The following is a 72,089-nucleotide window of genomic DNA, read 5'->3' on the forward strand; positions in this document are numbered from 1 at the left end:
ATTATAAAAAAACATCCAGTGGAAAGGCTTCTACAGCAAGCAATGAGTAAATTTGGCAGCTCTTTGGACTGCTGAAATGGGAAAACATATTGAAGACTTGCCAGAATCCAACAGTCGCACAAATCCTGCATGGCTATTAGGTTGTAATTAGGAATATCTCCCACGCCAGCAGAACAACGAGGAGAATATCACCAAACAGAGAAAGATCATGAAGCAAGAATTCTTCTTCTTTACATTAATATCAATAAAGCTTCTTAAAAAGCATATTTCTTTAGCCTTATAAATAGAGGTGTGGAATACAAAAGCAGGAAAGTTGCAATGAAACAGTGTTAATCATTGGTTTATGCATCTTCTGGAGCAGTGCATCCAAACTTAGGGATCACACATTCAGCAAGAAAGTCAAGGATCTGGAAAGGAATCTGTGGAGATTAATGAGGGACGTCAATTATACTCGACCCGCTGCGTTACCGAATTCCTCCTGCACTTGTGTATTTTTTTTAAACCAGCATCTGCAGTTCTTTATGTCTCGACTTCAATTATGTTTTGGGACTGGAGCTGCAGAGAATGATGGGGTGAATTTAACCAAAATGGTCAAAACAATAAGAGCTTTGATGTTTCCAAGGGCAAGCTCATGGGGCGGGCTCAGTGGCGCAGTGGTAGAGTTGCCACCGTAACGTTTTGTCACCACACAACCTCTTGTGTGGTTTCCGGCTCAGAATTACAACTCATGTGGATGGAGTAGATAGACACAAAGTGCTGGAGTAACTCAGCAGGGCAGGACAGGCAGCATCTCTGGAGGAAAGAAACGGGTGACGTTTTGGGTCGGAACCCTTCTTCAGACTGAAAGTAAAGTGGAGGGAACTAGGGGGTAGGAAAAGACCAGAAGAAATCAGGTCCAGCAACAGATGATCAAGGAAGAGTGGAGCCCACAATGGTCCGTTGTTGGCTGGAGAAGAGGTGATCACGAAGGGATATAGGAATGTGAAAAGTAGGAACTAGTAGGATGACTAGGGTGGGGGGGGGGGGGGTGGAGGGGGGGGGGGGTGGGGGGGAGGAAAGGAATGCAGGGGTTACTTGAAATTGGAGAAATCTGTATTCATACCACTGGGTTGTAAGCTGCCCAAGAGAGGTATAGTACAGTAGAATATGGTAGATGCAAGTGAACTCTCTGTACGGTCCTTCAGGAATTGGATTAGGCTGCACCAATTGCCTGCAATCCTCCAAACCTGCAACCCTGCATTGTTGCTCTGCATTGCTGCTCTCCTGCCTTGTCTTATCTTTTATTCCTTTAATTTCCAGGAACTGCAAGTAGAAAGAAAGCTAAAAACTGCTTGGCGCTACCAGGCAAGTGCAGACCTTCTGTAAGCATGAGTGACCTAGAGGCTGTTCATTATCTCAGTTTCTTCCGACTCGATAGCCTGCCTCACCTCAACACCTTACACTTCACGCACTTGTGCTGAGGCGCCACATTTAAAATCCATTGACTGCTGTTGCTTAACAGACATACAAGTTATTCTGAATCATTAAAAGATGATGAGCAGAGGAGGCTGAGTGATCCCATCGCTGGGAATGACACACTCAAGCAGGCTGGATTGAAATGCCAGTTCATATGATCGGCCCAGACCCAGATGTGGCAATGGAACTGGCAACCCTTGGAGCCAGGGGCTACTGACAGCCAAGCAGAAGATTTGTATCTTTGCAGCTTGGGGCTTGTTGCAGGAGCTTGCAAGATTGCCAGGAGATACACGATAGCACCAGCTGGTCCATTAGTACAGGCCACCATTGTTGCCCAAAGCAACATGTTTGCACCTGATGCTGTTTCACTGAAGCAAAGTAATAGCCTGCCCTTGGATGAGTTGCTGCCGTGACTCAGTGGCTGATCTGTTTAGTTTAGTTTAGTTTGGACATGCAGCGCGTAAATAGGCCCTTCAGCCCACCGTGTCCGCACCAACCAGTGATCCCCGCACATTAACACTGTCTTACACACACTAGGGACAACTTACACATACACCAAGCCAATTTACCTACGTACCTGTACGTCTTTGGAGTGTGGGAGGAAATCGAAGATCTCGGAGAAAACCCACGCGGTCACGTGGAGAACATACAAACTCTGTACAATACAGCACACGTAGTCGGGATCGAACCCGGGTCTCTGGCACTGCAAGTGCTGTAGGGCAACAAGTCTACTGCTGCACCACCCTGCTGTACTGACAATACTGAGCAATAATCGTGGATCCATTGAAGACACTCTATTAAATGCATGCAGTAAAACATGGTCCTAAAAATAACCAGTCATGCCAGTCTTGTCATCTGGTAAAATATATTCTTAAATGAGATAATGCTTGGTTGTAAAATTGATTGAATATGTGTTCCTCTCTTGTACCCAGTGACTAGCATGTCCACACCCTGCCTGGTTCAGCACAGTGGCACAACTGGTAGAGATGCCGCTTCACAGCCCCAGATAGCCTGGTTTGATCCTGATTCTGTCCCCGTCCATGTGGAGTTTGCATGTTCTTTCTATGACTGTCTGGTTTCCCCCAGTTACTCCAGTTTCCTCCCTCATCCCAAAGAGGTGGCATAGCGGTAGAGTTGCTGCCTTGCTGCGTCAGAGACCCGTGTTCGATCCTGACTACGGGTACTGTACACATGGAGTTTGTACGTTCTCCCCGTAACCACATGGGGAAAGATACAGTCTGTAAACAGGCCCTTCAGCCCACTGAGCCCACACCGACCAGCTGATGGGAAAAATAGGATCAATGGGTTGATCAAAATGGGTTCTCAATGGTCAGTGTGGTCTTCGGCAAGATACTGTAGAACCAGTTAAGGGTTTTTTCCTGTGATGTAAGACCCCATGAATATAGAGCAAGAAGCTATGGAGATCAAAACCACATGATTGACATTTCCCATTCTTTGTCCATGATAAATTGGGAGCAAGCTGGACAGGGACAGAAAAAGGCCTTGTTCTCTACCTTGTCTTATTTGATAACCTGCTTGCTTTTGGTTCTATATGCACTGACTTGTATATCTTTTTCTTTGCAAACTCAAGGCTTTGGTGAGTTTAAACCAGCATCAAAAGAAGGACACAGCCGGCTTGACCAGGAGAGGCTGCGGGTTCTGGATGGTAAGGGTGGCTGCCCCTTGTCTTAATCCAGTTTGATCTGTTGTCTGACTCTCTGCTTCAGTAGTCAGTCCTCTGCCAAAGGAAGAATCCGCGCTCTATCTCCTGCTTAGAGGAGGATTAATTATTGCCAGCCGGCTTGGCCACCACACGAGAGCACGGCTCTGCATCTGATCCAGTGGCTCTATGATCACTGCTGGGCTGGCATGTGGCATTGAGAGGTTGCTGAGTAACAGCAGACCAGGGGGGCAGAAGAGGAAGAGGGTGTGATCGTTGCTGTTGTATAAAATAGGGAAGAGCAAAAGCAAGGACACAACTACGACAGATGTGGGTTGCTTCGAAGTTGTAAGGTACTCTAAACCCTGTCGACCTTCAACGTTAGTATAATTATTAAATTATAAATGATTAAACAACTTATCGAAGCATCATTTAGCAATGTTGATTTAAATGACGTACTGCACTTTATAGAAGTGTTTTATTCCAGAATATGAGACTTAATTTTCAAAAGACAATCATAGAATTGAAACATGATTAGAGGGAGGACAGATATTATGAAGGAGCTGATGAATTAGTGTTTGGAATCATTTTGTAATCTTTTGTAAATGTTATTTTGTATAATTTGTCCTTCCTCACATTTTCCACCACACAAGGAAAATGGTTTGAGGGAGTTTAGACATGATTGAGGTGATGATAAATGAGCAGGGAGTAATTTTGGAGTATATATAATTTTTATATAGTTCATCGTGTTGTCACCACACAAAGGGGAAGCGTCCACTGTTTTCGGTGATGTTTGAAGGTTTCGCATCCTTACCCGTCACAGAATGGACTTTGCTTCACGGAAAAACAACGTCGCTCCGTCAGGAAGTTTCTTTTTCACATTATTATATTTTTTTAGGAAAGCAGTCCAAGGATTATGTACGGTCCCAACATAACTCCACCACACTGCCGGGAGAATCCGAGGTATCTTGCTTTTTAAATTTATGTTTGTGAGTTCAAAGCTCTCGGTGTTCTTGATATTTATTGTTATTGTACAGTATTTATTATCTGATTTGTGACTGTATGATCACTCTGTGAAGCAAGTAGTAAATGATTAGCCATTGCTGTATTCATGTTGTATGGCTGTTCTTCACAATACTTACTCATCTTGTTGATCCAGTGGCAGGACCTCCGCACCTTACTGAAGGCTCACCACTCTCCTACTGTGCTGGAGGTACTGTGTGAAACCCAGCTCCCCTTTCTATCTCCCAGCAGAGTCTTACAATCCACATTGAGTTGGAGAAACCGACAAGTGGCGGCTTGGGCTTTGCATTAGTGGGTGGTGACGGTGGAACGGCTGTGCTGGTGAAGGCTATTGGCTCAGGCAGTGCGGCAGGTCTGGACGGAAGGCTCAACGTCCGTGACCGGCTTTTACAGGTAACCTCCCTCGGGACATCCTACGCACTCCCCATGGTGCCTCTGGTTCATGTGAATCATGAACGTACAAGATTCAACCCTGTGGATATGTCGGAGTAGAATTGGCTTGTGGTCATTGTTGCACTTGGGGAGTTCCATCAGCACATTTGCACCCGGCAATTTCTCACCAGTACAAAATACAATGTGGCGATGTTTAGCATGATTTACCAATGATACAGCTACCCTCTCTCCTTTGAAACATACCGAGGATCTTAAGTGAAGATCGAGCCTCAAACCCCTGTCCCACGGTACGAGTTCATTCCAAGAATTCTCCCGAGTTTGCCCTGATTCGAACTCGGAGATTTACGGTAATGGCCACTCGTCGGTACTCGGGGCTCTCGTGGACATTTTTCAACACGTTGAAAAATCTTCACGAGTCTTCCCGTGCTTACCTGCCGTTAGCGAGTCTTCCCGAGTACCTGCCGTTAGCGCTAAGAGACGTCCCCGAACTCCAACGTACACGCTACGTTCATTCTCCGTGCTTACCACGAGTTTGATTTTTTTTAAACTCGGGAGAGCTCTTGGAATGAACTCGCACCGTGGGACAGGGCTTTATGTTTCTCCAGGAACATGCATTTCCTAAAAGCACTACATTCCCTTACTGCATCACATACTCTGTTGCAATCTGGCGAGTCTTTCGAATGCACGATTGCTTCAGAGTTTCCATGGGACCATTGGGGAACTTCAGTGGGAGATTGCCACAGGGAGAAATATATATATATATATATATATATATATATGAAAGACTGTGTTTGCCAGGGTCTTCACCAGTCTGTGGAAAGGCAGGTAGTGTAGTTGGAGCAACCCTGCAGATATTACTAATGATGACAGTCTGCTCATGTTTGTATATCACTCACTTCTTAAGACATAGGAGTAGAATTAGGCCATTTGGCCCATTGAGTCTGCTCTGCTATTCTATCATGGCTGATCTATTTTTCCCTCTCAACCCCATTCTCCTGCCTTCTCCCCATAACTTTTGGCACCACTACTAATCATGAAGCTATCAATCTTCACTTTAAAAATACCCAATCACTTGGCCTCCACAGCCGTCTGTGGTGAAGAATTCACAGATTCACCACCCGCTGGCTGCAGGAATTCCTCCTCATCTACATTCTAAAGGTACGTCCTTTTATTCTGAGGCTGTGCTCTCAAGTCCTAGACTCTCCCACAACTGGAAACATTCTCTCCGCATCTAGTCTTTCAACTCCAAGTGTGTTAGGGGACAGAACTGTACAAGTTTGATAAATTTCTAAAATGGAAAATTATATATTATTTGTACAGTAATATTGATCTAATTATAATTGAGAGTTAATTTTGAACGACCAGTTATGAAGCTGGTTCATTTCAAGATATTATGTGTGGTGATGAAACAGTAGTCAGTAAAACATAATTCAGGAATTTACTTCTCTTTAATGCAGACGAATAAATAATGCAAACTTCTAAATTCTTATGAAAATGTAATAGCACAATTTAGTTTTGTTTTAGTTTGGAGATACAGAGCAGAAACAGGCCCTTCAGCCCACCAAATCCGCTCGAACACTACCCCTCACAGACTAGGGACAATATTTTTGTTTTACATTTACACCAAGCCAATTTACCTACATACCTGTACGTCTTTGGAATGTGGGAGGAAACCGAAGATCTCAGAGAAAGCCCACGCAGGTGGAGAACGTACAAACTCCGTGTAGACAGCACCCATAATCAGGATCGAACCCAGGTCTCCTGGTCTTCTTTAAAGCTAATGTACAGAGGAAAAAGTACGGAAGGAACTGTAGATGCTTATGGTGGACAATAAGCAGAAAAATAGATGCAAAATGCTGGAGTAATTCAGCGGGTCAGGCAGCATCTCTGGAGGAAAAGGATGGGTGACATTTTGGGTTGGGACCCACCTCAGACTTTTTGGTATAAACCAGCATCTGCAGTTCCTTGCTTCGACAATAAGCAGAAAGGTCTGGGTGATTTTGTAATACTTGGTGGCACCTTGATCAAGGATTTATGAAAATTCAACAATGCGCATAGTCTCCCAAACACTTTAACGCATTTTTCAAACTAGTAACAATAACAATAAAATGCAATGACCAGATGTAGTATATAGTTCCATTAATTTAATTATGGGTAGTGTTATGGTAAATATTGAATGAATAGAAGGAACTGTAGCAAATCTTTGAAGAGCAATATGGTATGGATAGCTATAGAATATATACATTTCTGACTTAATGGAGAAATCAGCTTATGGACAGTTCTCAGGAATGGAACCATTAAATATATATAAACGGTGTCAAAATATCAATTTATTATTGAAGAAGCAACTGATAAGAAAAACAACAAAAAAATGTAGAGAGTTGCTGACTGGAAACCTGACATCTTTCACGTTTTGTAGTTGTCTCGTCTACATTACAAGATGATAAATCTTACCATCAAACATGTTCTGTTCAAAGAAAGAGCAAATGTTTGCCAAATGTAATGAAGACCCATCACCTGAAATAGGGACATCGTGGCCAGTCAAGTCCTGCGATTCCTAGGCACCAAGAAATACAGAACTCGGAGTTGCAAGTTAGATGCACGGGTGAACACACTTGGCACCGGATGAATAATCTTGCCGATGCTCCGCTTAATGGCCCATGTCAAACTTATTAAAGTTCCAAGTTTGATGCATTGATTCTCTCGATGGATCCTGAACTTTTGTCGCCATTTCTTTACCATCAGAACATGTTGTCCCTTGGAGGGGAATGGTCAGCTAGTAGCTGTAGGCTTCCTCAAGGTGAGTGCTGCTATTCAACTTTTGTGTTGTCCATGTGGATTAACTTGAAACACAGGATTCAATTCATCTGTAATATTGTTCCTGCACTAATAGTTTCCGCTGGCTGGAGATGATATTTTGAAATTTATATCTTTCCAAATCCATTTTTCATGAAGTTTTATTTGCACTATCAGACGACCAGATGCTAAATCTGTTCATAGGCACAAAAAGCTGGAGTAACTCAGCGGGTCAGACAGCATCTCTGGAGAAAAGGAATGGGTGACGTTTTGGGTCCAGACCCTTCTTCAGACCCAAAACATCACCTATTCCTTTCCTCCAGAGATGTTGCCTGTCCTGATGTGTTACTCCAGCTTTTTGCGTCCATCTTCGGTTTGAACCAGATCTGCAGTTCCTTCCTACACGTGCTAAATCAGTTCATAAACAGCAAGGAAGGGATGCAAAAGGGGGCAACTGAGGTTCACACACCCCAGCTATCCTGCGGAAAGGATGCCTCATTATCCTTGATACCACTGCACACCAGCTCAACAACATATTCTGCTTGGCAAGGTGAGCCCTTACTCTAACCCCTGGCAAACCTGCTCTTTCTAACACAAGCATGTTCACCATTGTCTTCCAAAATCTCAGTTTTGGGAGTTCCTTCACTTCATTCCTGCTACCTCCTCTCTCTCCATTCCCCTCTCCCACCTCCCTCAATGTTCCCAGCTAACTCCACACTAGTAGATGTTCAAAACCCAATTGAAACTTGTTGCATATGTACAGGGTAACACTTACATATATCTGTATATACATGTTAAATACTTTAATATGCCCACATTTACTAGAGAATACCTTCAATATACCTAGATATATTGAAGGATATATTGAAGGTTCCATGTATATCTTCATATACATGCATACAATCTGCATATATTGCAAATAACCTCATATACTCACATCTACTTCCCAATACCTATAACACAGCTGCATATATCTTCATAAAATATAACTTCATATGACTGCATATATTACCAAAATCCTTCACCCTCCCCTGCACACCCTAAATATAATCTTTAACCGAAGGCTGTTGCATGGAACATCTCTGCTGTTGCCAATGTTGTACTTAGACCCTGCTAATTGTTGCACTTGAGCTGACCTAAGAAAATCAGTAGTTTAACGTACGTGCCTTGGGTCAAGTTTCTGACTGGTCTCAGCATTGCGGAGGCAATAAATAGCTTTATAAGTGGATGTATAACTGACTGGGTAAAGGGGAGGTGATCAGGCTTAAGTGGTGAGCTGGGCCACCACAGATGACTTTGTGGAAGGGAGGTGAACCCATGTGGTACCATCAGTAGCGTCAAGGAGCAATGCAGGCGTAATGTATTTAACCCAGCACCGAAACCAAGTCCAAAACTACGATGACAAACCTGTTTACTGACCGAGAAGCTTAATTGGAGTTCTTGTTGAACTATAATCGCAGCACAGATCAGATTAAATTCTGAAACTGGCCTCTGTGGTTTGTTACAGCCAGGCAAACCCCTAATGCAATCCCGAACACAAGTCGGTGGCTGGTTCCAAAATTACTCAAGTACTAAATGAATTCATTCAATGGCATAAGTGCTGGAATAACTTTGCGGGTCAGTCAGCACCTCTGGAGGACATGGATGGGTGACGTTTCAGATCAAGGGCCTTCATCAGACCAATTCTATGTCATATTTGAATTAGATACTTGGGAACATATTTTATTTAAGCCTATGTATGTATATGAGTTTAGTTTTTTGTCAAGTGTACCGGGGGACAGGGAAAAGCTTTTGTTGTGTGCTAACCAGTCAGCGGAGAGACAGTGCATGATTACAGTCGAGCCAACCACAGTGTACAGATACATGATAAAGGGAATAACATGACTACAGATCAGGGAGGAGATTAAGAAGAGCATAGTTAAACTAAGAAGCGCTGCTGTCGGAGTAGAGATTTAAGAGAGTGGAGCGATTGTCATGCAAGAATGCACATCTATTTTTGTGACTAGCTGCAAAGAGTCACCTGGCTTGTGCGCCATAAGTGATAGGAGCAGAATTAGGCCATTCGGCCCATCATGTCTACTCTGCCATTCAATCATGGCTGATCTATCTCTCCCTCCTAACCCCATTCTCCTGCCTTCTCCCCATAACCTGATGCCTGTACTAATCAAGAATCTATCAATCTCTGCCTTAAATCTCTGCCATCAGTCTGAAGAAGGATCTCAACCCGAAACGTCACCCAATCCTTCTCTCCAGAGATGCTGCCTGTCCCGCTGAGTTACTCCAGCATTTTGTGTCTCCTTTCAGTTATGATGAATGCAGATTGAGTCTGTATTCCACTATTGGTGACTTTCTATATTAGTTTAGTTTAGATGCACAGCGGGCTCGTCGACCCACTGATTCCGTACCAACCAGCGATCCCCCCACACTAACACTACCCGACACACACGAGGGACAATTTTACATTTGCACCGAGCCAATTAACCTACAAACCTGTACATCTTTGGAGTGTGGGAGGAAACCGAAGATCTCGGAGAAAACCCAAACAGGTCGTGGGGAGAACGTACAAACTCCATACAGACAGCATCATAGTCAGGATCAAACCTGGGTCTCTGGTGCTGTGAGGCAGCAACTCTACCGCTGTGCCACCATGCTGCCCTCCTCTCTTTTAGTTTTAAAATTCCATAGGTGGCCCTCTGAAATCTACTGCAGATTGTTGAAACTGCTGCAGACTATAACATACCGTGGAGGGAATAGCAGAGTTGAATTTATAAAGATTTGGGATGCACAGCTGGAACTAATGGAGTGAACATCAAATGAGAACAAGAACTCTAACTGAAATGCCTGCCATTTCTTCAGCAATAAGCAATATTCCAAGTCGAAAGCTTGGAAACAGAAGGGAAAAACAATTTAGTCATGAAGTAAATCCAGCATGAAGATGAATCCATTTGGAAAATGAGAACTTGTGGGAACAAAAAAATTGCTTTTAAATCGCATCAGGTACAATGCTAAAGAGCTGTAACTGATGAAATATATGAGAAAGGATAGAAGGTTCTGGAAAACTCAGCAGGCCAGGCACCTTCGCAGGAGGACATACTGTAGATAAGTAATGGGGCCCTTCTTCGGACTGATTGTATCTTTCATTCCTGGGCCTCCACCATTACTAGAGTGAGGCCACATATAAATTGGAGAAACAGCACCTCATATTCCACTTGGGTAGCTTACAACACAACGGTATGAATATTGAATTCTCCAATTTTAGGTAACGACAATACCTTCGCCCTCTCCCGTCTCCCCACCCCCCTCCCCTCCCCCTCCCCCCTAAACCACCTCCACCCCCTTATTTCTCCCCTCCCCCTCCTCTTTAACCCACAGCTTCACACAACCAGTCCGAAGAAGGGTCCCGACCCGAAACGTCACCTATCCATGTTCTCCAGAGATGCTGCCCGACCCGCTGAGTTACTCCAGCACTTTGTGTCTTTTTTATTTGTTGCAAACCAGCATCTGCAGTTCCTTGAATCCAAACATATCATAAACCCAGCCATTGTTATAATGTGGGAAACATAGCAATCATGGGCACCAAGTTCCCATCAACTATAGAGAAGTTAATGAGCAGAAGATTGTGACCTTAGTTCATATTGATTAGCGAGGGAGAGAGGGATAGAATGGGCAGGAGCTGAAGCAATTAAGCATCTACAAGACTCCAGCACCACTTTGCTCGGGCTATGACGGATCGCGTAGGCCAAGAGTATATAATGACAGGTTGTACCTTGGAAAAAATCCCACTCATGATTAACCACTGAAGCAGAAATCCACAAATGGTTCGAGGATCAATTCACTGACGCTGGCAACAGCAAATGGAAAAACAAAGAAAATGTCTTGCAGGTGAGAAGTTTATGGAAAACAGCAGTAAAGTTTTGCAAGATTAACAGTCGCACATAATAAAGAAGTGGTCCGTAACATTGTAGAACGCAAATCAACAAAAGTACAAGAAACTGTAGGTGCTGGCATCTAGAGCACTAAACAAACTGCTGGAGGAAGGCAGTGGATCAAGCAGCATCTGTAGAGGCCAGGTTTTGGGTCGAGACTTTGCATTGGGACTGATGTGGCAAATCTTTGATGCTCTGCCTTGCTAGTGCAGGGTTTTTTAGAGCTCATGTTGGCCAAGGACCAGTTGGTTGAGTTTGGATCAAGTTTGAAGCCGTATATGTAACATTACGCCTTAAAAAGGGACGCAAATCCTACTGGGCTGTGATTTGTAACTAGTTTGAGTTCAGGTTTATTATTGTCACGTGTACAAGCACCAAGCAGTTTACGCACGTTTGATTTATGCGTTTTTTAAATTACGAGCTTGTTTAATTAATATTAAAACCTAATTTGCTCACTGTATTTTTGAAATAACGTACTTAAATTTATGCCTGTTTAAATGTTTAAATTCTTATGTTTAATTTATGAATTTGAATTATGTGCTGATTTTCTGGAACGTATATCCCCATATCAAACGTGAGGTGCCTGTATTGAGGTACAGTGAAAAGCTTGGTATTGCATGCTATCAGATCAGATAATACTTTAATTGCATTGATACAATTTGTAGGTTTGAGTTTCCTCCCACACTCTAAAGACGTACAGGTTTACAGATTAATTGACTTGGTATAAATTGTTAAATTGTCCCTAGTGTGTGTAAGGTAGTGTTAATGTGTGGGGATCGCTTGTCGGCGCGGACACGATGGGCCGAAGGGCCTGTTTCCGCACTGTATCTCTAAATTAAGCAATCAAGTCAAACTCAAGTACAATAGGTGGAGCAAAGGGGAAAATGAAAAAGTTGTGACTCACAATCAGTGACTCATTTCCACCGGACAATGAACAAGGATTGCAAATATCTTAGTTGAAGATAAAGCCTAAAATATCGTGTGTATTGTGATTGAAACTCTTGGCAGATGGAAAATTATCGCTGAGAAATATATCGATGAGGCTAGAACCTGGTCCACACATTATTCCGATGGTGGTGCAGCAGTAGAGCTACTGCCTTACAGCGCCAGAGACCCGAGTTCGATCCTGACTACGGGTGCTGTCTGTACGGAGTTTGTACGTTCTCCCCGTGACCTGCGTGGGTCTTCTCTGAAATCTAATTTTCCTTCCATGCTCCAAAGACGTACAGTTTGCAGGTTAATTGGCTTGGTATAAATGTAAAATTGTCCCTAATGTATGTGGGGTAGTGTCAATGTGCGGGGATCGCTGGTCGGCACGGACTTGGACTGGGCTGAAGGGCCTGTTTCCACGCTGTATCTCCAAACTAAATTAAGCTAAACACTGCGGTGCGGTGTTGCTGGTTCATATGTTAAGTGACCCAGGTTTAATTCTGAACTTTGGTGTCGTGTGTGTGCAGATTTTGCATGTTCGCCCTGTGTCCGCAAAAGTTGACCTTACATGTTCGAGTTTTCTCACACATCCCAAAGACAAGCAAGCAGCCTAGTCACTTTTGGCCACTGGATCTTGTTCATTGAATTTTCAGTCTGTGGACCTGATGCTCTACAATGCTGAGAATATATTCTACACTCTTTATCTTGCCCTTTGCTCCAGCTATTGTATTTGAGTTTGAGTTGAATGGATTTATGTATCGTATATCTGATCTGAACAGCATACAAAACAAAGCTTGTGCACGTGACAATAATACCAAACCTAAACCTAAATCTTGCAAGAGTGGCAGTAGGTTGCCGGGTTCGATGGGAATGCGGACAGATTAGTTTACAGGAACAAATACTGGGGGGGTTGAATTGCTCTGTGAGTTGTCAAAGTCGCTTGGAGCTGAAATGGTGTCATTACATGTTGTGATGAAATAAGAAAATATCCTCTTATTGATCACAACTTTTAACATGAAGGTAAAGGTCTTACTTTCATCATCATCATCATCATCATTGTTGAAAACATCACGGTGCCTTACAATGCCGTGTACGACAGTGATCGCAACTTCTACTGAAGTGTGGATGGCCGTTGGCTCGCTAGGAGCTCATCCGCCCTTTGACAGGTCTTGTTTTTGGTCCTGCTGGGGGTCCACAGCCCCCTCCTCACCTGGCAAACCAGGTGGGGGAGACGGTTTGGTCGCCGACTATCCGACCATGGAACAGGTAGCACGGGATTACATGGTACCCGTGGCGGGGGGAACTCCCCCCGACCTGATCTTAAACTTCAACTTTATAGCCTTAAAGGTAACAAAAAAAGTTACCAACTGAAAATAATCAAGTTGAAGACTGCACATCACAGTTAGTAAAACATGGTGAAGGAAAAGTCGACTATTAAATGCCAAGATAAATGTCGTGCTATTATGACGGTAAATTAAAATTGGAATGATCAAAATAAATCACACAATGTTTATTATGCATCAGACACGTAGTATATCTTTTGCTTTCATTGTCAGTTGAAAACCAATTCTGACTTTAGGATTTAGCAAGATTAAAAGCAATGAGGGTGAAACATTTATGAGATGAAGAATCTTAATGACTTACATTTTATTGCACAGTCCACTGCTTTAATGGGATTAGATGACTTCTACTAAAATTGACTGACATTCATCTGTACGGGAAATTTGGCATTCTAATTACAAATTTATATGTTTGATCGTGTCCTGTTGTGATTAATGGAATATCTAGTTTATCTTCCGTTATGCTAATAACCGATAATATTCATGATGATATTCATTACCGTCACTAAAGGTCACACACACTGTTTGAGTGAAAAGTTTTTGAAATGGACAATCCATTGAACCTTTCCTCAAGAGAGAAATCTGTAAAAATTAGAGGTGAAACTAACAAGATAACAAGCCAAAAGCATTCTTCACACTGCAATACTTCCCTGTCCCTCCATCTATCATTCGGTTAATGGCTCTTTAGAGGCCTTTAAAACAGTGACCTTGCTACCAAGGCAACAGCTACTCAATCCAAATAATGAAACTACTTCTTATGAATGTTGATGTTTGCCTCTGCGTGTTTGATGAAAGATCTTTGGACGCATCAATAGCTCAAACCATCTCAACACATGGTTCAAAGGCTGGGCAAAATTCAAGGCCTAAAACAGACCATTCTCCTCTCTGCCTCATCTGAGACTCAATTTGTGAAAATTAATGGAATGAAAAAGATAGGAGAAAGACTGTGACATGCCCAAATTAAGAGTTATCGAATATGGCTCTTCCTTAGATAACAATTTCATGATAACTAGTTTAAGAATTGAGTGCAGGCATGCAGTAAAAATACAATTGGGGTGTGTGACTGCTCCATTGCTGGGTATATTTCATGTGATAGGGGCAGAATTAGGCCATTCGGCCCATCGTCTACTCCGCCATTCAATCATGGCTGATCTATCTCTCCCTCCTAACCCCATTCTCCTGCCTTCTTCCCATAACCCCTGACACCTGTACTAATCAAGAATCTTCCTGTCTCTCTGATATAAAAATATCCATTGACTTGGTCTCCACAGCCTTCTATTTAAAACTGACTTGATGGACAGGATTCAGGCAGGAAAGTGGGAGAAGTGAAAGATGGCCCATTATCTTACTGAGTGTCAGACCAGTCTCAAGGGTGGCTAGGTCCGTACATGCTTCAGCTAAGGAGAAGGAGAAGATACCAGGCAAACCTCCACGTAGACCACGAAGAGGGAAGACCCATGTGCCATGGTCAACACTTCAAAGAATATGTAAAGGTAGGTCGGGGAAAGGGACTGAACATTGGTAGAAGAGTAACCACCGGAGAGGAATGAGGAAGTCTTGCGTGGTGGAGATTTCCACAGGTTCACAGCCGTCTTGGTGATGAGAGTTCTCCTGGTCTTGGTTCTAATGGCACATTGGCTGTGACCCTTGGTTCTGGACTTTCCAGTCACTGGGAACATCCACCCTGGATCTCGAATCTGTTAGAATTTCCATCAGATTCCCTCTCATTCTTTCCAAACTCCACTGAATATAAGTCCCATCAACCCAACGTCCTCGGTTATCAGTGCTGCCGGCTCGGGATTCAGTCTAATAAACCGTTACTTCACTCCTTCCTTGGCAAGGAGATTCATCCTCAGATACGGAGACCAAAGCTGCATACAAAACTCCAGCTCAAGGATTAATTCCAATGCTTAATGCTTGCTTTATTTGTCAATAATAGACTCCAGATCGACTCTTATCAAGGCCCTGTACAACAGTAGCCAAACATCCTTGCTCCTTATATGTAGTGAAGGACAAAATGCTATTTGCCCTGCTAACTGCTCGCTGCCCCTGACCATTTGTTCTCAGTGTGTGTTTTACAAGGACATTGTATCTCTCACTTTCCCTGTACAGAACAACACATTAAGATAAACTTGGCACCGTTCATTAAAACCTTGGCGTGCAAACGGGCTCCTGGTTTTCCTGCTGGTTAGCAGGCAGTCCGAGCACTGGGATTGTACATCTCATTATCCCTTCATGTCTCAACGACTGCGGATTGAACCACATTGGAGCTTGGAACTTTGCGGCAGGATGCTCATTAATCACCATCGCACCGTTTTTGTGTCGTCTGAGCTTCGAACATCTGTACAACAAACAGCACGAGCAATTTGTGCCGTGCCTCTGAACCCTTCAAAGGCTATCCACTTTATAAAGTTTTTAACTCGCTTTCTTCCAGCAAGCAGCGGGTAGCGAACAAGGAGATTACATTCATTACAATACTTGCCTTATTTTGCAATATTTTTCAATAAACAAAAACACAGATTACCAAGGTGTGAGCAGGACGTGGAAAATTTGAAATAAGTCTTAATTTTGTTTTACTGTTTTAACGTCAGCGCTCCAGTTTTGAGGAGGTGCTCGTGCTTTTGATAAACATTTTAGTTTAGTTTATTATTATCACGCGTACCGAGGTACAATGAAAATTTTGTTTGTGAGCTACACAGTTAAAGAAAAAAACTGCATGACCACTCAAGCTGTCAACAGAAAAAAGATAAAGGGTGCAACATTCAGTGCACCATATAACATTGAATTCTGATAAAATCAGATTAAAGATTGTTCAAAGGCCTTCAGTGAGAGGTCAGGACCTCACTCTAGTTGGTGAGAGGATGGTTCGGTTGCCTGATAACAACTGTGAAGAAACTGTCCCTGAATCTGGAGGGATGCGTTTTCAAACTTCTGCACCTCTTGCCTGATGGGAGAGGGGGAAGAGGGTGTAACCGGGGTGAGAATGGGCCTTGATTTTGCTGTTGGCCTTGTTGAGGCAGCGGGTATAGGTGGAGTCAATGGAAGGGACTTAATGCGTGCTTAGTGCTAGCATTTTATTGATTGGATTGTAATAATGCTCCATTTAACAGATCAGATTGTCCTGACACCAGGATTATGTTATAGAAACATGCAGTGCATTATTCTCAAAACATTGTTCTTGGAACAAATTAAAGCAAGATTTGTACGTAGGTATAAAAATAATGAAATTTGAAATAACTAACCTCTGAGTGTCCTGGATGCCATTCACTATCTCACCCCTTGCTTCCCCCATCTCCCTATAATATCTTCTGTTATATTTTTCTTTGGGCTTCCATTTTGTTGATACTATGGTCCAAGCAAGTAGTTTCTATGAAACTTGCTCCTTGGACACTGTGCTTCTTCCTATTCCTTTTAGCCTAAGGTCAGTTTGTGCCAATGAATGCGGCATTCCTGGAGTTACAGTGCGTGACCAATGGGTCATGAACTAGAAGTACACAGCTCAACACCAACAATTATTGGATCTTTATATTTTAGTTTAGAGATACAGCGCGAAAACATGCCCTTCATCCAACCGACCAGCCATCATCGCATATTAACACTATCCTGCACACACTGGGGACAATTTTGACATTTATAGCAAGCCAATTTACCTACATACCTGTACGTCTTTGGAGAGTGGGAGGAAACCGAAGATCTAGGAGAAAACCCACGCTGGTCACGGGGGAACGTACAAACTACGTACAGACAGCAGCCGTAGTCAGGATCGAACCTGGGTCTCCGGCACTGCAAGCGCTGTAAGGCAGGAACTCTACCGCTGCGCCACCGTGCCGCTTGAACTGCTGCAGAACATGCTTGGTTGGCAGGGGCAGCGGCTGAGGCAGAAAGTGGCTGCGGATAAACAAAGGAAGAATGGCATCACTTTGAGATGCAGCGCTGGAGAAGGATGGTCCTCTCTTTTATGAAGATGAAGATAGGAAGTGATGAAGATGAGAGATGTCCCGGGCCTGGCAATAGATGAGGAAGACAATTCCTGATTGCTGACCTGAGGATTCCGACACATGACCTTGCGGCATAGTTGAGGCATTGCTTCCACACTTCACTTTAAACAACATGCATTATCAGGGAGGAACACTGCATAACACTCTGACAATAATCCCTCCTTTGAGATGTTCAACTTGTTCGGGGCTGCAGACAATGCTGACAAAGCACTATGACCCATTACACGCGCTGTCGGCAGAAGGATCCTGAATGTTAATGTGATGTGTCAAAAATTGGGAACATCCTTTAAGTCACGCATGCCCCTTTGTATTGCTGATCATAGGACTCTAAATAATAACAGCTACACATGTGGGCCTTGGCTTCTTGTGTGGAGTGTCCAATGCAATGTGTGTGTACCATGTAATGTGTGTGTACCATGCAATGTGTGTGTACCATGCAATGTGTGTGTACCATGCAATGTGTGTGTACCATGCAATGTGTGTGTACCATGTAATGTGTGTGTACCATGTAATGTGTGTGTACCATGCAATGTGTGTGTACCATGCAATGTGTGTGTACCATGCAATGTGTGTGTACCATGTAATGTGAGTGAATGGCAAGAGGGGGCACTCAATCAGTAACCAAACACAAAATGGGGACTTGTTAAAGGTACAGCATGATGAGCCACCCTGCAGCCTAACCTGTGGAACTTCTTATGTATAAGAAAGAACTGCAGATGCTGGTATAAATCGAAGGTAGACACAAAATGCTGGAGTAACTCAGCGGGTCAAGCAGCATCTCTGGAGAGAAGGAATGGGTGACAGTCTCGAGCCGAAACGTTGCCCATTCCTTCTCTCCAGAGATGCTGCCTGACCCGCTGAGTTACTCCAGCATTTTGTGGCTACCTGTGGAATTCCTTTCCGTAAGGTCACCACCTCTATCCCTTTATTTTTTATGACATTCCCGAAACCTACATCTTCGACCCTGTGTCATCATCATCCTTAACGTCTTAGTTCTCAGTTCTAGTATTTTTTGTGTGTCAAATTCTGTTTAGTCACACCCCTGTGACATAGCTGGCATGTTTTATATTAAAGGCAGAACAAATTTAAATGATGTGGTGATTGAGATACTTGTGGTGATTGAGATACTTGACATCACCATCAAGTCCTCCGACAACATGCTACGGGTCATCATTGACCAGACAGGATGGACAAGATGGCTGGCTACTCGAGCAGGTCAAACGCTATATGACTCTACCACTCTACGTGGAGACTCACCTCCTGATATTCCGAAGCCTTTCTACCATCTACAATGCTCCAAGCAGGAATGCTTTGGAATACTCTGCCTGTCAGGATGAATGTAGTTTCAACGCTCCTCAAGAGCCCAATGCCATCTTTGTCCTGTTTTCACACCTGACGCTTCCTTATCTATGTATCTCCCTCTCCCCTGACATCAGTCTGAAGAAAGGTTTCAACCCGAAAAGTCACCCATTCATTCTCTCCAGAGATACTGCCTGTCCCGCTGAGTTACTCCAGCATTTTGTGTCTATCTTTGATTTCAACCAGTATCTGCAGTTATTTCCTACACATGATTTCTCTAAGTTTAGCTTGGAGATATAGCATGGAAGCAGACCCTTCAGCCCACCGAGTCCGTGCCGACCAGTGATCACCCGTATACTGGTTCTATCCTACACACTGGGGACAATTTACTGAAGCCAATCAAGGTACAAATCTGCACGCCATTGGAATATGGGAGGAAAGCAGAGGACCTGGAGAAAACCAACACAGTCACAGGGAGAACGTGCAAACTCCATACAGAGAGCATCCATAGTTAAGATTGAAACCGGGTCTCTGGAGCTGTGAGTCAGAGATTCTTCCGCTGTGCCACGATGCCACATTCAGTTATGAATGTGAGCTGAACATGTAGCTCTCAGCTATCATCAGTAGCTCAATGCTCAAGTTTGATTTCAAACTAAGTTATCTCTGCAAACTGGACACCTGTACTTTTCTGCTGAGCTACTTCTTCTTGCGTATGGCGTGCACAGCCTACAGTTGCAGGACAACTTGTTCTATTTGATCTTATTTGATTGTGCACGCCGGGTTGATTGCATTCGTTGAAACAAGGCAGACCACATGAAGGTTGCAATCTCCCACCCCTGCTGAGCTACAAACAATGAGCATGCAATGTACTGTGGAGTTTATTACTGTTATAAACGGGTCTCTTGCTTTACCTCACCATGGGATTCAATGCCCTGTGTTCACAGCACAGTCTTCCAGCCCAAGGCTATAAGTGGCCATGAAGAACATCTCCACCCTCACCACATTGTGTGAATGGTTCCTGTGCCTTGGTGCACATCCTCAGGCAGTCAATGAAGCATCTTCAAGCTTTGAGTACCGTTTACGGATCTCTTGCCGAAATATTCGCACCTCCTGTGCATTTGTGCTTGGACTCGCAACTTTATTTGAGACGTTGTACAATTGGCCATGTTTTAATCTTTGTTAGTGCTGCTTACTCATTGAAACGTGTAGGTGTAGGGTGGAGAGGTGGAGAGAGGTGTGTAGTAGGTGCACACCTGTGGGTATACGGTAGAGAGCATCACGGCCTGGTTTGGCAACTCAAATGCCTATGCACAAAGGAGAATATAAAAAGTGGTCAAGAAGGAACTGCAGATGCTGGAGAATCGAAGGTAGACAAAATTGCTGGAGAAACTCAGCGGGTGCGGCAGCATCTATGGAGCGAAGGAAATAGGCAACGTTTCAGGCCGAAACCCTTCTTCAGACTATAAAAAGTGGTGCCCATCACGGGTACTGACCTCCCCACCATCGAAGGGATTTACAGAAGGTGCGGCCTCAAAAGGTCCGCCAGCATCATCAAGGACCCACACCGCCCTGGCCATTTCATTTCATTTCATTCCTGCCATTGGGAAGAAGATCTCAGAATCTGAAAACTGTAATGTCCAGGTTCAGGAGCAGCTTCTTCCCAATGATAATCAGGCTCTTGAACACTCCAAACACCAACTAAACTACAAACTAGTTTGCACCAGGGACGTTCAACTTTAGTTCCGTCTTTGCATTAATATTGGGGCTTTTTATTTATTGAACTGCTTGTGTTATCTATCGAGTCCTATATTTACAGACTCGTTATGCTGTTGCAAATAGATTTCATTGTTCCGTTTCGGTGCGTACGACAACAAACACTCTTGACTCTTGACGAGTGATGAATGCTTCTGTCTGGTGAGTGAAAGCAGAGGCTTGTGGTTCTTCATCAATTTGATCCCCGGACTGTGCTACATACATGGGCAGAGTCTGCACTTCAAGACTAGTCCTTGAAGCCATGGAGTTTCCATACTTTCCTTATAGGTCATATTCTCCAATCCAGACAACATCCAGGGGGCAACTTCTATCATAAGTATATCAACATATTAGAGGCATAGATAGGTTAGATAATCGAGAAAACTAAGTAGAGGTTGATTCAGGAGCAGATCATAATGTCTGACCTGGTTCATAAGCAAAGTTTTCATTAGAGAAGCAGCCATGCTGGGCTGAGATGGGAGCAAAAGTTGACTCAGGTAATGAGTGTAGTCAAGCCCAAAACAAGGGCCCTGCCTGATTCATAAGATAATGCAGGCAGGTAGCTAGTCTAGCAGCGTGGTACAATAGAATGGACTCAGTAATGACCCTGCTGTCCTTTAGTTTGGAGGGAGGAGAATCTGTTCACCGTCGCGCCCCAGCAAGCAGCAGCATTGGAGAGGTGAGCGGGTCATTCACTGATCTTTTCGAGACATTGAATGGTGCAAATTGGCTGTCCCTCCATCACCAAGAGTGACTAAGTAATTCATTGGCTCGGAGGTACCCACAGGTTAAAAACATAACACACGATCCTTGTGATGACTGTAACAAACGTCCTTCTCAAAGTGATCCTGTGGCAGGTGAATGTATCTGGGGTAAGATTTTATTTTGGCAAAATCTGATGGAGAGAGTGTTGAAATTGGGTTAAATTAATTGAGGGGCATAGTGACGCAGCTGGTAGAGCTGCTGCCTCACGGTGCCAGAGACCTTGATTTGATCCTGAACTCAGATGCTGTCCGTGTGGAGTTTGCAAGTTCTCCCTGTGACTGAGTGAGTTTCCTCCGGATTCCTCACACATCCCAAAGACTTGCGGGTTTGTGGGTTAATTGGCCTCTATACATTGCCCCGAATGTGTAGGGAGTTGATGCGAAAGAGGGATAATGTAGAACTAGTGTGAACTGGTGATCTATGGTCAGTGTGGACTTGGTGGGCCGAAATGCCTGTTTCCACACTGTATCTCTAAACTGAACTAAGCAATAATTATTGGAAGCAAATCAAAACAAGATTACAATGGGAACGGCACAGTGGTGCAGCGGTATAATTGCTGCCTTACAGCGCCAGAGACTCGGGTTCGATCCTGACCACAGGTGCTACCATGAGAGACCCCTTCCACCCCTGCAACGGACTGTTCCAGCTGCTACGGTCAGGCAAACGCCTCCGTTTCCATGCGGTGAGAACAGAGAGGTTGAGAAGGAGTTTCTTCCCAGAGGCCATTCGGACTGCAAACGCCTATCTCACCAGGGACTAACTCTACTGAACGTTTTTCCTTCCATTATTTATTATGTAAAGGTATATGTGTGTTATGATTGTGTTTATAGTTTGTATGGTTGTTTGTTTGTTTGTCTTTTTGCACAAAAGTCCGCGAGCATTGCCACTTTCATTTCACTGCACATCTCGTATGTGTATGTGACAAATAAACTTGACTTGACTTGACTTGACTACATAGTTTGTACGTTCTCCCAGTGACCGTGTGGGTTTTCTCCGGGTGCTCCAGTTTCCTCCCACACTCCAAAGACGTGCAGGCTTGTAGGTTAATGGGCTTCAGTGAATTGTAAATTGTCCCTCGTGTGTGTAGGATAGCACCAGTGTATGGGTGATCGCTGGTTGGTGTGGACTCGGTGTTTCCGCGCTGTATCTCCAACGTCTAAAGTTCTAAATGATAAAAGAACGAAAGCGGGGAAACAATGCCAGCCATTGTACTGCATTGTTGGCTGCACCAGTGAGATGACATGATGTTTAAGTGTCCTTGCTCTTCATGTCCCAGGTCAATGAGGAGGATCTGTCTGGTCTGAGCCACAGTGAAGTTGTTGAGATTCTGCGCAGAGCGCAAGGTTCGGTGATGCTGACCATCGGTAGGAAGCCACCCGTCCAGTTGCACGACCCGCAAAGCACCGGGCAAACCTCTCCCACAAGTAAGTCACCATGAGCTGGCATGCAATTGGAGTTTGTTAGTTCTGATATTAACTTGTTGGAAAATAAGTAACAGAAAAATGTTTTTTCACAGGAGTGGAGAGGTAGTATTAAAGAAAACACTTTCATTCGTTTTATTTCGAATATTTAAAAATGTTCTCAGCAGCTATATCTACTCTGTAGTTCATCAGTAATGGTCTCTTCTAGCTGTGGTCACAGATAATAGACAATAGACAATAGGTGCAGGAGTAGGCCATTTGCCCCTTCGAGCCAGCACTGCCATTCAATGTGATCATGGCTGATCATCCCCAATCAGTACCAAGTTCCTGCCTTCTCCCCATATCCCATGACTCCGCTATTTTTAAAAGCCCTATCTAGATCTCTCTTGAAAGCATCCAGAGAACCTGCCTCCACCATCCTCTGAGGCAGAGAATTCCACAGATTCACCACTCCCTGTGAGAAAAAGTGTTTCCTCGGCTCCGTTCTAAATGGCTTACTCCTTATTCTTAAACTGTGGCCCTGGTTCTGGACTCCCCCAACATCTGGAACATGTTTCCTGCCTCTAGCGTGTCCAAGCCCTTAACAATCTTCTTCAGAAACTTGCTACAGCCTCCTCAGAAATCTTGGATGGAACTGTATCGAGAGACAAGAACATCAGACAATTAACTGTGGACCAGGGAGGGTTGGAATGGGATGTGATGGCAAATGCAATGGGGGAGGTCAGTGTGGGATGGATGAAAGGGTGCCTGTGTGTGAGAAAAAAACACTTCTCCAACCCCTGCTCACTAACAGAACCTGTTCGCCAACATTCACCAGCCCAGTCCCACAATGCCCAATAACAATAAATAGCATGTTTACGAAGGAACTGCAGATGCTGGAAAATCAAAGGTAGACAAAAATGATGGAGAAACTCAATGGGTGAGGCAGCATCTATGGAGCGAAGGAAATAGGGAACGTTTCATGCCAAAACGTTGCCTATTTCCTTCACTCCATAGATGCTGCCTCACCCGCTGAGTTTCTCCAACAATAAATAGCATCTGACTACAAGAGGTGGTCATATAGAGCCATACTGTATGGAAACAGGCCATTCCACCCATGCTGACCAAACTGACCATGCTAATCCCTGCTCACTGTGTTTGTACCACCTGCTTGTGCCTGTCCCAAGTCTTCCAAATGTTTCCTCTCCATGGACCTGTCCAAGTATCTTTCATATGCTGTGATTCTACCTGCCTCTAGCACTTATTCAACATGCGCATCATTAAAAAAAATATTTTCCTTCATTGCATGAACCTATAGTTTTAGACTCCCTGAGCCTTGGGGAAAGACTGTAGCTATTCACACTATCTCTGGCCCTTATGGTTGTAACACTGCCTTTGTGTTCAATGGGTTGTAATGCTTAACTGCATACTTTTCTAAGTTCATCCCATTGCCAGTAAAGTAATGTGTGGCACCAACCATCCCCTTCACCCATTCTGGAAAACACAGAATCCTCATCTCATATGATAGAGGTTTATGATTTGCAAATTTTCACTGGATTAAAAAAAACACCACTTCCATTATTCCTTTGCAATTTCCTTTTGTAATTGTCGTCACATATTTGGATTAACGTTGGATTAAGCTGATGTTGATTTATCTTTCACTTGCCAGAGATGCGATTCCAACAGCAAAATCCACAAGGATTTGATGCAGAGCGCCCAAGAGACAACCCTGGAGATCCTCATGAGGTAAGGGGATGGGTCAGATATCCTCTGGTGAACTATGCTGCCATCCCGTCAATATCCATGAATAAAAGCATGGGCCAACCAAGGGCAATGTGGGTTACACTAGGGCCTTTAACTTAACACGGGTCTCTGGCACTGTAATGCCCCTGTCCCACTTAGGAAACCTGAACGGAAACCTCTGGAGACTTTGCGCTCCACCCAAGGTTTCCGTGCAGTTCCCGGAGGTTTTTGTCAGTCTCCCTACCTGCTTCCACTACCTGCAACCTCGGGGCAACCACCGGCAACCGCACGGAAACCTTGGGTGGGGCGCAAAGTCTCCAGAGGTTTCCGTTCAGGTTTCCTAAGTGGGACAGGGGCATTAGGCGATTTCTCAGCGGACTGCTGGCGACTGGCAAGTTGCCGGCAGTCGCCTGAAAAACCGGGAGCTGGAACGGCGACTGTCAGAGTGGAACACACACACACATCGCAAAGGCGGGGGCCAGGGCAAGCGGGGGGGGGCGCTGTCTAAAAAATTCTCATGGTGCAAAGCCAAGGTGATACAGACACACACCGCGATGAACAGGAAGGTTGGCGCTGTAATTAAGATAGCTAAAGCACAGTAAGTCCTTTAAAAGAGGGGGGGGGGGGGCGGTGAAGGAGGGAGAAGGAGTGGAGACAACTTTTAAGAAGCCAGAGATACACGGCTGTGAAGCTCAGCGGACATTTAACATTACCGGTCGGGGTCCCTTGATTCTGAAAATTACCGCTTACCTTTTTTTGCCCCAATGAGCCAATGAAATTCACCAGTCAGCGCTAGCTCAAACCAACGAGAACCTCCGACAAGCTTCGACCTCCTGGCCACCCATTAGGACCTCCTTGCGACCCACCTACAGCTCGAGAATTCTCGCTACTCTCCATGGCGGCTTCATTCAAGTCGCCGCGAATTTTTCAACATAAATTCTCGGCGACCATAATGAGGCCGCGACTAGTTGCCAAAATGTGGGAACTCCTCGCGACCATGAAGACAACTGCCCGGCAACCACCCGCGAACATGTGGTGACCATGTGGCGACTGCAAAGCATAAAAAGTCGCCGAGGTGGGACAGGCCATTAACTCAGCTGGACAGGCAGCATCTCTGGAGAGAAGGAATGGGTGGCGTTTCAGGGTCGAGACCCTTCTTCAGACTGGTGCAGTTTGTTTTCTAATTCACCACGACAGTGGCAATGACCCCTATCTCCAGTGAAAGACAGAACAGTTATTTTGCAGATAATCCTTCATGTTTTCTTGCGTAGGAATCGGAGGAACACGTTTGTGGCAAAAAATCTCTCGTTTGCACAAACTCCTCAAAATTGCCCCAGGAACCAATTATTAATTATTTCATATTATGTAAATTTTATTAATTAGATCAACAAGATGATGCTGAAAGTCTGTTCCCATTTGGATAGATGCTGGTCTAAATAAAGCAAATATAATGAAATCCACTATGCACATATAAATTAGGCATCACTATGACGGACTAAGTGACCTCCTGTAACTCTGTAGGGATCTAACATTTCCAGAGCAGTTTATTAAGGCACCTCAGATGATAAATACTAGTTAGATTGTACTCCAGATTGTGAATATTACACATGCAGATTTATGTGTGAATATAATATGCACATGATCACATGATCATCTGTCAGTGCCTATGATCCCAGCATGACACATTCCTCAAAGCTCCACAAACCAACCAATCATTAAATTTAGCTTTAGGAAGCAACTGCAGATGCTGGTTTAAACCGAAGATAGGCAGGAAATAAAAATGCTGGAGTAACTCAGCGGGGCAGACAGCATCTGTGGAGAGAAGGAATGGGTGATGTTTCGGGTCGAGCCCCTTCTTCAGACCCGAAACATCCCTTTTCTCCAGAGGTGCTGTCTGACCCAGCTGAGTTACTGGTAGGAGGATGAACTGGGGTAATGCCTCCAGCACCTTCGGGTTGGCTGCGGGACTGAGACACCGCTGGCACACAAAGATGGTCGGGAAAGCAGAGGAGAGGCACATCGGCTCGCGGGAAATGCTCCAATACATCGAGCGTGCGGGCCGACCAGACTTTGGATTTGGAATTATGGCGCCAAAAACGGTGGCGCCCGCACGTGTAATATATGCAAAATGAATGTCACTGTGCAGTTGTCTATGTGTATATATATTGTAAATAACTGGGGTCCCAGCACCGAGCCTTGCGGCACCCCACTAGTCACTGCTGCCATTCTGAATAGGACCTGCTAATTCCTACTCTTTGCTTCCTGTCTGCCAACCAGTTCTCTATCTATGTCAATAACTAGCCCCAATACCATGTGCTCTAATTTTGCACACTAATCTCTTGTGTGGGACCTTGTGAGACAGCATGGAAACAGGCCCTTCGACCTACCGAGTCAACACCGACCAGCGATCCCCGCAGATTAACACTATCATACGCTCACTAGGGACAGTTTTTTTACATTTACACCAGGCCAATTAACTTATAAACCTGTACGTATTTGGAGTGTGGGAGGAAACCGGGGCACACGGATAAAACGCACGCAGGTCACGTGGAGAATGTATAAACCCCGTACTGACAGCACCCACACTGGGATCGAACCTGTGCTGTGAGGCAGCAGCTCCAACTCTGCGCCACCGTGCCGCCCATAACATATTTAAATTGGAGGTAGATAGATATTTGTTGGATCAGGGATATGAGGAGAATAGGGAACCAGCATAGAAGGAGTTGAGGTTAGCGTAGATCAGCCGTGATCATATTGAATGGCAAGGCTGGCTAGACGGGCTGAATGGCCTATTCCTGCTCCAATTTCCTGGTGTCACTGAGTTATTATACAACACCCACCATCAGTTTCTTCATCTGTGCAGTGTGAATCATTATGACTTGCTGTGCTGAGATCATAGAAACTTTCCTCAAGTGCCAAATATTTTTAAATCATATTCTTTGATTTCTGCCTTTCGGGCAGAGAAACACCTTCCCATTATATCCTGCAGACACGTGGGCTATCTGGCAGTGGACTTGTCCACCCAGGTTCATAAGTTATAGGAGCAGAGTTAGGCCATTTGGCACATCGAGTCTACTCCACCATTCAATCATGGCTAGTCTATCTTTTCCTCTCAACCCCATTCTCCTGCCTTCGCCCCATAACCCCTGACACCCGTACTAATCAGGAATCTATCCATCTCTGCCTTAAAAAATATCCTCTGACTTGGCCTCCACAGCCGGAAAGAGGACCCTCTTTCAATTTACGATCGACTCCTCTTGGTTTCCCACTTCTGTAGCTTTGACATTGAATGTTCTTCTTTGTGATGGACTCTGCATTCTGTACCTCTACACTGATGAGTTCATCTGCCTCGTTCTACTTCCAGATTCCCAGGAATAATGGTGTCCGTGGGACAGAGGAGCAGAATGGCAAAGACAACTTGCAACACAGTGCTGACTGGTAAAAAAAAAAATTTATTCTGTAATAGGGCCTTAGATCACATAGCCCAGAAACAGGCCCTTCGGCCCACTGTGTCTGTGCCAACCATCATATACCCATCTACACTAATTCTATTTACTAACGTTTGATCTATAGCGTTCTATGACTTGGTGCTATCAGTGCTCATTTCAATCATTCTTAAACATTGTGAGAGTCTCTCTCTGCCTTCACCATCCCCTCAGGCAGTACAGTTTATAGTTTGGTTTATTGTCACGTGTACCGAGGTGCAGTGAAAAGCTTTTGTTTCATGCTATTTAGTCAGCAGAAAGCAACACATGATTACAATTGAAACATTAGCAGTGTGTAGATAAATGGTGAGGGAATAATTCTTAGTGCAAGGTGAAGCCCGAAAGATTCTAACCACGCACTGCGTGAAAATATTCTTCCTCAGATCCCCTCTCATCCATTTCCCCATTTGTCCTGTCATTTAACACCTCTGTTGTGAGGCAGAGTTTCCTACTACCTACCTTGTGTGAGTGTGCCCTCATGATGTTGTTCCCCCTCATCATCCAGGTTCAATGTTAATAAACCCAGCTCATCCAGTCTCCACTCATAACTGAGATTCAATATCCTGGTGAATCTCTGTTGCATCCTCTCCAGTCCAAACACATCCTTCCTTTGGTATGGCAACCAGAAAAGTACACAATACTCTTGCTGAGGCCTAACCATATTAACCTAACCCAACCCTGCCCTTACATCCCATACCTTGGATAATGAAGGTCAGTATCCTGTATGCCTTCCCATGACCTTTCAGGGATCTTTGAATGCACATCAAGGTCCCTCCATCCCTCCGAACCCCAATGGTGTCCATTCATGACGTAAGCCCTCCCCTTATTGATTCTTGACTGTGACCAAGATCAGTGAAAGTCAATAGGGCTTTGTACTTGTTCAGAACCAACCATTTGGATGAGGTTGATGCAGCCGAGTCCACTCCTCCTCTTGTTGTCGATGGAAAGAATGGGAAACATGAGATGTGGTCCCCAATCCAATTGGTATCCCAATCATTCCCGACAGACACCACTTAATGTGGATGGCAGGGAATGATCGGAGCTGAACTGTGCTCCAAGCACAGCAGTCTGTCCAGGGTTAGTGATGGAGTCGCATGTCTTGAAGGATGGCTTCTAGCACTTGGTGCCGGAGGTTGACTGACTTGCAAAACTCCACACTATCTCTGACAGAGCACACAGGGGAAGAGGACGATCCTATAAAGAGGCACATCAGTCCAAATGAATCAAGATTGAATCACAGAATCAAGATGAATCTGTGATTCCAATTGGAAGAAAAGAACATATTCTACTCTAGGCCCAGGGTAATGAATCAATTCATCTCCCATATTCCTTGTCCCAATGCTCACGAACAGTAACAGAAGGGTAAAGCATAGAGAAGGATGAATTCCCACGGGGATTAATGCTGGAGGGATGATGCATTAAACATATCTCTTGGTGTCCAAGCATAATTGGCTGAGTTTATGATGCCTTCCTCCACTACACGCTCCACCATTGTATTACAGTGCAGTTCGTTTTCCATGCTATTGGTTGTAGCTGTAAGATAAGCATGTTCCCCTCAACTGTCTCCATTTGGATCAGTATTCATTGATCAACCATTACAGAATGTTTCACTGTAAATTGTTCTCTGGCCAAACCAGTGGTCCAGAGAAGGTGTAGGGCTATCAAAGTCAACGGTGTTGGCCGTCTCCAGTGGACCAGCCCAAGGAATGAGAGCAGCTTCTTTAAAGAACCAGTCAGGGTTTACAGCTGAGCAAAAATTGAATGGAAACACAAGGAACTGCAGATGTTGGAGTCTTGAGCAAAACACAAAGTACTGGAAAAACTCAGCTGGTTAGACAGCGTCTATGGAGGGAATGGATGGATGGATGACATTGCAGGTCGGGACCTTTCCTCAGATTGATGGTAGTGGGGGGTAGAAAGCTGGAAAAGGGAGGGGGGGGATCAGTACAAAGCCTGGCAAGTGATAGGTGGATACAGGAACTGTGAGGGGAAATGGACAGATGACATTTTGGGTTGGAAACCTTCGTCAGGTTTACAATAATCTCCAGTCACTCACTTTTACCAAAATCTGTGGGCAATCTTGGTATTAATATTGGGTTTATTATTGTTATTGCTTGCTTTATTTTGTACATTTTAGAAACAGATACAAAATGTATCACCGTGATTCTAGTCCGCCAGTCTGTCTGCAGTTTCCGTTTTCCAAAATGTTTCCAAAATTAGTAGATCAGGAATTGAAGGAGCATTGAAGATCAGGGAAACCGACCGTCTGTTTGTTTTCTCTTCCCTTGAAGCACAGCGGATTGCTTCAGTGGAAGGGGTTCGGGAGGAAGGGCAAGTGTTAGTGAATATGAAGATGTGGGTGGCGATGAGGAGGAGAGGTGTGATTCAGGCAGCTGGAGCAGTGATGATGATCAGCCTGGTCTCTCCAGCAGAACGCCTGCACCCCCTACAGGTAAGCTTCCGAGTGACGTCTTTCTGCAATCTTTTTCAACCCCTCTCTCCGAAACAAACATTTTAACTCCCTTTCCCACACCCACAATGACCTCTCTGTCCTGGGACTCCCCCTCTGTCAGAGTGAGATCAAACGCAAATTGGAGGAATAGCACCTCCTATTCGCTTGGGCAGCATTAAAAATATTGATTTCTCTAACATCAAGTTACCCTTGTTTTCCTTCTCTCTCCGTCCCTCCCCCACCCTAGTTCTCCTACGAGTTTCACTGTCCTCCTGATTAATTTTACTGCTTGCATGCCTCGTTGTCACCTTCTCCTCATCCGACAATGAACCATTGTACATTTCCTGGATCATTATCTGCTTTGATCTGGTCTTTTCACCCCTTAATCTCATTTCCCTCACCCCCATTTGAAGAAGGGTCTCGACCCGAAACGTCACCCATTCCTTCTCTCCAGAGAGGTTGCCTGTCCCGCTGAGTTACTCCAATATTTTGTGTCTACCTTCTGTAAATAGAATGGTTTCTGCCTCATTGTACACATTGAACATATTGTACTACTTGAAAGCTAGTTACAAATGATTATAGTTATTCTTTTGAAGTTTTCAGGATATTGAATCCTGAAAAATAATCAGTCACGGTTCATATAGAAGGATCCCGACCCAAATCGTCACCTATTCATTTTCTCTAGAGATGCTGCCTGACCTGCTGAGTTCCTCCAGCACTTTGTGTCTTTCATTTGGAAACCAGCATCTGCAATTCCTTGATTCCACAAGGAATGAAATTATTTTCAAATACATCTATTTTTCACCCATGTACAAATGACTTTAGTCCTGACCTTTTCTTGGTACTTTGTTGTAATTCGTTTAACATCTGTCAAATGGATCGTACTACAACCTCTTTGAAGGACATTCTTGCTATTGAGGGAATGCAGCGTAGGTTCACGTGGTTAATTTCCGGGATGGTGGGACTGTCATAAGATGAAGGAATGGGTCAACTGGGCTTGTATTCACTGAATTTAGAAGGATGAGAGGGAATCTTATAGAAACATGTAAAATGATTAAGGGATTGGACAAGCTAGATGCAGGAAACATGTTCCCGATGTTGGGGGAGTCCAGAACTAGGGTCCACAGTTTAAGAATAAAGGGTGGGCCATTTAGAACTGAGATGAGGAAAAACATTTTCAACCAGAGAGTTGTGAATTTGTGAAATGTTCTGCCTCAGAAGGCAGTGGAGGCCAATTCACTGGATGCATTCAAAAGAGAGTTAGATAGAACTCAGGGCTAGCGGAATCAAGGGATATGGGGAGAATCTGAAACGGGGTACTGATTGTGGATGATCACATTGAATGGCGATGCTGGCTCAAAGGACTGAATGGCCTACTCCTGCACCTCTTTTCTATGTTTCTATGTCTATGTTGCTATGAAACAGGTACCTAGGTAGGCCTGGTTTCGAGGGATATGGGCCAAACACAGGCAGGTGTAGATGGGACAAGTTGGTTGGTGTGGGCAAGTTGGGCCAAAGGGCCTGTTTCTATACTGTATGAATCTATGCCTCCATGACACCTTTATTTTCACCACTGCAATGATTAGAAGTATTCTACAGCCTGGATGGTTTAACCCTGGTTTCCACAATGCTGCAGACAATTGATCCACATGACTTGAGATCTTGAACCTCTCTCAGCTGGTCTGGTGCAGTGCACTGCAATGTTCCTCATGTTTGGGGGGAAGGGCCCACTTCCATTGGAATCCACTTAATTCACCCCCGACACATTCAGAGATGGGATAACAGCAAGACAATGTTGTCTTAGGTCATCTAATACTTCTTTATCTACAGAGTGGATGTGGAAGGGATGTTTCCATGAGTGGGAGAGTCTAGGACCAGAGGCCATACCCTCAGACTAAAAGGACGTAAATGTAGATGAGGAAGAATTTCTTTAGCCTGCAGGTGGTGAATCTGTGGAATTCATAGCAGTCACTGGCGGCTGTGGTGGCTGACAACGGATATTTTTAAGGCAGAGATTGGCAGATTCTTGATTAGTACAGGATATCAGGGGTTTTGGGGAGAAGGCAGGAGAATGGGGTTGAAAGGGGAAGATAGAGCAGACGTGATTGAAATGACGGAATGGACATGATGGACCGGATGACCTGATTCTGCTCCTTCCAGTTCTGAACATGAGTTTGGATCGGAATGCATCAACCAGCCTGCAGATGCGAGCCTTGTGGGTCTCTGTTTATTCTCTACACCACGGCTTCTGCCGGGAAGGCTTAAGGGCCTGTCCCACTTTCACAACCTAATTCACAACCTTTTTTACTCGTGGACATTTCTCATCAGGCTAGAAAAACGCCCCGACCTACTTGATGCCACGACTAGCATCGCAACCTACCTAGGACCTACCTACGACCTCCTACGACCTCGTGACGACCATGCTGCGAGTATGAGTCAAGGGCAAACTCGGCAGAGGTCGTGAATTAGGTCGTGAAAGTGAGACAAGGCCCTTTAAGGTGTAACTAGACTAACCCTGTGGGGCTCCATTGATACAACATGCCTATTCTCCACCCTGGAGAGGAAGGTGAGAGAAGCGTTCCTAACCATTGTGTAAATGTTTATGTTGGAATTACAATTAGAACACCATAAAGCTAAAGCTACTTCTTCTCAATGGCCTCTCCTTTGCACGATATTATGTTTATTCTGAAAGATCATACTTAACTAAAAGAGATGGCAAAATTCATCTGGTGTCAAGTAGCAGTCGTGAGTTGGCAGCCTGTCCATTAGGAAGTGAATGTTGATCGGGGCTGCCGATTCCCCACAGCATGAAAAGTTCACATTGACGTTCAATCTGAAGAAGGGTCTCCACCCAAAACGTCACCCATTCCTTCCTTCGTAGTAGAATCTGTAGAAAGTTGTGGGGAATGTGGGTTACTGTAGGATTAGAGTCAATGGATGCATGCTGTCAGTTTGGATCCGGTGAGCTGAAAAACCTCTGTGCCGTATGACTCCCTGATGTGCCAATGTAATATTAAGCAACTATCTACAGGGAATAATACACACAGCAAAGACTGATATAAATTCTCACAGCAGTAAACCTATTGAATCTACATCAGTGGTAGGTAGACAAGAATGCTGGAGAAACTCAGCGGGTGAGGCAGCATCTGAATCTGAAGATTCAGTCTCAGATCTGAGTCTGAAGAAGGGTCTCGACCCAAAATGTCACCTATTCCGTCGCTCCATAGATGCTGCCTGTCCCGCTGGGTTACTCCAGCATTTTTGTGTCTATCTTCGCTTTAAACCAACATCTGCAGTTCCTTCCTACACAGTTCACAGTTCTCAGTTGTCTTCTTTGTCTCAGCAGGAGATCCCATCGTGTCAGAGGAGGAGCTGATGAGTCTGGCTTTGTGGAAAGCTCCAATTGGCAGCAGGTACCGAGGAGGGAGTCTGGAAATGCTCATCTCCAACCTTCAGCAGCAGCTCAATCAGCAGCAGCCTCTCAAAGAGTTCATGGTATGTAATTGAGAGGGAAGAGCATGTATAGTGTTGTGGGTGTGCGCTTGTGTTGGGAAGTGGGTCTACATACGCAGGCACACGGTTAAATCATGTATAAATATCTTGTGTGCATATGTGTACATTCGGGCAACAGTATCCTTGGACTTCCCTGCCATTGAACCAGGATCTCACTCCATTTGCGCTGTTGGCAAGGCCTTCGATCACCTTGGTGGTGACTGTCCACAGAGTGAACGACAGCCATTTATCATTGAGGTTTGTCTTGCATCTTCGGCTCAGGGCACCCATGGCCTGCCTTCCTCCACATTATCGTGGCTTTGTTGGGACAACTTAGACAGAGGCTAGAGAACATACCAGGAGCACAGAGGGGGAACCAGTTGGGGTGTGTTGCAGGTGAGTGGGTGAGTGAAGAAGGGTCTCGACCCGAAACGTCACCCATTCCTTATCTCCAGAGATGCTGCCTGTCCCAGTCTGGTACAAGTGACAATAGAATTATCATTGACCATTGATAGTCAGTGAGGTGAGGGTTGGTCAGTGAGAGATTTGTAGACAGGGAAGGGCATCAGAGAAATATGAGTGAAGGCAGATGGGGCAAGACTTGTCGCTGAAAGAGGGGATGGGGGGTGAGGGTAAAGGGCCCAAGGGAGACTGGGTGGCTATATTACAGAAAGGGGTCAACCTGTTGCAGGCTCTCAGCTGGGCAAAGAGATCAGCTCTAAATAGACAGTACACTGTGTCTGAATGACTGAAACTACATTCCCAGAAGCAGAGATCTGGCATTGAACACTACAGGTCCAACTGCACATGCCCAGTGCGGAGGTGCATTAAAGTTAGGCTGCACAGTGGTGCAGCGGTTGAGTTGCTGCCTTACAGATTCAGATTCAGATTCAGATTCAGATTCAGATTCAGATTCAGATTCAGATTCAACTTTAATTGTCATTGTCAGTGTACAGTACAGAGACAATGAAATGCAGTTAGCATCTCCCTGGAAGAGCGACATAGAATATGATTTCAATAAATAAAGCTATTTACATATATACAGACATAGTGTTTTTCCTGTGGGAGGAGTGTCTGGGGGGGGGGTGATTGGCAGTCACCGAGGTACATTGTTGAGTAGTGTAACAGCCACAGGGAAGAAGCTGTTCCTGGACCTGCTGGTCCGGCAACGGAGAGACCTGTAGCGCCTCCCGGATGGTAGGAGGGTAAACAGTCCATGGTTGAGGTGAGAGCAGTCCTTGGCGATGCTGAGGGCCCTCCGCAGACAACGCTTGCTTTGGACAGACTCAATGGAGGGGAGCGAGGAACCGGTGATGTGTTGGACAATTTTCACCACCCTCTGCAGTGCTTTCCGGTCGATCCTGACTACGGGTGCTTGACAGTACGGAGTCTGTACGTTCTCCCCGTGACCTGTGTGGGTTTTCAGGACACGGGGATTTTGTTTTGTGCAGAGCGCATAGATTTATCCAGAATTGGATGAATTAATTTTTTTTCAAAAACACTCGCTTTTGGTGACATCCACAAATAATTGTTTATTTTGAATTATTTTAACATAAAGCTGCAAGTTTGCTTGGAATATGATTTCTACACCATTCCCATTAACTGCATAAGAAGTCCATTTAAATCAAACCCCACATCGCACCATAAAATGAAGAATGTTGGCTCTATTTTATTTCAGCTTCTTGTTTTGTTATCTGAGAGAATCACAGATGTGGGGGGGAGGCGATAATAATTGTAAATGCAACGCCATAGAGAAATTGAAAAAAAAATAGCTGGTTTTCCAAACACCGCAACTATGGTGATGCAGCTTTCCCCCCTTTGTGCAAGAGTCTCTGATTCCACAGATATGCCCACCTAGGGGAAACAGATGGACTGCTCTTGGGCCTGGCCAAGCTGGCCATCCACGAGTCACATCGCCAGGCGGTGGAGGGCTCTACCCGAGCCGGCTGCCTGCCCCTATTCCGGGGCTACGTCCGCGCCCTGGTGGGGTTAGAAAGGGAATACGCCCTGTCCATGGGCACCCTGGGGGAGTTCCGGGGCTGCTGGGCACTGCAGGGTGTTGAATGCATCCTCAATAAGGATTGTAACATAGTTGTGTAATAGTTTATTTAGGATATTTGTTTGTATTGTATTATGGCGGTGGGTTCTGGTTTGTTTTATTATAGTGTAATATTATTTTTTAATAATTGAATACATTTTTTGATTTAAAAAAAAAGAGGGGGAAACAGAAGTCACCTCAAGTCTTGCCATTAGACAATTGGTTGAATCCATATCGGAACAAGTGATGAGACAGTAAGGAGAGGGCATCTGACGAAGCCCACAATATGACAGAGCAAGAACAAGTGGAGAGAGAGAAAGCATAAAGAAAAAAGCAACATTATTGGTTCCAGAAAGGGAACCTGGATTCTTATTTTCAAAAGCTGCCTCAGTGCAAGCTTGTGTGAGAATATCACCACTTGATGTATGTCTGTACTTCTGGAGTGACACTAAATAACTCTAGAAGTAGCTGCTGGCATGTTTCAGTCAATAGCACGCGTGTCCATTTGGACAAGATTGATATATGCAACGATACGACATTGGATTTCCAAGGCAGGGTTGATAAAACTCGAGAAAGATCAGCAGCCTATTCTTTCACGTTTTTAAACGTATGGAAGAGACCACCGTACATTAAGTGTACGTTTCTGAGAAATAACTCACTGGCCACTCAAAGCTTTACACTGGATCTCAGTGCGTAGAGTCAAAGAGCAATACAGCGTGGAAACAGGCCCTTTAGCCGACAATGACCAACATGTCCCATCTACACTAGTCCCACCTGCCATCATTTGGCCCATACCCCTCTGAACCTGTCCTATCCATGTGAGAATAATGAGCACACTTCACCCTGTATACAGTAGTTCCCAATTACTGATTGCACTGAGATTTACAAACGGTTGACACTCACCCATTTCACTCACGTACTCTTCCCACGCCATCTTTCAACTTTAATTTAAAATACCTACAGCTTCATTCAATAATGCTTACCGTCATCGCTTTGGCAGTAAAACGCTCATCGATTAAGTAGCTTTTGAACTTTCAAAGGCCCTGTGACAGGATAAATCAGTTCAGTGGGGTAAACATGTAAACTTAATAGGCATTCGGTCTCTAGGGACCATCCGGCTACAACTGGAGGCTTACTGTCCAGTATTATGAAGCTAGGGTGGGGGGTACCAGTGGGCAAATTTAGTTTAGTTTATTGCCACGTGTACTGAGGTGCAGTGAAAAGCTTTTGTCACTTGCTAACCAGTCAGCGGAAAGATAAGAGGAGGTCAGTCAGGAGGTCTGCACCTGCACATGCTGCTGCACCCGCTGAGTTTCTCCAGTACTTTTGTCTACCAGAGAAAAGATAATACATCCGAGAACACTAACGCAATTATCAAAAAAGCTCATCAGCGCCTCTACTTCCTGAGAAGATTACGGAGAGTCGGTTTGTCAAGGAAGACTCTCTCTAACATCTACAGGTGCACAGTAGAGAGCATGCTGAGCGGTTGCATCGTGGCTTGGTTCGGCAATTTGAGCGCCCTGGAGAGGAAAAGACTACAAAAAGTAGTAAACACTGCCCAGTCCATCATCGGCTCTGACCTTCCTTCCATCGAGGGGTTTTATCGCAGTCGCTGCCTCAAAAAGTCTGGCAGTATCATCAAAGACCCACACCATCCTGGCCACACACTCATCTCCCTGCTACCTTCAGGTAGAAGGTACAGGAGCCTGAAGACTGCAACAACCAGGTTCAGGAATAGCTACTTCCCCACAGACATCAGGCTATTAAACCTGGCTCGGACAAAACTCTGATTATTAATAACCACTTTCTGCTATTTGCACTTTCATCAGTTTATTTATTCATGTGTGTATATATTTATATCATGGTATATGGACACATTTATCTGTTTTGTAGTAAATGCCTACTATTTTCTGTGTGCTGAAGCAAAGCAAGAATTTCATTGTCCTATACGGGGACACATGACAATAAACTCACTTGACTTGACATGATTACAATCCAGCCATCTACAGTGTAGAGAGATACATGGTAAGGGAATAACGTTTAGTGCAAGGTAAGGTCAGTAAACCCCGATCAAAGATAGACCAAGGGTCACCATTGAGGTTGATAGTGGCTCAGCACTGCTCTCTATCTAGTTGTGGTTGGATGGTTCATTTGCCTGATATACTGTTGGCCTTGAGGTATAAATGGGGTCAATGGAAGGGAGGGGTTGGTTTGTGTGATGGTCTGGGCTGCGTCAATAAAGTACAGACACCCCGTGGGCTGAGTGTCCTGCCGTGCTGTGATTCTAAAACTGCTGAAGGAATTGTGCTCAGGTTAAAGTTTCTGGAAGTTTTTAAAGTGCTTTCGATGGTTTATTTACTCAACATTTTCCAAATTTCAAGCAGTTTTGACATCTATCTTTACTGTATCATCACTGGGAGAATTTGAAAATGATCAAGGTGGCACAGCTGGTAGAGACCTCACAGCACCAGAAATAATCGCCGGAACATAGATGAAGCGGAAACTACTTTCTACCATTAGGGAGACTGACAAAAAACCTCCGGGAACTGCACGGAAGCCTTGGGTGAGGCGCAAAGTCTCCAGAGGTTTCCGTTCAGATTTCCTAAGTGGGACAGGGGCATTAGGCTTTTGTTCAGAGCCTTGTCGTCGAAGCCTGGGGTACCTGGGGTACAATGTACCCTATGGTCTGCATTGGGTACATCAGCCCAGTAATGACCCTGGCCTGCAATGTCCCAGCTCTTGACTGCTGCTCCACCACACCCGATGCCTGAACTACTGAGTATTTCCAGCACGTTCCTCTTTGCAATAGCATCTCCATCTCTCTTTTGTAGCTGAATAAAATGTAATGAGTCACATCAGAGCATTATTCCCCTCGGCTGATTATACAGGAAAGAAGTTTTGGAGCAGATTAATCGACATGGGCCATAAATGACTGGATTGTTGGACCTAGGCATAATGTGCCCCAAATAAGTCATATATTTAATCACACTTCCATTCATTCTTTTCCTCTTGAAGTAGGCTATTACGAAGAGCATGGATAAAAAATGATCAGAAGAAGAAATGAATATCTAAGTGTTCAAGAAGGAACTGCAGATGCCGGAAAATCGAAGGTAGACAAAATTGCTGGAGAAACTCAGCGGGTGAGGCAGCATCTATGGAGCAAATAAAATAGGCAACGTTTCGTGCCGAAACATTGCCTATTTCCTTCGCTCCACAGATGCTGCCGCACCCACTGAGTTTCTCCAGCAATTTTGTCTACCAATGAATATCTAATATTATTTCATGGCACAGCAATGGGACAAGAGACTGGTGGTGTGGGAATAAGGAGCAAAGACACAAACTAATGGAGAAACTCAGTGGGTCAGGCTGCATCTGAGGAGGTTGTGGAAACGCTTGACGTTTTGGATCGAGACTCTGCACCGGTCCTGATGCAGGGCGTCAACCCAAAATGTCGACGATCCCTTTGCCTCCACAGATACATTCAGAGAGAGATACAGCATGGAAACAGGCCCTTCGGCCCAACTTGCCCACACAGGTCAACATGTCCCATCTACATTAGTCCCACTTGCCTGTGTTTGGCCCATGTCCTATCCATTTACCTGTCTAAAATGGCAGATGTTTCTTAAACATTGCGATAGTCCCTGCCTCAACGACCTCCTCCTACTCCTTGTTCCATACACCCACCTCCCTTTGTGTGAAAAAGTGACCCCTCAGATTCCTGTTAAATCTTTCCCCCCTCATCTTAAACCTATGTTCTCTGGTTATTGGTTCCCCTACCCTGGGGAAGAGGCTCTATGCATCTACCCTAACTATTTCTTTCTTGATTTTATATGCCTCTATAAGATCACCATCATAGATGCTGCTTGATCTGCTAAGATCCTCTTGAAGTTTGCTTAGTTTTTATTTTGCTTTAATCTGTTGATATCCCCATTAGGAGACCCATATTTACCATCATATCTATCCAGTCACAAACTTGCATTTATTTTCAGTACATTTTAATTACAAAATACTGTTGATGGGACTTCAAGCTACAATGCCCTCTTGCCAAACAAAGCGTCCCAATCATGAATGAATGAATAAGTTTATTGGCCAAGAATTCACATACAAGGAATTTGTCTTGGTGCTCCGCCCGCAAGTGACAACATGACATACAGTGACAGTTAGGAATGACACATGAAACATTAAACATTAATAATATACGTGGATTAAATAAACTACTAGAGTAAAAGGAGGCTATTCGGAGAAGGTGCTGTATAACTACCAGAAATGATCACTAAATGATTCAGATTGCATGAAGTGTCCCACAGTGTAGGTCTTGCCATAGATACCAGCATCACTGCAGAGATGCAGCAGTGTGATGGCAGAAACTGGCCATAGATTGAGTTGATTTAATTGTTGAATACTCACCCTGTAAACAGAGCTACAGATGTGAGTGGGCCGTTTTAATCGCGATTGAAGATTTACTGAGCCATTGTGAATTTCCCTCACTTGACTCATTCTCTTCCTTAAAGACACTCGAACATCTGAAACCAGTTGATGACTGTCTGGTGGGAAAAGCTGCAGAAAACAGAGAAAAGAACAGATATAGAGATATCCTGCCCTGTAAGTACCCGCTACTGATTAAGTAAGAATTCTTGTTAAATAATACCTAGCGTATCTCCATCAATTGCTCTCTGAGAGATTACTTTACATATCAATGTCACTATTAAGCTGATGTATGAGCTCACAAGTGAAATAACACCCATAAACCACAAAAAGATGGAATGCTGAACAAAGACCTCACCTGGTCTCTCAGGTGGTTGTGAAAGACTCCACAGAAAAGTGAACGGTTTAGCTCCATAGAGTCATAGAGTCAACTTGCGCACATAGACCAGCCACACTAGTCCCACCTGCTTGCGTTTGGTCCATATCCCTCCAAACCTGTCCTATCCATGTACCGTCTAACTGCTTCTTAATCCCAGCCTCAACTACCTCCTCTGGCAGCTCGTTCCATACACCCACCACCCTCTGTGTGAAAAAGTTACCCCTCAGATTCCTATTAAATCTTTTACCCTTCACCTTAAACCTATGTCCTCTGGTCCTCGATTCACCTAATCTGGGCAAGAGACTCTGTGTCTCTAATTGATCTATTCCTCTCATGATTTTATACACTTTTATATCCATATTTATCTCTTTATCCATGCCTTTAAATATAGTTAAGATAATTGAAAAGCTAATGACTGCAGATGCTGGAAATTTGACATTAACACAGAGAATGCTGGACATGCTCATCTGGTCAGGTAGGGACTTAGTAGACAGAAACAGAGTCCACGTTTCTGGCCGATGATCTTTCATCAGAGCTGAGATAAATTAGAAACCAAATCTGATTTAAGGTTCAGGGAAGAGGGAGGGGTGGAGTAAAAAAGGGATTAATGATAGGGTGGGACCCTAAAGCCCCTGTCCCACTGTACGAGGTAATTTAAGAGTTCTCCCGAGTTTTCCCCCTGATTCGAACTCGGAGAATGTCCGTAGCGGGTCTGTGGGAGTTTGTGGATGTCTCGTAACGGCTCGTAATGCTACCGGCAGGTACTCGGGACATCCGGTAAACTCGTGACGTTTTTTCAATACTGTGAAAAATGTCCACGAGTAAAAAAATACTCGTGATGAAAAAAATTGTTACTTTTTACTTGCACGAGCCGCTACGAGACATCCACAAACTCCTACGGACCCGCCACGGACATTCTCCGAGTTCAAATCAGAGGGAAACTCGGGAGAACTCTTGAATTACCTCGTACAGTGGGACAGGCCCTTTACTTTGACCGGCTAAGGATCAATAGTATTTCCTGTGAATGTTCAGGGCATTGGTTTCATTGCCACATGCGGAAGCCTGCTGTTTTTGCTGAACATTTACGCTCAGTCCACCTTGGCCTACACGATCTCCTGGTTGGAATTCTCTATACAATAGGGTTACGGGGCTTCAAAGACTGACTGTGCACAGAGCAGAGGTTGATGGATTTTTAGAACCATTTCTTCCTTTTATTTCCTGTCATCTAACCAGCTGTCCAACCATGTCTATTTACAAAAAGACACAAAGTGCTGGAGTAACTCAACGGGTCAGGCAGCATCTATGGAGATAAAGGATGGGTGACGTTTCGGGTAGAGACCAGTCTTCAGTGCTTGAGTTACTCCAGCACTGGTCAAGTGGTTAGGGAGTGTGGAAAACGCAGGTCGTGAGTAGAAACTGCATGTTTTACCTGGTGGGCTGGATACCAAACCGTTGGGTTTTCCAAATGATCATCAATGGATTATCGGAGTTTTATGGTACGCAGCCTGCTTCTGAGCTGTATTTTGTCTGGAGTAGTCATTAACTCGGCCCCTTTACACTGTGAACAGCATTTGTTCCCCGTCACCACAGATGATGAAACCCGTGTCCACGTCGGAGACCAGGGCTACATCAACGCGAGCCACGTCAGGATGCCCTTTGGCACCGAGGGGTATTTCTACATCGCCTGCCAAGGTCCTCTCCCCAGCACCACAAGTGACTTCTGGCAAATGGTCTGGGAAAACAAGGCTGATGTGGTGGCCATGATGACCCGCCAACAAGAGCGGGGAAAGGTCAAGTGCCATGGTTACTGGCCGGACAAACTCTACAAACCAATGAACGTCAACACGTACCAGCTCATCCTGGAGAAGCACCAGGTAGTGGATTCCTTCGAAATAAATGTCATAAGGATGGCAGAGATTGAGGTGAGCACAATAATCGTGGACCATCCCAAACCCGAATGCGCATGGATGCTTATCAGCTCCACGGTGTAAGCAATCGACATTATGTTATTGATAAACTCTTGAGGAATGTCATTCGTGCATCTTACCCCAATCTCTGCTTGTGGGCTTATTGGATCATTGGGCCCAAGGAGCAGTAGAATATATAGTTTTTTCGGTAAAGGGCCTGGTCCACGAGCATGCAATTGCATGCAGCAAGCGCAACCTAACGTGGTCGCTTGAGCCGTACGGCCTCGCGGGGCCGGTCCCACTTCGATCGCCGGAGCCGTATGGAGTTGTGCGAAGCTGGTCCCGACATCGTGCGGGGCTCCGAAAAACTGACACTGTCCAAAGATTCCTCACGGCAACGGCCTGCAGGCCCGCAGCCGCACTGAGGCCGTACGCACCGCCTCGACGGGCGTGCGCAGCGTCTTGACGGCGTACGCCTAGCGCGAACTTCCCACGGACTTCGCCCAAACTTCACATCAACTCGTACGGGATCACTCGACCTCCGCGCGACCCCCGCTTCTGGTTTGGTCGCGCTCGCCGCATGCAGACGCATGCTCGTGGGACAGGACCTTTAGTTTAGTTTTAATATACAGCATGGAAACAGGCCCTTCTGCCCACCGAGTCCGCACCGACCAACGATCACCGTACACTAACATTATCCCACATGCACTAGAGACAATTTATAATTTTTACCAAGCCAATTAACCTACAAACCTGTACATCTTTGGAGTGAAGGAGGAAACCGCGTGTCCTGGAGAAAACCCACGTGGTCACGGGGAGAACGTACAAACTCTGTACAGATAAGCACCTGTAGCCAGGATTGAACCTGGGTGTCCGGTGCTATAAGGCAGTAACTCTACCACTGTGCCACCATGTCATCTGTGAATTTGTAAAACGAGTTGCTGAAATAGTAGCTTTATAGTAGCTAAAGAAAGGAAAGAAAATCAAATCTTTATGTTTAAATCACCACATTATTCTGCTACGGTGCATTCACGGTTTGATGTCTGTGTGTCTTTATGTATTTCAGACAGGGGAAGTACACTATGTCAAACATCTGAGATTTGTCAGTTGGCCTGACCATGGTGTCCCACACTCATGCGAGCAGCTTGTACGCTTTATTCTGTACATGGGAGATGTCCACCACACAGGACCTTTGGTGGTGCATTGCAGTGCTGGTATTGGGAGAAGCGGAGTCCTCATCTGTACCCATGTTCTGCTGAGCTTGATCAACAAGGGACTCAGGGTAAGCACGGCAAGCATTCTCGGGAAGGTTCTGTCTTCCTTAAGGCATTAAGGTCATAAGTGATAGCTGCAGAATTACACCATTCTGCCCATCAAGTCTACTCTGCCATTCAATCATAGCTGATCTATCTCTTCCTCCTAACCCCATTCTCCTGCCTTCTCCCCATAACCTCTGACACCTGTACTGATCAAAAATCTATCTATCTCTTCCTTAAAAATATCCATTGACTTGGCCTCCGCAGCCTTCTGTGGCAAAGAATTCCACAGATGCACCACCTTCCGACTAAAGACATTTCTCCTCGTCTCCTTCCTAAAAGAGCGTCCTTTAATTCCGAGGCTATGACCTCTAGTCCTAGACTCTCCCACTAGTGGAAACATCCTCTCCACATCCACTCTATCCAAGCCTTTCACTATTCTGTATGTTTCAATGAAGTCCCCCCTCATTCTTCTAAACTCCAGCGAGTACAGGCCCAGTGCCGACAAACGCTCATCATAGGTTAAACACTAATTCCTGGGATCAGGATGATTTAATGGATGCATTTCTATCAAGTGGCACCAACCAGCCTCCATGAACACTGCCAATTGATCATAGAACGGTTGCAGATTTGAGATTCTTCGGTAAAGATTGCCTTCCCAATGGGGGGTCATTTCCTTTCACTTAGTCTGACCTTCCAGAGCCTTGAAAAACTCATTCAGGGTTTGGACTCACATTCAAGTCTCGGTTGAGTTTCCTTGTTCTTCAGGTGAAGGACATGAAGGTTTTTTTATACTCAAAAGAGTCTGCACTGATTTGGATGAGAGTCATCGACCTGTTGAGGTTCAGGTTGAAACTGGTATTATCTGGAATTCAAAAGCATAGAAGTTTAAGTTGTATTGGTTGTCACATGTACCGAGGTACAGTGAAAAGCTTTTGTTGCGTGCTATCCAGTCAGCAGAAAGAAAGTACACGATTACATGGTTATCAGTATATGTCAACTGCTGATATTGCATCCATTAATAACCCAGAGCTGATGATTTCCATTGCTCTTGGTTGGGATTGAGATTGGGAAATGTACAAGTGTAGTGTGTGGGAAGGAACTGCAGATGCTGGTTTACACCAACGATAGACAGAACATGCAGGAGTAACTCAGCAGGACAGCCAGCATCTACATGAGGCAGAATGTTTAGAACAAAGGCCTTATCTAAGGCCTTGAATTAGGAGTGACACAATGCATTATGTCAAGCTCCAAAATATGGTTCCATACTCTGTTTGTGGGGATAAAATAAGCTTGCTGAAGCTTATTATATGAAAGAGTTGGAACATTGTCCCCGAAATTGAAAATGAACAGAAGTCTATGTTGGATGTTATTAAATACATTCTGTAAACCCATACTCTCAGCAGCTAAAGAATAATAAGGCCAATTCTGAAACAAATGTCTTTACACAGGGAAAATGGCTTGAGTGAATATGCCCTTGTCAGTCTATTAGTTTGGGATCTATAATAAGAAAACTTTTGGCATTTGCATTAATCAGTGCAGGTCCTGCTTATTTCACAAGGCTAATGGCCAGACTTTTGCAGGCAGGCTGGATTTATGTAAGCATCAGATATGGAATGAAGGTATTCGATCACTCTCAAGGTTGGCCAGAGGTAATGTGGTAGATGTTATGTCTAGACTTTGTTTATACTAACTATGTCGAGATTATAAAATCCACTTTGCTCGATCACAATCAAACCGTCAATAGACAATAGACAATAGACAATAGGTGCAGGAGTAGGCCATTCGGCCCTTCGAACCAGCACCACCATTCAATGTGATCATGGCTGATCATCCCCAATCAGTACCCCGTTCCTGCCTTCTCCCCATATCCCCTGACTCCGCTATTTTTAAGAGCCCTATCTAGCTCTCTCTTGAAAACATCACAGTGTCCACAGTGTACAGATAGAGGTTAAAGTGTACAACATTTTGTGCAAGATAATTGAAGAGTGTTCAAAGCTCTCCAATGAGGTAGACGGGAGGTCAGGACTGCACTCTTACTGGTGAGAAGTTAGTTCAGTTGCCTGATAACAGCTGCGAAAAAACTGCCGCTGAATCAGGAGATATGTGTTTTTTTCAAACTTCTGTTGCCCTTGCTCTGTGGGAGAGGGGAGAAGAGGGAGTGACCAGGGTGAGACTGGTCCTTGATTATGCTGGTGGTCTTGCCATGGCAGCATGAAATGTAGATGGAGTCAACTTTGAGAAGGTCTCTCTTGAGAGACTAGCCACTGAAATTCAAGGCCATTCGACAAGATGGGGAACTGGATGACAAATTTACTGAGCAATCAGAAGCAATGTTGGTGATCGATGATGGTGGCCCTCACTTCATGGCTGATCCTGGTCGCCCTCCCCAGGGATCAATCTCAGGCTCCCTGTCTCTTATTGTTTATACATGGATCTTGATAAGGGCATTAACGAAGAACATTTCACTGAGTTGTGTGGGAAAGCTGGCGTGGTCAGAGGCATGGAATGAAGTTCAAAGTGGCTGACAGCGAGAAAACTTTATCATCTGAACAGACAGAATACAGACAGTGGAATGAAATAATCTGAGCTGATACTAAAAGCCGTTGTTAATAGTTGAGGAATGTATGTGAGGGAAAGGCCTGGGGGAGATGAGCATATTCATTGTTTTTCATGCTTCCCCCCCTTATACCACTGCCCATTGTGTTGAGATGTCCAGTGCTTGGATCATTGGCCACCACAGGACCTGATCACCACGTCAGGTATTGATCACTATGCCCATTGATTGCCATAAATGGGTGATCATCACACAATCGTACTGCTAGCCATGGGCATACTGATGGAGCCCTGTTAATGGTTTTCCCTGTACCCTGTGACTGGGGACCAAAACCTTCCCTTAATGGTGTGCTTAGTGAGGCCCTATGCAAACTGGAGGAACAGCACCTCGTATCTTGCTTGGGTAGCTTACAACCCGAAGGTATGAACATTGAATACTCAAATTTTAGATAACTAATCAACAAAAGCCCTTTTCACCTATATCTCTTCCTCAGGCTTCATATTTTGCACATTTTCTCTCCTTATCTCACAGCCTTTTGTCCTCTTCCCATCTCTGGCCTTAGCCCACCCATCTACCAATAAACTACCCCCCACCCTTCACCTGTATCCACTAATCACTTGCCAGACAGTCAGCTTGAAGAAGGGTCCCGATCCTGCTGAGATACTCCAGCATTTTGTGAATTCTATTGTAAACCAACAACTGCAGTTCCTTGTTTGTTTTTACCATCCAGCTACCTGCTACCACAAGGATCTCTTTCAGTAATGACAAACCTTTGGTGACCCATGTGCTCTTCCTGTTGTGGATTTTAATTTATCTCTGAAGTTAATTGTTCCACCCTGTCCCTTTGGCCTCTCTCCTGATCACCTTTGCAAATGTCTTGTTTTTCCAGTTTGACTTCAAATCTGTATCAGAATCAGAATCACACTTTATTCGCCAAGTATGTTTTGCAACATACGAGGAATGTCATTGATTAAGTTTATATGGTGACAAAGTAATCGAGTTGAGGCATGGACTAAAGACAGTTCCTTCCATCCTCCCAATACTGCGTTGCTGGAATTAGACAAACAGTTTGATGTTTTAAGTCAAACGTTCTCAAGGGAAAGATTGATGGACATTTATCCTGGTTCCCACGTGTCAAATTCAGGACATTGAGGGTGGTTGAATCTGTGGAATTCTTTGCCATAGAAGGTTGAGGAGGCCATCAATTGATAATTTTTAAGGCAGAGATGGATAGATTCTTGATTAGTACAGATGCCAGGGGTTATGGGGAGATGGCAGGAGAATGGTGATAGGAGGGAGAGATAGGTCATACCTCTGAAGTGGCGGAGTAGACTGGTCAGGTCGGGGAGAGTTCCCCCCGCCACGGATATCATGTAATCCCGTGCTACCTGCTCAGTGGTCAGATAGTCATCAACTAAACCATCTCCCCCACCTGGTTTGCCAGGTGAGGAGGGGGCTTTGGACCCCCAGCAGGACCAATAACAAGACCTGTCAAAGGGCGGATGAGCTCCTAGCGAGCCAACGGCCATCCACACTTCAGTAGAAGTTGCGATTACTGTCGTCCATAGAATTGTAAGGCACCGTGCCCGTTGATGTTTTCAACGATGATGATGATGATGATGATGATGATGAGTAGACTAGATGGGCCGAATGGCCCGATTCTACATACTAGCATTATCCTACACACTAGGGACAATTTACAATTTACAGAAGTCCATTAACGTCCAAACCAGTACGTCTTTGGAATGTGGGAGGAAACCGGAGGAAACCCACATGGTTTCAGGGAGAACGTAAACAATCTAGCCGGACATCAACAGTAGTCAGGATCGAACCCGGGTCTCTGGCGCTGTAAGGCAGCAACTCTACCGCTGCACCACTGTGCCACTAGTGGAAACATCCTTTCCACTAGGCAGTGAACGTTGGTGGAAATTGTAGTGAAGCATCCCAAAGGGAATGGTCTCTCCTGGATGTTAAAAGGGAAAGTGTGCCTGGTGTTGGCATCATCCATAAGTCACAGAGAATTGAAAGTGGAAGCTGATGGGGTGGAAGTGATGGAGAGGGGATATCTGTCATTGTTCTGAGCAAGGGGAGAACAGGTGAGAGCATGCATGTAGGGAATGAAATGGATATAATTGGAGCTCTCAGCCTATTGTAGTGCAGAAGAATCTCTGAATTAAATGCCAATGGTTACATGTTATGAATGGAGCATTCTGCCTGAGTCTGTCAGCCATCTTGTTGATGAAAAGTTGGGTGAATTTGATGCAATGCCATCATTTAACAGTCTGGTATTTTCTCCTTTGTCGCAAAGACAATAGTAGCATTGGATAACATGTTCACCAAATGTCAGTGGGTTAGAACCAATGAATGGATTAACATATTGACCCTGTTGTTGGTAGGTTCTGGTCAAACTACCTGAGTTTCATAGGTTCCTTGCATTTTTGTAGCACCACGATGTCTCAGACATCTTCACCCAACGAATTGCTTACTGACAGCAGCTATGTGGGAAAATATACCGGAAATTCCTGCATTAGCCAACTCATTCACAAAATTTTAAATACACATAGATGGGATTGACTTGTTTATGCACAAAGCCTATTTTGGAACTTAGAGTTCTTTGAAGATGAAGCCAATAATGCGGCGAAACTAGACATTCCTTTTCATGTAACTCATGCTTTGAAGCATCTCTATTGATAAGGAGAAAGCATGGGTGGCGGATACCACTAATCATTTGTAAATATTAAGCTTGGGAAGCTGTCATTAATAAGGACTTTATATTATACAGAACTGCTTCAAATCAGAAGCTGTCCCATTTTCCATGACTCCTGATGCCGTGGAATTTGTCTTTGGGAGTTAGGATTCCACAACATCAGTGGTTGCATGCCTTGTCCTTCCGTTTGTCTCAGTTAGTATCACATTGTCCTCTCATTGTGAAGGCTATTAAATGTGACATCTCCAAGTTTGTGGATGACACAAAGCTGGGTGGCAGTGTGAGCTGCGAGGGTGCAGGGTGACTTGGATAGGTTGGGTGAGTGGGCAGATGCAGTATAATGTGGATAAATGTCAGGTTATCTACTTTGGTGGCAAGAACAAGAAGGCAGATTATTATCTGAATGGTGTCAGATTTAGAATAGGGGAGTTGCAGCGAGACCTGGGTGTGTTTGTACATCAGTCATTGAAAGTAAGCATGCAGGTACATCAAGCATTGAAGAAAGCTAATGGCATGTTGGCATTCATAGCTAGACGATTTGGGTACAGGAGCAAGGTGGTCTACTGCAGTTGTACAGGGCCCTGGTGAGACCGCACCTGCAGTATTGTGTACAGTTTTGGTCTCCTAATTTGAGGAAGCACGTTATTGCTATTGAGGGAGTACAGAGTAGGTTGATCAGGTTAATTCCTGGGATGGCAGGACTGACATGTGATGAAAGAATGGATCGACTGGGGCTATATTCACTGGAATTTGAAGGATGAGAGGAGATCTTATAGAGACATGTAAAATTCTTAAGGGATTGGACAGGCCAGATGCAGGATAAAATGTTCCCGATGTAGGGGGAATTTAGAACTAGGGGTCACAGTTTAAGAATAAGAGGTAGGCCATTTAGGACAGAGATGAGGAAAAACCTTTTCACCCAGACAGTTGTATATCTGTGGAATTTTCTGCCACAGAAGGCAGTGGAGGCCAATTCACTGGATGTTTTCAAGAGAAAGTTAGATATAGCTCTTAGGGCTAACGGAATCAAGGGATATGGGGAGAAAGCAGGAAAGAGGTAATGATTTATGATGTTTAAGAAGGAACTGCAGATGCTGGAAAATCGAAGGTAGACAAAAGTGCTGGAGAAACTCAGCGGGTGCGGCAGCATCTATGGAGCGAAGGAAATAGGCAACGTTCTGGGCCGAAACCCTTTTTCAGACTGACGTAGTCTGAACACTTAAACTTACACTTATCCCCACCCTGCATTAGTCTGAAGAAATATTTTTACTTTAACATTTTCTTTCCCCTTTAAAACACGGGCTGGAGCAATGCCCTTACAATATTCGCATTCCAATCTGTCTGGCATTGTTGAGATCAAGCCCATTTCCCCATCTATGAAGTCCGCAACTGTTTTCTCATCCGGTATCTGAATCCATGGCAGCAGATGAGAAGGAAGAATATTGAAGATAGATGTGGATTCAGATTCAAAAAGATTCAGATTCAGATTCAAATAGACAAATATTTACCTCACTCAGAAATAAAGTTACTAAAGAAATTAGGAATGCTAAGGCAAACTTTTTTATTAATGTAATAAGCAACACGAGAGGTAATGCTAAGGAGATTTGGACAAACATAAGGAAATTAACTGGAAATAATATCATCAACAAGAACATTAGAGAATTGCAACTAAATGAAAGTCTGACAAATGATCCAAATGAGATTGCAACAGCCTTTAATACGTATTTTATAGATTCTGTGAAGAACTTGACTCATATCTCCTGTTCCGCAGTCCGACACGCTATGCCGCTGAACACTGCTTCTCCGGTTCTTATTTTGAATGAAGTGTCTCAGCCATAGGTTGACAGGATTATCTGTGGTCTTAAAAATTCAAAAGCCAAAGATGCCTTTGGTATGGATACAATGTTTCTTAAAGCACATAAGCAGTCACTGATCGCTCCAATTACCAGCATCATAAACAAGTCCATAAACAAATGTGTTTTCCCAAATTCTTGGAAATCTGCTGTAATAACTCCCATTTTAAAATCAGGAGACCCCACTATAATTAGTAATTATAGACCAATAAGCATTCTCCCGGCAATTTCCAAAATAGCTGAAAAATGGGTTGTAGAACAGATAATTAAACATTTAAACAATAGTCCATATACCCTAAACCCAATGCAGTTTGGCTTCAGAAAATATCACTCCACTGAGACGGCACTTTGCTTCCTTTTGGAAAATATGAAGTCCAAAATTGATGCAGGTGGTGTTACAGGAGCTGTTTTTCTTGATTTACGAAAAGCCTTTGATACTGTGAACCATCAGATCTTGATGACCAAACTGTCCTATTTTAACCTCTCTTTGAGCACGATGAAATGGATTGAGTCATATATGGTACAGAGAGAACAATGTGTTAGAGTGCATAACAGTAAATCTGCAACTTCTAAAAACCCTCTTGGTGTACCTCAAGGTTCAATCTTGGGATCGTTACTTTTCAGTCTGTACATTAATGATTTACCAAGTAGCTGTCCATCAAATGTGACTTGCCAGATGTATGCTGACGATGCAGTTGTGTATGTACATGCCAAAAGCAGACATCAAACTGCACACGACCTATCAGCTGCTATGATTAATGTGTCATACTGGTTGCAGTTTTCTGATTTGCATCTAAATTTGTCAAAGACAAATGTATGTATGTTTTTCTCCAAAAAGGCAAGTACAGATGCAGATCCGGATGTGTTTGTTCATGGAACAAAACTTAAAATTGTAAAGGAGTTTAAATATTTAGGAATTGTGATTGACTCACAGCTCGGTTTTAAACAACAGGTAAAATGAACAGTGAATTTAATTAAATTTAAATTGTCCAATTTTAGATATATTAAGAATAATTTAACTACTGATTCGGCTAAATTATATTTTAATGCTATGATTATGCCATACATGACCTACGGTATAACGACTTGGTCATTGGCATGTAAGTCCACGATAAAGCCTGTTGAAATTGCTTACAAACAATTAAAGCCCAGAATGTACCATCACTGAAGCATCCTTAAAAAATTTGATCTGCTGAGCTGGGAAAATGTAATAAATTATTTGGACTCAATTTTAGTTTATAAAATCATCCATGGACTAGCCCCACCTCCGTTAAAAGAATTTATAAAGAAGAACATAAATAGGTCGACAAGAGCAGCATCCAGGGGTGATTGTGTTGTCCCGTTTAAGAAAAGTGTATTTGGCCAGACAGTATTTTCCTATAGAGCGTCGCATACCTGGAACGCGATCCCCTGCTTCATACGGGATCTGCCAACCATCACCACATTTACAAAACAACTCAAAAAATGGTTACTGGAAAATCAAACCTGTATTCATAATCAACCGTAATATAATCATCTGGCAGTCTTTTATTGTTACTTTTTAACTTTATTGTCTGTTTTGTTATGTTTTTTGTTTGTCTTTTGTTTTGTTTTGATTCTTTTCTTATGGATTGAATGTGTTGTGATGTGTTAACCTGGTTTACCAGAGGGACTACAGATGGAAATCAGCCTATAGCTATAATCTTGCGTATTGCATGCAAATGTTTATAAATATGCACTGTCCTTAATAAAAACATCTAAAAAAATTAAAAAAAAAAAAAACGTTATTGTCATTGTGCAGTGTACAGAGACAACGAAATGCAGTTACCATCTCCCCAGAAGAGCGAACATAGAATAATGAGCAATAAATATATATACGTCCATACAGTCGTAGTAGTGCAATTTTTCTGGGGGTAGGAGTGTCCGGGAGGGGGTGACTGGCAATCACCGAGGTGCAGAGTTAAGTAATGAAACAGCCGCAGGGAAGACGCTGTTCCTGGACCTGCTGGTCTGGCAACGGAGAGACCTGTAGCGCCTCCCGCATGGGAGGAGGGTAAACAGACTGTGGCTGGGGTGAGAGCAGTCCTTGACGATGCTGAGCGCCCTTGGCAGACAACGCTTGCTTTGGACAGACTCAATGGAGGGGAGTGAGGAACCGGTGATGTGTTGGGCAGTTTGGGGGGTTAATGTGGGGACAACTCCTTTGCGGTTTGGGCCAAGGTACATTGTTAGAAGTAGTGAAATGAGTGTCCCGTGAACGTTGCGTCTGCCTTAGTGACTTCCCGCACCTAAACCATTTTGGAGACGTCCATTTGACATTGTTAATAAGAATACTTTTAGTCCTCAAAAGATGCAGCAAGGGAACTGAGTGCGCACTTTATCATCTACGACTGAACGATAGGAAAGTCAGTGTTAAGCGGATAATTAATAGACCCATGTAATTATTTATTTTACACTGGGTTTGGGCTTATAAATCATAGTGATGGTTTGCACTAATGTCCTTCCATTATAGTTTGACATTATGGATATAGTGAAGGAAATGAGAAGCCAACGTCATGGAATGATTCAGACCAAGGTAAGCACTGCTGTAACGATCTTGGCCAAGATGTCCTGGCAGATCTATCGCATCCTCTAGTCTGGGTTGTTTTATCTCTATACATGCCCCAATATTAATAATGCTTGCTGTTGTTGGGTACAGATACATGAAACTACAAAACCATCAATTTCAGAAATTCCCAGCGAATGAAAGATTGATTGATTGAGAGATACGGCATAGAAACAGGCCCTTCGGCCCACTGAGTCCATGGCGACCATCGCTCACTTCATCACACTAGTTTTATGTTATCCCACTTTCTCATCCACTCCCCTCACACTCGGGGCAAATTACAGAGGCCATTTAACCTACAAACCTGAATGTCTTTGGGATGTGGGAGGAAACCCGAGTACCCGATAAAAACCTATGCGGTCACAGGGGAGATGTGTAAACTTCACACGGATAGCACCATAAGCCATGATCAAACTTAGGTCTCTGGCACTATGAAGCAGTGTCATCCCATTAATAATTCTCATGTTTTACCAAGGTGCACCCCAACAAACCCGTTTCCCACGAACAGCATCTGTGGGCAATTTAGTTCAATGAAGTAAAAACTATTTCATCCCATTGATTCAATGTACATGTAAACTTGTACAGCCTGCTTTGATAAAAGTGTATCATTCATAAGCATCCACTGAAAACAGCCTGCTCCCCCTCTGGTGTTTTATTGCAAACTTTGTACAGCTACTTTCATTTGGGCTGGGAGCATGTATTTTGGAAAATACACAGACTTTTATCGGCTATAGGATCTGTCAATTCACGCAATTTAACTGATTTTTAAATCCTGTTTAAATGAACTAATTTCCCAAAGTTTATTTTAGCAAATATTACAAAATTATTTTTTATACTTTAATTTTTTGTGTCATGACTAAATTCCACTGTTGAAAGTTGCAATGCATGTTAAAAGCATGTGCCATTAAACATAGCATGACGACTAGTATGATATGTTGTGTGTGGCAGAGAACACTGATAAACTTGGATACATTGCTCCTGAGAACACTTTGCATCAACCATCTACCCAACAGTATGTTCAATGTCTCTTGACGATGTTCTTGCCCGTAATACAAAGATAAAGCTCCCTTCTATGTGATGTAATATTAACACGCATTGAGGCTCTCCCCACTATTTCATCATTTCATCTCTTGAGGTGGAATGGAGATATTTGATACAATCTTAACATCACTTTACCAGTAGAATAAATACTTAAAAAACTGGACTGATTTCCATTACCTCACTCCATACCTGTGAGAAAATGCATCTGACTTCACCACACTTTCTGGTCTCCTATAACGATCCATTTATTAACAAATCACTCATTAAAACTATTGAATTATCTGCATCATATAAATATAAACGATGCATGGTCTTTTCTCCAATATATTTCCCCTCTGTTAATAGGATCATATTAAAAAAACTACAATACAAAGACTCTTCTTTCAAAGGTATTTTTACAAAAGATTTAAGGTAGTGAAAGGGGAAATTAATCAAAAGTGCTAATGTTAAGTGATTTGACAAACTATTTATGGGGAATCATTTTGCATTCATTTGTTATTGTCACTTTGTACCGGTACCAAAAAATGCCTCCCCTGCCTGTCTGAATGACTACCGTCCGGTGGCCCTTACCTCGGTAGTCATGAAATGCTTTGAGAGGCTGGTGAAGAAACACATCTGCGCCTTCCTCCCTCAGAACATGGACCCGTTGCAGTTCGCATACCGTCCGAACAGATCCACGGACGATGCGGTTTCCCAGGTCTTGCACACCGCTCTCTCCCATCTGGACAGCCAGAAGGGGGGCTACGTGAGGATGCTGTTCATAGACTACAGTTCAGCCTTCAACACGATAGTCCCCACCAGGCTGGCCGGGAAGCTAATGGAATTGGGACTCAACACCTCCCTGTGTGCCTGGGTCCTGGACTTTCTCACCGCCAGGCCCCAGGTAGTCAAGATGGGAGGGAATACATCAAAGTCCCTTACCCTGAGCACAGGATCGCCCCAGGGTTGCGTCCTCAGCCCCCTATTGTACTCTCTGTACACACATGACTGTGTGGCTAGCTTCAGCTCCAACTCAATAATTAAGTTTGCTGATGACACTGTGGTGATGGGCCTGATCTCAGACAACGACGAGAAGGCCTACCGGGAGGAGGTGGCTGGTCTAGCACTCTGGTGCCAGGATAACAGCCTCCTCTTGAACATCAAAAAAACGAAGGAGCTGATCATGGACTTTAGGAGGGCACATCATCCGAGGACGTACACTCCATTGAGGATAAATGGGGATCCTGTGGATAGGGTGAACTGTTTTAAATATCTGGGAGTCCACATCTCCGAGGATACGACATGGGCATCACACGCCTCAGCACTCGTGAGTAAGGCAAGGCAGCGCCTTTACCACCTCAGGCAATTGAGGAAATTCAGAGTGTCTCCGAGGATCCTCCAGTGCTTCTACGCAGCGGCGGTGGAAAGCATCTTGTCCGGGAACATTACCATCTGGTTTGGGAATTGCTCTGCCAAGGACAAGAAGGCTCTGCAGAATGTAGTGCGTTCGGCCGAACGCACTATGGGAACTTCACTTGCCCCCCTGCAGGAACTATACATCAGGAGGTGCAACTCCAGAGCCAACAATATCATGAGAGATCCCTTCCACCCCTGCAATGGACTGTTCCAGCTGCTACGGTCAGGCAAACGCCTCCGTTGCCATGCGGTGAGAACAGAGAGGTTGAGAAGGAGTTTCTTCCCAGAGGCCATTCGGACTGTAAACGCCTATCTCACCAGGGACTAACTCTACTGAACGTTTTTCCTTCCATTATTTATTATGTAAAGGTATATGTGTGTTATGATTGTGTTTATAGTTTGTTTGGTTGTTTGTCTTTTTGCACAAAAGTCCGCGAGCATTGCCACTTTCATTTCACTGCACATCTCGGATGTGTATGTGACAAATAAACATGACTTGAATTGACTTGACTTGACTTTGCTTGCTTGTACTAAAGATTGATGAGAATGTTTCATCCTTGGGCCGAGAGTGGAATTGGCTCATGTACGTATGGCCCCATAATTTAAACTAGCTGGATTCAATACAGAGTATAGATTAAAAATCAATGTTTGAAAAACACTCCAGTTATTCACTCCACGGTAATTGGTAACATGCAATAACAGTTAGCCTTCTAGGGATTTCCTGGCCATGAAGAGAAATAATTGAGATGTGTATTGAAACTCCGGATAGAGACTTCCATTCATGATGGTCCAGTGAACACGCTACTAACAGAGATGATGAGCTGCCTTTTCCTTCCTGGACAACAAATAGCAACAGATAGCTATCCCTTTAACCCATTGCTATCATGGTGCCACGCGGTTAAGATGCGAAAGTGACTCTGCCTTTGTTCCCATGTGCAGGATCAGTATTTGTTCTGCTACAGCATGGCACTGGAGATTTTAATGGGCATTCAGCAGATAAACCAACAAGAGGCGGAGTTGTCGTGACAAAGTACGGCACGGTGGCTGGGAACACATGGCAGCTGGGAGCACGGTACTGTGTGAGCCAGCAAGTACAACTCTACTCGACTGCAATATGATCAAGAAAGGTGGTGCAAAGCCAAAACTTTACAAAGGTGTAGCTGTGCTCTCTCCCCTTGGTCATCATAACTAAAGAAGCTATAACCAAATCTGTTCATAGTGTATGTACCTGTAACTCTCGTAAGCACACATTTCTGTTATTTTCCCGTTAATGTTTCTTTGAAACGTTAAATGCCACAAATGTTTTAAACCCAACCAAGCTAGTTGTCATTTAGTTTGATCTACTCATGAATCCCCCTCCTCATGACTTTAGAACATAGAACAGGACAGCACAGGGACAAGCCCTTGGGCCCACAATGCCCATGGCGAACATGATGCCAAGTTAAACTAATCTCTTTTAGAACGGAGGTGAGGAGGAACTTCTTTGCTCAGAGGGTAGTTAATCTGTGGAACTCATTGCCACAGAAGGCTGTGGAGACCAAGTCAGTGGATATTTTTACGGCAGAGATAGGCAAATTCTTGATCAGAACAGGTGTCAAGGGTTATGGGGAGAAGGCAGGAAAATGGGATTAGGAGGGACAGGTCAGCCATGATTGAATGGTGGAGTAGACACGATGGGCCGAATGGCCTAATTTTACTCCTATAACTTGTGAACTTGTGCACATGTTCCATATTCCTCCTTATCCATGTGCCTATCTAAAAGCATCATATAGCCTCCTCCATCAACACTGACATCAGTTCCAGACATTTGATACTCTGCTCTCCTGAGAACTTGCTTTTTTTTTTCAACTGCTCTTAATTTTAATTGACCAAAGTCAAGCTAAAGTACAAAGGTTTGGAGAATCGATGTGAAGATATTGAATGGATGCTACAGTAGCTCCTCTCAGTAAAGGGGAGGGAAATACAATGAGTGGAAAATGGTGAAATATGACGTATATCCATGAAGTCATCTCAGTCACTTCCTGAAGTGTGGCCACCAGGTTTGATGAACACATCTGGCAGTAACGAACATTGTCATTAGCTGCGCCCTAATGAGTAAAAGTTACCACATGTGAAGTAACATCAGGTCATAATGGTAAGATGGATGTGTGTGTCAAATAGAATCTTTAGAGATATTATATGCCCTTCAGAAAAGTAATCCCAAATGCAGTTATTGATTTAAATGCAGGTGAACAGTCAGACATTTCAGGACTAATGTAATAATAAATCTGATTTGTATATTTGATTCAATAGTTTGCAACCAATTTTAAAATTACTTCAACTTTCAGACGGATTATTTATTTGATGAATTGAATTGTTTCTTTACAATCTATTTTAATGGATGAAGAAAAACTTTGTATTGTGGTTGCTATTAATTATGGAGTCATAGTGTCATATAGTACAGACAGACCCTTTGGCCCATCATGTCCATGCTGACCACAAAGCATGTATACTAATCATATTTACCAATATTTTGGCGATAGCCTTCTAGTCTTGGCAGTTCAGATGCTCACCGGATACTTTTTAAATGATCTTCCCTCTAAAGGCTTCCTGTAATCTACTGGAAAGGGAAAAAGATACAATACAAAGAAAATACCACAGGGAATGTGGAAGGAAATTACTTTTTGTATGTATAACTGTACATTTATAATTTTTATAATGCGTAACAACAAATAAAGAATTATTTTTTACAATGTCCCGAGAACGTCCACCTAGTTTTGTGTCCAGTTATTTCTTCACTCTCGCCTGGTGGGGGCGCTGCGAGCCGGCAGCCCTGCCAGCAGCGTGTTAGATTTTTCTACTTTTTTTAGTGTGTCTTAATGTGTGTTTTTAATGTCTCTCCATGTGTCTTGTGTGGGGGGTGGTGTGGGGGGGATAAGGGAGAAACCGTTTCCATGTCGCCTTCCCCGTGGCCTAACATCGAGGATCGATGTGGCCTTTCCCGGAGATGTGCCCGGGGCTTCAGCCGCGGGCGCAGCGAGGATGCTTTCGTCGTGGAGTGGGCAAGCTCTCGCCGTGGGTCGCCGGAGGTGAGCGCTCCGTTCACTGTCCCACGGCAGCCTGAAGCTGCAGAGCTCCAGCTGGCGCTGCGTCCGGAGCCTGGGATCCCTCGTTGGGGACCCGTGAGAAGAGCTCAGACCGCCAGCCCGCGGCCAACTTCTACCGTGGGCGCGGCGTGGACTGACCATCCGGAGCCTGAGATCCCTCGCCAGGGATCCCTGGAGAGGAGCTCCGACCGCCAGCCCTGCGGTCTGCGGTCCTTCTTGCTGCGGCGCGGCGGGGACTTTAGATCTTCGACCGCCGGCCTGCGGCCTACACCATCTTGAAGCCGCGGTCTCCGGTGAGAAGGCACCGATTCATGACTTACCTCGACTTACCTTGTCTGAACATCTGGACGCCCGCAGCGGCGTCTGCGGAGGGTTGAGGTGCAAGAGACGAATAAAACTTGACTTGACTAAGTTGCTCATTCTACCCAGGCTGAGCTGTGCCAACAAGGCCACCCCATGGTCATTATTGTTAAGAGAAGGGGCTTAGTTTAGTTTACAGATAAAGCACGGAAACAAGCCCTTTGGCCCCCCCCCAAGTCCACGCCGACCAGCGACCAGAGATTTGTCATTGCTGGCAAGGAATCTCCAGGATAGAGGTGAGAGCGGAAATCCAGGAAGTGGAACGAACACAGAGTAAGGACCCTATCAATTATAGTAGCAAAGCATTGACGAGAATGTGGTAGACCAGTTGGAAATATGACAGAGAAATGGCTCATGGAGTTTAATCTGGACCTGTGTGAGGTGTTGCAATTTAGGAGGATAAATGTAAGAAAAATGTATACAGTGGAATGAAAAGCAATGATACTATATAGAAGGAACTTGCAGTGCAAGTCCATAGCCACCCTGAAAGTGGCAACACAAGTAGATAGGGTAGGAAAGAGGTGTATAACAAACATGTCATTGTTCAGGTCATTGAATATAAAATACACAAAACCATGTTGTAGCTATATAAAACATTGGCTCGGTCACATTTAATAATATAATAATAATACATTTTATTTTTTGAGCGCCTTTCAGACATCTCAAGGACACCTTACAAAGATTAACAGGAATAAAAAACATATAATCAGAATAAAATAAATAATAAAGACATCACAGAATCACAAATTAAAAACAGAATTCAGTCCAAAAACAAAAAATCAAAAACACAATGTGAAGAGAGAGCAGCGGCAGCTAAAGCGCGCCAGCATCCACTCTCCCTTCACGGCAGCCATCTTGGACAAAGACTAACAGGATTACGTACAGACAAAAAATCATCCCCCCACAATGGATACCACTGTGGGGGAAGGCACAATGTCCAGTCCCCAACCCCAAGTTCACCCAAAGTCAGGCCTATTGAGGCCACTGCAGTTGCCTCTACGGAGGCCCGATGTTCCTGGCCGTTCTCACCGGGTGGTGTTGCCCCGGCGTCGGGAGAGTCCACTCAGCGGCTGGGCCACCTGGAACGGCCGCTTCCTGACTGGGGACCGCGGCTTCCGAAGCCGACAAGGCCGCGCCGGTTTGGAGCTCCCAGGCTCCCGATGTTAGAGTCGGCGCCGCCCTCTCCGCTCCGCAGACCCGCAGCCCGGAGGTGTTGAACTCGGCGGTCTCAGCTCACCGGAGCTCCAGCGCGTCGATCCAGCGCGGCGACCCAGGCAAGGCATCGCCCGCTCCGCTCCCCGCCAGGAAACGGCGCTCCAAGCCCGCTGGTAGGCCGCGAGGACGGGTCGACGGGCAGCCCGGAGAAAAAGCTGCCTCACCGACCAGGTAGGGACCTAGAAACAAAATTGCCCCCTACCCCCCACATTTAAAAGTCCATTTCTCCAAACGGACGAGACACAGGACTAATGTAAGTTTGTCCAGCATCTCTAACATTTGGAGTACCACGTGTAGTTCTGACTGCCAGGTAGAACATGGAGGCTACGGACAGGGTGCAGAAGAGGGACATTGTCTGGGTTAGAGATGCTGGACAAACTTGCATTGTTTTCTCTGTCACAACAGCACTGCCCTTACCCATCCGTTTGCTGGCAATGGGTGGTTGCCTCTCAGTGTAAAGGTCTCAACACAGCAGATGTTAGACTTCACATTCAACCCCAGCTTGTAATCTAAATTACTACAAACAGTTTTAAACATTCAGAACTGTAGGTCCGACGTGATAATGGATTCCGTTTTAAATATCAAGAATAAGATTGAAGCCAATTGGGATAAGTTAGATATTAATGATTTCAACATTCTGAGGAACATTGGTCTGCTTTGTTGGAACTGAAGGAATTACATGTGTAGAACAGAGTTAATATAACTGCTGACAAACACTGATGTCCTGCAGTTCTGTTCAATTATCTCCACGGTCATGGGGAGATTTCTGTTTTCTCGCTTCCGCCAGAGTTACCTCTTGGTTATTGACCTCCCTCGTGGCAGTAATTAAATCGGAGAAATCCAGGAGCAGATAAATTAAGTGTGGTTCATTGCAGAGAGCAGGTGGCCCCTTCTTACTCCATTGCTGCTCCGAACATCAGGATATCAAATATCGGAATAGGGAACTGCAACCAACAGTTCAAAACAATCCTTCACAGTAAAAATCTCATTTGGTGCAACTCTGGTGGCAGCCGGCTGTTAGCAACAGCGTTGGGAAAGTAGCGTTTAGTTTCAGTGAGCCACGTGTCTGCGTTTGCTTCATTAATGATTCAAGACTGCTCTGCTCACAGTAGCTCACTTCACTCACTACCGAGTCTCCAGTCTGTGAGCTGGCTCCCAAAGCAGCTGCTGTGAGAAAGCTACAAGTGTACGTTCATGGATTCTGTTCGTTCACATTCTGTGTAGACTACGTCCAATGCCATTGTAAATGGAAGTCAAAGAAAGGGCAGATGCTGGAAATCTGAAATAAAAACAAAAAAACATTGGAAGGATCCAGCAGGGTTGGTTGAAAGAGAAACAGTTAGTGTTTCAGCTCCTTCTACTGCTACTTCAATGACAATATTAACTAATTTGATCTCAGCCTGTCAGAACTCATCCCTTCATTCTACCTATCCTTCCTCCCACTTTCTTGCTCTGGAAAGCTAACTTGATTTTTTTCCCCTTCCCAGTTCAAAGGACCTGAATGTTTCTCAGATGCCGTCCGAGCTAGGGCCTTAACACATGGACACGCTGGGCAGTTGCCTGGAGCCCCACGAGCATAGTTAATCTTTAATATTTTAATATTTTATATATATTATATATTTATATATTATATATTTTATATATTATCATTTAATATATATTTTAATATATTATAATAATTAGTATTATCTACTTGAGATTTAAATTTAAATAGTTAAAACTCCTATGCTATGTGAGTTGCTGTCAATAAATAAATACTACAATATACTAAACTATAAATATTTGTTATTGGGAAATGCATATTTAACATGTGTTTTACTAAAGATAATGATCAATATTCATGTTAATTTTTATGATAACAAGTGGACATTGGCATTCACCTCTCAGTATCATGGTCACCTCTGCAACCACACGTGCACGTATGTGTACGTATCTCGCGCGCTACATACCGTAAAGCGTATATGTTAACGTCACTTCAACTCACTTGACAGTTAATAGCAATGATATTGGTTATATTGATATGCCATTTTGTTGGTTTATGGTTATTAGAGATTGAATCTGAGATTCATTAGGAACACTTGGACGGATAAGCATGTAGCTGCTCCTGCAAATATAGCATCACATCTACGCCCACTCCTGCATCTAATCATCCAGTTTCTCCAGCAGACATACCAATGGTATCATTACCTGTTCCTGCTGCTGGGGACATTCCACAAGAGGAAATACCCAAATCTGTAACAGTAAAGGGCCTGTCCCACTTGGCCATCATTTGCGCGTAATTTACGCGTCATCATTTACGCGTCACGACGCACGACGCGAACGTTGTGACACGCACGTGATGCGCGCATGGTGCGTGATTGCATAGGCAGTGATGCGCAGCGTCGCAGCATTTTGTGATGTACAAAATCTTTGCGCACCATCTGCGTGATGTGCAAATGATGGCCAAGTGGGACAGGCCCTTAAAGGAGTTTGCGATCCAAGACACAGATCCGGGGAAACGGAACATTAACAATACTAACACAGAGTGTACAAAAGAGCTGGAGGAGAGAATGCTCAGACAAGGTATTTATCAAACAATGTGTTCAAACGTGAACTGTGGAATGGCGAGTGTGTAAAACGTGAATGGCTACTCTATTCACCATCCCAAGGTCGTTTGTGCTGCTTTGTATGTCGCCTATTGTCCAAGACAGAATCTCCCTTTGGTCCAGGATTCAATGACTGGAAGCAGCAATGTTATTGTAGAACATGAAAACGGAGAAGGACATCGCAAGTGCATGACGGCATATTTGATTCGGCATAAAGAAACTGGAGGTGTAGATTCTTTATCAGTTGAACATCATCGCTCAGAGCAGGCGTATTGGCATAAAGTGTTGACACGTGTGGTTTCTGTAATTAGCTCTCTTGCCTCCAGAGATTTGCCATTTCGTGGAGAAAATCAAATTATTGGGTCAGCAAAAAATGGAGACTATTTAGGTGTTCTCGAGCAGTTGAGTGAATTTGACCCTTTTTTGGTAGAACATCTCAAACATACAGGCCCAACTCTCCACGATGTGTTTGCGACCATGATGCCAAGCTAAACTCCTTCCATCCGCCTGCACATGGTCCATATCCCTCCTTTCCCTACTGTTCATTCAATTGGCTACTATCATAACTGCTTCCACCACTTCCACATGGGAAGAATGCAGGAGAGTGGGGTTAAGATAGGGAAAGATAAATCAGCCATGATTGAATGGCAGAGTAGACTTGATTGACCAAATGGCCTATTTTGCTTCTATCACTTATGAACTTATTCCAGACACCGACCACTCCTCGTAAAAAAGCTTGCCACATAAATCCCCTTTCAACCTCCTTTCACCTTAAATTTATACCTCTGATATTTGACATTTCCACCCTGGACGTGTAAGCTTTATTGTGAGTGGTAAAGATTTTGACGATCTATGCCTCAGAACATTAAATACTTCCATCAGATCGCTCCTCAACCACTGATGGTCCCGAGAAGATTAGTTTTTGAAATAGTCTCAAACATTTATTTTCTTGCATGGTAAGAATCAAAGAGAGATCCAGCACACAAAGAGGCCTTTTGGCCCACCGAGTCCGTGCCAGTGTGGTGTTTGCACGTTCTCCCTGTGACCGCGTGAATTTCCCCTGGGTGCTCCCACATCCCAAAGATGTGCAGGTTTGTAGGTTAATTAGCCTGTGAAAAATTGTCCCTAGTGTGTAGGGAGTGAATGTGAAAATGGGATGACAGAGAACTAGTGTGAATGGGTGATCGATGGTCAGTGTGGACTAGATGGGCCAAAGGGCCTGTTTCCGTGTAGTATCTATAAACAAAACTATATTATTAATCGTAATTACACCTAATTCCATTATTTGTATAGATAATTCCATTATCTAATTCCATTATGTAAATTGCCACCTTTCACATGTCACTTGATTCTACACATAACCTTAACAGGTTGCCTTGCCCCGGCAGCTGTGGTATTTAGGTAACCTTTTCAATATCACAGAAGAGAACAGCTCAGGATTAAAAACAGACTGATGATAGAGCTTCTCCCACATAATTGGTATTTCCTGGACTGATGCAAATTAAAAGATGCACTTTCAAGATAATGAAGAACATTTATGGAAACTTGCTTCAGGCCAGAGTAACTAATTAATCTTCTGTGCAGTGTGGGTAAGCTTCATAATGGGAGGATTAGTTCAGTTTAGTTTAGAGATACAGTGCGGAAACAGGCCCTTTGGCCTACCGAGTCTTCAGCGACCAGCGTTTCCCGCACATTAACATAATCATACACTAAGTACGGGGTTGGAGATTTCAACCTTCACGTGGTCCACCCTGTTTCAACGAATGCAATCAACCTGCCGTGCACAAACAGAAGGTCAAACAGAACAAGTTGTCTGAAGAAGGGTTTCGGCCTGAAACTTTACCTATTTCCTTCGCTCCATAGATGCTGCTGCACCCGCTGAGTTTCTCCAGCATTTTGTGTACCTTCGATTTTCCAGCATCTCCAGTTCCTTCTTGAACACAGAACAAGTTGTCTTACAACTTTAGGCTGTGCACGCCATACGCAAGAAGAAGACACTAAGGACAATTTTTACATACATACCAAGCCAATTATAACCTATAAACCTGTACGTCTTTGGGAGGAAACCAAAGTTCTCAGAGAAAACCCATGCGATTACGGGGAGAACGTACAAACTCTGTACAGAGACACCCGTAGCCAGGATCGAACCCGGGTCTCTGGCGCTGTAAGGCAGCAAACCTACTGCTGTGCCATCATGCCGCCCTTAAGGGAGGTAAACATGAAAGATATTTAAGGGACCGTCGACCTTCACGGTGTCTGACTGGACTAATGATTGGAAATTTAAGGTAGGAAAATGAGGGAAATAATATGACTGAGTCTTGGCAGTGACCCAGTGTGAGAGAAACACTCCATCAAAGGGTTCTGGCAGCACTTCAGTGGACTGCTGACTTAGACAGTAAATCGGTACCTGATGCAATGGGATTAATTCCAGCAGAATGACATGGGAAAGAATATGGACAAACAATTACACTCCAAACTTCAATTCACATTTACAGTCAAAGACCTTGTATTTGCTTTTACTTCCTCAAGTTGAAAGCCAGGATGGCAGTGTTTATTTTTGTTGATGGCTCAAAGAGTAAGATGAACTGAATGGATTTTTATCCCCTCGTTCTTTTAGCTTGATATGCAGTAATATAGAGAATATCATTGATGGAATTAGCTATTAGCCCTGGGTAAACCACTGCACTGCAACGGTGAACTTGTCCACCAGTGAACTGGTGCAGTCTTCCAGCACCAGAGACCCGGGTTCAATCCTGACTCTGGGTGTTGTCTGTTTGGAGATTGTGTGTTCTCCCTGTGACTGCATGGGTTTTCTCCGGGTGCTCCGTTTCCTCTCTCATTCCAAAGATGTACAGATTTGTAGGTCAATTGGCCTATGTAAATTGTCCCTAGGGTGTAGGATAGAACTAGTGTATAGATGATCACTAATCAGAGTGGACTCGGTGGGCCGATGGGCCTGCTTCCATACTATATCTCTAAACTGAATGAAACTTAACTTAACTAAACTTTCTTCCACACCGGCTATTTCTCGTGATCTGAGTCACTGGTTCCAAAGAGGAACATAGTCAGCCAACATCATAACAATTGGCAAGTCACTGCAGGTGCCTTCAATCTCCACTGGTGGGAACATCAGATGTTCAATTGTCTCTCTGGTTTCAGATGTTGCTTCCCAAACCAGTGCATTGGGGTATATGATGACTAATACAATCATACCATGTTGTGAAGAGTCTAAACGGCCATCTTCATTGTTAATCTTTCCTTTGGTTCCAAATGCCAGGAGCTACAAGAATCAGATTGACACTACAAATTTCCAAATGTCACGTAATGTTTCAGATTGTCATAATAGGTCTCTGGCTCACTTATTGGGATGATTTGTTGAAGAAATTGCAAGGTTCATTAGCCAGTTCATGGTGATTACTCCTGATACTGGGCATGGAACAGGTACCAGAATTTAGCAGGAGATAGCTGGTGGGAGAACAATGTCAATGAAATGTCAATGAAATGTCAATGTCAATGAAATCTAATTATATTTCCTTCATTATTTGTGCTCAGGTGTTTGGAAAAAGAGTGAGGTATGTTACAGAGAACATTTTCTTTAATGGAGCAGGGCAGATGATCAGGGCTACACTGCTGATAGAGGAGCTTTAGTTTAGTTTAGTTTAGTTTAGTTTAGTTTAGTTTAGTTTAGAGATACAATGTGGATACAAGCCCCATGACCCACCGAGTCCATGCTGACCAGCGATCACCTGTACACTAGTTCTGACCTACACACTAGGGACAATTTATGGAAGCCAATTAACTTACAAACCTGCACATTTTTGGAATGTGGGAGGAAACCGGAGCACCTAGAGAAAACCCACGCGATCACAGGGCGAATGTACAAAATCCATACAGACAGCACGCATAGTCAGGATCGAACACTGGTCTCTGGCAGTGTAATGCAGCAACTCCACCACTGTGCCTCTGAAGTCAGATTCAACGGTTATCAGATTGAGCATAGGTTAGATATTTACTGTCAATCTGCGAAGCTACAGGAGAGACAGATTAAGTAAGTAATTCCTTCAAGAGGTCAACACAGGTGCAATGAACCCAAAGTCAGCCCTCTGTGCTCTCCTGCTCTGAGATTCATAAGACAGACCAGTGGACAGTTAGGGAAGCCGCTGTCCCACAGTGCAAGATAGACCGTTCATCACTCCTGATCTCGGGTGCTGTTCGTGCGGAGTTTGCACGTTCTCCCTGTCACTATGTGGGCTTCCTCCAGGTACTCTGGTTTCCTCCCACATCTCAAAGTTGTGCAGGGTTTGAAGATTAAATGGCCTCTGTATGTTGTCCCCAGTACGTTGGTGGATGGTAGAATCTAGAGAGTGTTGATGAGAATATGTGGAGAGTAAAAAATGGGATCCATGTAGGAGTAGTGTAAATGGGTGGCTGATGATCACTGGACCAAATAACCTGCTTCTGTTGTAAATCTCTCTATGAATACAATTTGAATTGCAACCTTTACTGTGCAAAAAGTCTGGTGAGTAGGTTAACCTATGATGAGCGTTTGTCAGCATTGGGCCTGTTACTCGCTGGAGTTTAGAAGAATGAGGGGGAACCTCATTAAGACATACAGAATAGTGAAAGGCTTGGATGTGGAGAGGATGCTTCCACTGGTGGGAGGGTCTAGGACTAGAGGTCATAGCCTCAGAATTAAGGGACATTCTTTTAGGTAGGAGATGAGGAGGAATTTCTTTAGTCAGGTGGTGAATCTGTGGAATTCTTTGCAACAGAAGGCTGTGGAGGCCAAGTCAGTGGATATTTCTAAGGCAGAGATAGATAGATTCTTGATTAGTACGGGTGTCAGATGTTATATGGAGAAGGCAGGAGAATGGGGTTAGGAGGGAGAGATAGATCAGTGATGATTGAATGGCGGAGTAGGCTTGATGGGCCGAATGGCCTAATACTACTCCTATCCCATACCTTATGACCTGATGGTGTCAAGGTTAATTTTCCCAATCCACAGAAAAAAATGCTTTACAAAAAATGTCTCTAAGATTAGCATGTACAAAATATGTTATTTACAGTACACCGCTTTCTACAGGAGCCAGCGGAAAAATTATGTACATTGTTACTTTGCCACATTAACTGTGTCCTATTGTTAGATTCACAAGTCGGTTGCTAGGGTGTTGCCAGGCAGCCATGGCTCGTTGATAATGCCTGTGGAGGAAGAGATGAAAAGCAGGTAAGTGGAATTTCCCATCGAGGCAAGAAAATGCAATTAGGCTTCTGTGTCCATGGTGACTTAGGGTAGGCTGAGACACTGCGGTCCTGCCAAGCCACTCAGGCCCAGTGATGTTCTGGAGCTAAATGTGGGCCCTATCTTTAGGACTGGATGGGAACATAGCCATGGGGTTGGTAGACAAAAGTGCTGGAGAAACACAGTGGGTGCAGCAGCATCTATGGAGCAAAGGAAATAGGCAACGTTTTGGGCCCAAACCCTTCTTCGGACTAAACATTCATGGGGTTGGACATGTTCTGCCCGGCTCGGCCTGCGGACTCGGGAGCTGCGGACTCCGGCTGCGGGAGGCGGCTGATCAGGAGGTCCGGGCCGCTGAGGAGGAGGATGTTCACCGTCGGGGTTCGGCGTCGGCGTTCCACCAGCCCGGCGTGAGGGCCTGAACATCGGGCCGCCCGGGGCGGCGACTGCGGGTGCTAGGAAGGCCTCGACCACGAGTGAAAATCTGGGAAGAACGGAGGGGAGGCTGGCTGGACTATGGTGCCTTCCTCACCTTGGTGCCACTGTGTTATGTTGTGTCGTGGACTTTCAGTGTTTGTGCTTTTTTTTTAAATTCTATTTTATTTTTAATATGTTTTATTATTTATTATTATTATTTATTTATTTTTATTTTTATTTTTATTTTTATTTTTATGATACTGCCTGTAAGGGAAATTCATTTCGTTGTCTCTAACTGAGACAATGACAATAAATTTGAATACAATACAATACAATACAAGTTTGTAACCAAACTAGTTCGGTTACCACTGTAAAGTGCAATTAACGTGTAGGTGGTGTTTGGATCTGAGGGGAGCAGGTAGCGTTGTGGGGATAATAAGATGGAATGTGCGTACGATTAGTTTAAATAGATATTTGACTGTTGGCATAGATACACTGGGCTGATGGGCCTGTTTCCATGATGGATGACTCTTTGACTCTCTTTTGTCACATTGGACAGGGAGTGGCTGTATTTTCTGCAGGGTCTCATTCTGCCGACATTAGCTGTCAAGTTAAAGCCGCAACCTAATCCAAAGTGTTGATTTTTCCAACTTTTTTGGAAGGAAGGCCTCTAGTCTGCGAACTAATGTATCGGATGTTGGCTAATCCAGCGTTGAGCAGAAATAACCTGATCTCGTCATCACACCCATTTAATCCACCAGTCACTCAGCTTGCGATTAGTCTCACTGGCGCTCCACAACGCCAAGTATTATCTCCAGAAATCCTTACGAGCGGCTGGGACAGATCCGATAGGAAAAGGTTATGGGGAATGTTACTAGCAGCTGCCACAATGTGTGCCTCTTGGTAAAACCTCTCGCACTTTGTGTTCTGAGAAGTCGTAAACTTTGCGCTGTTTAACGCTGAATAAATCATGTTCGTGGACACTGAGGGGTGAACCTGCACCAGTTGACAAATTGGACGAGGCATGTCCTGTCCTGATCCATGCTCATGCCCCAGAGATTTTCCTTAATGACAAGTGGGTACCTGATAATGTCATTAGGATCATTGGGAGCAGAATGAGGCCATTCGGCCCATCGTGTCTGCTCTGCCACTCGATTATGGCCGCACTGTTTGTCCCTCTCCACCCCATTCTCCTGCCTTCTCCATGTAACCTTTGATTCATGAATGTAGTCTAAGGGGAACTTGGAGCCCTGTGTGCTGCACTTTTATTTGATGTAAGACTTTGAGGGAAACTCTGCTGCCATCAGGTGGCCAACCAAGCAGCTGCAGAATTGACGACAGATTGTTCATTGATTTCCCAACGTCCTCAGAGGTTAGCGGACGTGTTGTGGTGCGCGAGTGCTGAACTACTCTCTCAACAATTGCCCCTCAGTGACCATAAAGAAAAGGAGTGGAATTAGGCTATTCGGCCCATCAAGTCTACTCCGCCATTGGCTGATCTATCTCTCCATCCTATCCCCATTCTCCTGCCTTCTCCCCATAACCTCTGACACCCGTACTAATCAAGAATCTATCTATCTCTGCCTGAAAAGTATCCACTGACTTGGCCTCCACAGCCTTCTGTGGCAAAGAATTCCACAGATTCACCACCCTCTGACTAAAAAAATGTCTCCTCATCTCGTTCTTAAAAGAACGTCCTTTATTTCTGAGGCTATGACCTCTAGTCCTAGACTCTCCCACTAGTGGAAACATCCTCTCCGCATCAACTGGCAGCGCTCCATTACTGCAGGCTTTGGGCAAGGTTCGGCTGGGCACCTCGTTAGGGTCTGGGATCTCAGGACAACTGGAGGAGCAAGGAGATAATGACGGCTAGTCAGAGGATGACATGACCAACAGCAGCTCCCTGTGAACCAGTGTGCGTGACTGCGTGTGTGCATGCATGTATCTGTTTGTGTGTGCATAAGCGGGAGCACCGGCGGCAGCGGGGCCTCGCGATCGACACATCTGGGGGACCACAGTGAGGAACGTTGGGAGAACAAAAAGGGGACCCGGTGTAGGGGTGGGTGGGGGGGGGGGCACTCTAGTTTTAGAATCCTATGCCCAGGGGATAAGCCTGCGTTTGTTTGTTTGTTCTGGTTAAGGCGCTGTGCACACGGCAGCCAGCCAACAGCCGCTTGTCTTTTTCTTTATTTGTCACTTTTAATTTAATTTTAATTTCAAGTTTTCATGTACCTTGTTGTGTGTTGTGACTGTTGGCAGAACAATCTCCCTCCGGGGATGAACATCGTATCCGATATGTGTGTGTGTGTTGTTTGTGTCTGTGTGGGTCTGTGTGGGTCTGTGTGTGTGTGTGTGTGTGTGTGTGTGTGTGTGTGTGTGTGTGTGTGTGTGTGTGTGTGTGTGTGTACATGTGCCTATGTGTGTGTGCCAGTGTAGTGTGTGTGTATCTGTGCCTGTTTTAAGTGTGCATGTGTCTGTTTGTCTGTGTATGTGTGTGAATGAGTGCGTGTATGTGTGAATGAGTGTGTGTGCACGTGTGTGTGTGTGTGTGAATGAGTGCATGTGTGTGCGTGTGTGTGCATGTGTGTGCGTGCGTGCGTGCGTGTGTGTTTGTGTGTGCATGTGCATGTGTGTGCACATGTGTGTGTGCGTGCAAGCGTGTGCGTGTGTGTACACGTGTGTGCGTGAATAAGTGCATGTGCGTGTGTGTGCACATGTGTGTGTGCATGTGTGCATGTGTGTGTGTGTCTATGATCGTGGAGAGATTGGTATGCCTGACTGTTCATGTGTGTGTACGTGCGTTAGTGTGTCTGTGTTTGGTCGGTATGCATGAGAGAACAGAGAGGGGGAGTGTGTGCCTGTGTGTGTTGTATGACTCCGTGGCTCTATTTCAGTCCCACCCTGTGGTTCAGCACTAGGATGTGAAAAGCCAACGTTCTCTCCTACTTCCCAGGTCCTTGCTCCACGCCACCCATGGCGCGTTCAATGGTACTTTATTTTTCAATTTTGTATGCAGTCCAGTACCAGTATCAGTATACATCAGCACCTAGATACATGCTAGACACACAGCTCAGGCACACTACAAGTGTATAGTCTCAGTACACTGAGACAGTACACAGAGTCGCCAGATATGGGA

General features: G+C 44.4%; 1 protein-coding gene across 1 annotated transcript; it reads left to right on the plus strand.

Moving 5' to 3' along the window:
* Positions 1 to 3,062: 3,062 nt before the first annotated feature.
* Positions 3,063 to 57,467, plus strand: LOC116966573 (tyrosine-protein phosphatase non-receptor type 20-like). The gene is made up of 12 exons (XM_033012962.1): positions 3,063 to 4,078; positions 4,367 to 4,531; positions 22,614 to 22,761; positions 24,407 to 24,483; positions 27,845 to 27,918; positions 30,257 to 30,417; positions 33,764 to 33,912; positions 40,459 to 40,549; positions 42,342 to 42,673; positions 43,725 to 43,940; positions 53,523 to 53,585; positions 56,991 to 57,467. Exons 1-12 carry the CDS (start codon positions 3,905 to 3,907, stop codon positions 57,075 to 57,077), a joined length of 1,737 nt encoding a protein of 578 aa, XP_032868853.1. The 5' UTR covers positions 3,063 to 3,904; the 3' UTR covers positions 57,078 to 57,467.
* The last annotated feature ends 14,622 nt before the right edge of the window (positions 57,468 to 72,089 follow it).

This window comes from Amblyraja radiata, chromosome 37 (assembly GCF_010909765.2).
Source record: "Amblyraja radiata isolate CabotCenter1 chromosome 37, sAmbRad1.1.pri, whole genome shotgun sequence".
Taxonomy (NCBI): Eukaryota; Metazoa; Chordata; class Chondrichthyes; order Rajiformes; family Rajidae; genus Amblyraja; species Amblyraja radiata.

Coding starts and splice junctions, on each gene's coding strand:
- LOC116966573 (XM_033012962.1), top strand. CDS start 3,905: ATGTTTGAAGGTTTCGCATCCTTACCCGTCACAGAATGGACTTTGCTT. Junction 4,532..22,613: donor TCCGTGACCGGCTTTTACAG/GTAACCTCCCTC, acceptor TTCATGTCCCAG/GTCAATGAGGAGGATCTGTC. Junction 42,674..43,724: donor TAAGGATGGCAGAGATTGAG/GTGAGCACAATA, acceptor TATGTATTTCAG/ACAGGGGAAGTACACTATGT.